The 70,772-nt window shown below is 33.3% G+C and overlaps 5 protein-coding genes across 13 annotated transcripts; 4 read left to right on the top strand and 1 right to left on the bottom strand.

Annotated features, from left to right (window-relative positions):
- Positions 1-2,887: 2,887 nt before the first annotated feature.
- On the top strand, positions 2,888-6,589 carry LOC117927632 (uncharacterized protein C24H6.02c). Its single transcript, XM_034847254.1, has 2 exons — positions 2,888-3,002; positions 5,776-6,589. Exons 1-2 carry the CDS (start codon positions 2,927-2,929, stop codon positions 6,276-6,278), a joined length of 579 nt encoding a protein of 192 aa, XP_034703145.1. The 5' UTR covers positions 2,888-2,926; the 3' UTR covers positions 6,279-6,589.
- Positions 6,590-8,539: 1,950 nt separating this feature from the next.
- LOC117927430 (ATPase ARSA1-like) lies at positions 8,540-15,965 on the top strand. 5 transcript variants are annotated; one of them, XM_034846911.1, is made up of 12 exons: positions 8,540-8,747; positions 9,555-9,766; positions 9,908-9,970; positions 10,136-10,246; positions 10,740-10,814; positions 10,919-10,987; positions 11,061-11,126; positions 12,935-13,009; positions 13,093-13,191; positions 13,718-13,852; positions 14,908-15,073; positions 15,609-15,965. In XM_034846911.1, the coding sequence occupies exons 1-11, from the start codon at positions 8,549-8,551 to the stop codon at positions 15,043-15,045; spliced, it is 1,242 nt and encodes a 413-aa protein (XP_034702802.1). In that variant the 5' UTR covers positions 8,540-8,548; the 3' UTR covers positions 15,046-15,073; positions 15,609-15,965. The 5 variants fall into 5 exon arrangements, with proteins under 5 accessions (XP_034702802.1, XP_034702800.1, XP_034702801.1 ...); XM_034846909.1 differs by having other exon boundaries at positions 15,606-15,965; XM_034846910.1 differs by having other exon boundaries at positions 15,601-15,965.
- A 57-nt stretch (positions 15,966-16,022) lies between these two features.
- Positions 16,023-30,281, bottom strand: LOC117927429 (ABC transporter G family member 28-like). Of its 2 annotated transcripts, XM_034846905.1 has the most exons (14): positions 29,870-30,281; positions 29,628-29,704; positions 28,579-28,851; positions 26,266-26,329; positions 26,040-26,186; positions 25,873-25,907; positions 25,592-25,665; positions 23,553-24,481; positions 19,663-19,959; positions 18,702-19,196; positions 18,110-18,258; positions 17,451-17,740; positions 17,241-17,374; positions 16,023-16,465 (listed from the first exon to the last, which is right to left on the bottom strand). In XM_034846905.1, the coding sequence occupies exons 1-14, from the start codon at positions 30,109-30,111 to the stop codon at positions 16,309-16,311; spliced, it is 3,363 nt and encodes a 1,120-aa protein (XP_034702796.1). In that variant the 5' UTR covers positions 30,112-30,281; the 3' UTR covers positions 16,023-16,308. The 2 variants fall into 2 exon arrangements, with proteins under 2 accessions (XP_034702796.1, XP_034702797.1); XM_034846906.1 differs by lacking the exon at positions 26,266-26,329 and having other exon boundaries at positions 26,040-26,196.
- A 6,915-nt stretch (positions 30,282-37,196) lies between these two features.
- On the top strand, positions 37,197-43,708 carry LOC117928723 (serine/threonine-protein kinase PCRK1). 2 transcript variants are annotated; one of them, XM_034848715.1, is made up of 6 exons: positions 37,197-37,575; positions 37,854-37,943; positions 38,126-38,537; positions 39,637-39,897; positions 42,532-42,654; positions 42,911-43,708. In XM_034848715.1, exons 3-6 carry the CDS (start codon positions 38,151-38,153, stop codon positions 43,427-43,429), a joined length of 1,290 nt encoding a protein of 429 aa, XP_034704606.1. In that variant the 5' UTR covers positions 37,197-37,575; positions 37,854-37,943; positions 38,126-38,150; the 3' UTR covers positions 43,430-43,708. The 2 variants fall into 2 exon arrangements, with proteins under 2 accessions (XP_034704606.1, XP_034704605.1); XM_034848714.1 differs by lacking the exon at positions 37,854-37,943.
- Positions 43,709-49,707: 5,999 nt separating this feature from the next.
- LOC117928822 (OVARIAN TUMOR DOMAIN-containing deubiquitinating enzyme 9) lies at positions 49,708-69,855 on the top strand. Of its 3 annotated transcripts, none has more exons than XM_034848847.1 (11): positions 49,708-49,884; positions 51,580-52,024; positions 56,425-56,618; positions 57,890-57,963; positions 59,888-59,942; positions 61,172-61,246; positions 61,365-61,438; positions 61,524-61,572; positions 65,866-65,950; positions 68,515-68,571; positions 69,485-69,855. In XM_034848847.1, exons 2-11 carry the CDS (start codon positions 51,691-51,693, stop codon positions 69,532-69,534), a joined length of 1,047 nt encoding a protein of 348 aa, XP_034704738.1. In that variant the 5' UTR covers positions 49,708-49,884; positions 51,580-51,690; the 3' UTR covers positions 69,535-69,855. The 3 variants fall into 3 exon arrangements, with proteins under 3 accessions (XP_034704738.1, XP_034704737.1, XP_034704739.1); XM_034848846.1 differs by having other exon boundaries at positions 56,413-56,618; XM_034848848.1 differs by lacking the exon at positions 61,172-61,246 and having other exon boundaries at positions 56,413-56,618.
- The last annotated feature ends 917 nt before the right edge of the window (positions 69,856-70,772 follow it).

The raw sequence follows: 70,772 nt of genomic DNA, 5'->3' as shown, positions 1-70,772 counted from the left end.
CCCCCGAACCCGATCCAGTTTTCGCAGATCACCTTTTCCAAAATAAGGAGTCACACTTAGGGTTTTCTTTCTTATTTTGTTTACCCTTTAAAAATAAAACAAAAATAAGTGGCGACTCCAAGTCATTTTCATAATCAAATAAAAATTAATTTTTCAAAAATAAAAAAATCGAGCTCGCCATCGAGTGGGAAACGCATTGAGCCGAAATGCGGGGTCCACATTTAGGTTATTTGTTTTTCTACTTTTTCATGACTTATTATAAACTTTTTACTAAATAGAAAAAGTTAAAATATGGAACATTTTTTAAATAGAAAAAATAATATATTGGTTTTTTTAAACTTTTTAATACTTAATAAAAATAAACAATATAATATTTAACACTATTAAATATTAAAATTATATTTAAAATTAAGTAAAAAAATAAACACCACCTAAATCCACCGAAGTGCAAAAAATGCTACCCCATTGTCGGTTATTTCCTTTTCTAGACCCTCTACTGGCTTGGTTGCATAGTCCATTTATTTATGCCAGAGGTTTAAAGAAGGTTAGGCTTCCTCTCGTCCCACCGCCCCCTGCCACCCACTCCTTTTAAATGAATAGATTAGGCGGCGTTTAGGTATGGCTTGTCCCACCCTATCCCATCCCAATTATATAACTAATTAATCCAAAAAAAAATTTAATTTAATTTTTAACACATAGAGTAATAAAAAATTATTTTTTAATAAAATAAGTTAGAAAAATCACAATATGTTATTTATTTATAGAATATATTTATTTTTAATATAATTAAAATTTTAAATTTAATAAATAAATAAATAAATAGGGCGAGTTAAGATGAGAGTCACTCATAATGAATATGCTCCATTGTCATTCTTATGTTATTGACTATAACTAACGTACCATGTAACTTTAACATATTAATTTGAATATTCTTTAGTTGGTTGTAATTTCAATAACCTACCAAATTCGTTTTATCCATTTTGGTATCATGGTTGCAAATCACTCTGTCATTCTTATCAAACCCGTTCTATTATCATGCCTAAATTATTGATGATATTTCCTTTCAATATACTAGGCAACTTTAACATATTAGTTAGAATATTCTTTAGTTGGTGTTCGAAATATCAAAAAGAGAGATCTCGAGTATTCACCTAGTAAGATTAAAAGATTACTCTACAATAATAATCGTCCTTCAACAATAATAACAACCTAACAAAAATCAAGAATGATAATCAAGAACATTCAACCAAAAAGGGGACATCAAATGTAACGTGGAAAAACCCTCCAAATTGAGGTAAAAAACTATGGACAAGATTTCTTCCATATAAATGAAATACAATAATTAAATCCTCAAGTTTCTTTACCTTAAAAACTTATATAAATATCTCAATGCTGGAAGCAAGAACCCCTCACCTCAGGAAACATAATAGAAAGAAATCAAGGAGAAATCATATCATAAGGACTTCCCTAAAAGATTGATAAAAAAACCTGTAACTTCACCTTGAGTCCCAAAACAATGTCCAACCATCCTAATTTTCTTTTCTTTTCTCAATGATCTCCCTTCTCTCATAATACCAAAAACCTAATGTTATTTATATCTATATATGGGAATATGTAAATATAAAATAACCTAACACATGGGCTCATAGGCGGGACAAATATAGCCCTTGGATGTAATCTCAGTAACTTATCAATTTCATTTTTTTTTCTCCTTAGGAATCATGGCTGCAAATTAATCTTCATCACTTTTTTTTTTCGGTTTTTTCAAGTTTTGGAAGGTAAGTGAAAAGAAGACTTTTTAAAAAAATTTGGATTTTTGTGTAAAATATGTAAATATAAAATAGCCTAACACATGGGCTCATGATGGGCCAGACAAATAGGGCCTTTTGATGTAATCTTAGTAACTTATCAATTTCATTTTTTTCCCCTAGGAATCATGGCCGCAAACTAATCTTCATCACTTTTTTTTTCTTCGAATTTTTCAAGTTTTGGAAGGTAAGTGAAAAGAAGACTTTTTTAAAAAAAAAAATTGGATTTTTGTGTAAGATTTGAAGAATAAAACACAAGAAAAACTACATAAAATTAAAATTTTAACATAAATTTAATTTTTAAATTCATAGACTTTTATTTATATTGAAATATGCTTGGTTTGGAAAAACACTAAGAAAAAAAAATGCTAGCAAAAATGATTTTTTTATATTATTATTTTTGGTTTGTAAAAGAGTTAAGGGAAAATAAGATAAAGGAAAACAGAGAAGAAAAGTAAAAATAAAGAAAAAGTTAAAAATAAATAAATTTAAAATCCATAAATTATTCTTATGGCTTTCAAGTCTATTTAACTTTTTTAAGGTTTGTATATAGGATAATTAAATAATTTGAAAATATATAAGTTTCTAATTAATTTTAATTATTTTTTAATATTTTTTATAATAAACATAAATACGATAAAATCATTTTTTTTATTTTTTTTCTTATTATTTTTTGGGAACAAAGAACAATCCATCTGATTTTATTATAGAATTAAAATTATTTAAAATTTCATATATTTTTAAATTATTTAATATTTAAATATAAGACTTAAAATGGGTTCAATGAATTTGAAGTATTATATAAAAATAATTTATCAAATTTAAATTTATTTTTTATTCTCTTTCACTTTTCTTTATTTCTACTTTTCATTTTTATTTTACTTTCTTCTATTTATCCTTCAATTTGTAGAATTGAATAAAATTTTTGTTATTTTTTATTCTACTTTTTTTTCTTTGAAGTATTTGGTTTTCTTTTTTTTTCTTTTTTTAATATATAAAATTTGAAGAATAAAGGATACGAGAAGTAAATGTAAATATGATATAAGGAGGGGGCATATATGAAAAACCGCTGTTATTTTTCGGAAATTTTGGAGAGAGAGAGCATCAGTTGGTGATTCATGGCGGCTAGGTTGTTGCAGAGGTTAGGTCGCTCTTTCTTGGGCCCCAAGCACCCTCAAACTCCTATCATCAAAGGTGAGTTTATCCTCTATATTCATCAACGAAAACCCTAGAACATGTTCGCAACAATCATTATGAGATCCCTTTAGTATAAATGAAGTTTCCTTGAATGTTCTTGAGTTGCAATTTGTGTTTTTGTTTTGTCTGCGAGGGGGGAATTTGGGTTTCTTGATTGAATGGCTTTGCTGAAATTTGCACTGTTAGGGAATAAGAACCAAGGGGACTGAGATTGCTGATGGTGGTGGTGGTGTTATTGGAAGTACTAGAGTCGTAGGCTCCCTTTGGATCCATAAATGAGGAAAGGGAAGGAAATGCTGAAAAGAGCGTGAGAATTGTGTCCATTTCTTCATTAATTTTCAACATTTTTTTTCTCTTTTGGATTAGTTCTGTCCTTCCAAGAATTCGGTGAAGGAAAATGTTGGAAATGCCTAAGAGGGAAAGCATTTTGAGAATGTTATCTAGAATCTATAGTATTTTACCCACAATTTCTCGAACTACTTCATTCTCCTATCTTGAATGAAGTGTGGTGATACAGCCAAAGAATCTGTAGTAGTTAAGAAGCTTTTTTTTTTTTTTCCTTCTCCTTTTTCTTTCCGTTTTTAACCCTATGTCTGGTTTTTAGAAAATTCAGGGAAAATGTAAGCAAAAGAAAATAAAGAGGAAAAATAGAAGGAAAGAAAAAAAATGAAAGAAAAATAAAAAATGGATTTGGAATTAATAAATTATTTTTTCATGCTTCAAACTCTTTTCACTTATTTTTTCTTATTTATATAAAATCTAAATAATTTGAAGTGCATACATTTTTAATTAGTTTTAATTATACTTGATTTTCTTTGGTATTTTTTATGATAAACCAAGCTTGAGAAAAAAAAATTCTTTAATATTTTTTTCTTTTTCCTAAATACCTTCCTACAGCCAAACATGAATAAAAGGTGCAGTTTCAAACGAGAAAATGTTGAAATCATACTTCAAAAAGGTGCAACAATCCCTTATGGCTAAGGGCAAGGTGCCCCAGGGCGCACGATTGAGCTAAGTGAAGCACAACCTAAGACACTTGTCAATTTTATGAAATATTATATGTTTTGACATGAAAATATTTGTCATATATATGCCACCAAACATGTCCCAACTTATTTAATTTGATGAGTAAGAAAATGTATTAAAATGTGCTCAAAGCGCATGAGTGTACACAAGACATATACAAAGTACACTTGGCAAAAAATAGGAAAAGAGGGAATACACAAAAAAAAATACTTCCTCCCTCCATCCATGCTCCAATCAATCTAAGAAGTCAACCATATTTGTGTATACCCACCACATATATACATAATACACCCTAACCCAAATAGAGAGATTGTTAAGGAAAATATTCTTTAGGCTTTGATCAGACACTTCCTCACGATCAAAGAATTTCCTATTTCTTTCCTTCCAGAAAATGCAAGGAGGAGCAACTCTCCAAGCATTAAAATGCCTTCTATCTACAAAAGAGCCATGCCACCCTAGGAGAGAAACTTCAATCCAAGATTCTAACCATTTAAAAAAAGCATCCAACAAAAAAAATGCAATTATATAAAACGTCTATGATCGGTCAAAAATTTCAAAAAGAAAAGCGTTTTAGGGTAAAAGTTAGATAAGGTGCACCTCGTTAGAGAAGTGCACGTTTTGGCAGGGGAATCGCCCATGTCAGGTAAATTATAAAAAAAGAATGCAGTAAAATTCTCCTCCTTTCCCTTTGAAATTCAGTACTGTGCACACTCCTTTCTTGCTTTTAGCCCTGTGTTGCACACTTCTGAAATTTCAGCAACTCCTCAACATGCTCATGTTTTTTCATTGAATTTCAGAAATCTTCTTAGCAGTCTTTTTCCTCTTTTGTCTGCCCACCCTCATCCTTACCTCATAGATGAAGAAGATTAGTACTGCCACTTGGAGTACTTTCACTAGAAAAGGCCAAACTCATGTAGATGAAGTGGGTCCAAAACCTGGCTTTTGTAGGCATGTTGACAACTAGAGTCCACAAGAATGCTCCTGATATCACATGTTTGGATCTGCATCAGATCTGGGATAAATTTTTATTTGATTCAGAATTAGTTTTCCACTTAGATATAAATGAGTCTTAAATTTAATTCTATTCTCATTGTTTTGGAGTGTCTTTGCATATCTGAAGCTGTTCCGACAAATGATGGATAAGTCAAGAGTCAGGTCCTTCAACAAATGCTAAAACAAAATTGTTACTCAACTTGCTATTTTTAGTCTGATTTTAGATATATTATTGTCATAATCTATAATTTGAGATATCTAAGGCTTTAATAGGTGGATCCTTTTAAGGAAAATTTCTCCCTTTTTTCTTCAATTTAATTTGTTTTTACTCATTTCACATTCTACTTATTTGCTTCCGAGCACCTCATGTAGTCCAACTGAATACCCCAGATTTTGATAATGATCAGTTGAGAAAAATTTGAGTAGCTATCTTAAGAAATTATTATGCTTTTTCCATTGACCTTTCCTTCCTCTTAGGTTGGACAATTTTGTTGCTTCATTATCAAACTTAATATTTATGAAAAATTAATCAATATTTGAAAACAAGCTATGGCTGTATGGGCTGGTGTGCTGGGGTTGTTGGACTGTTTTCTGCATATGATGGTTCTGGTATCTTTGAAGTGGTATTCTGAGTTTTGTTTAGTTGGGTCTTTCTAACCTGTAACCAATTTATACCTGATACTTGAGTGTTTATAATTTTTATTTTTCGCTAAGCCATCGTCTCTTTTTGTTATCTTATTTTTGCTGGCAGAACCCTCTTGGCAATTTCTTCCTTCTGCAAGTGCAGCCTTCACCAGGGATCAATTTTACAGAAGAGGACTTGGGACGCAGGTTGAACCAACCAACTATACTAATGAAGATGAGGAAAAATGTGAAGCTGGCAGTTTGAAGCTCAATTCTGATTCAGCTGATGATGTTTCTCAAGTGAAGAGCGATGACAATTCTGCTGTGAAGTACACTGCGATGTCGAACTTGAAGACATCCTCAAGGCATGATCTTGCCATGATCTTTACTTGCAAGGTCTGTGAAACAAGATCTGTGAAAACAGCTTGTCGTGAATCATATGAGAGAGGTGTGGTGGTGGTGCGATGCGATGGCTGTAGTAATCTGCACCTGATTGCAGACCGACTTGGGTGGTTCGGAGAACCTGGGAGCATTGAGGACTTTCTGGCCGCCCGTGGGGAGGAAGTGAAAAAAGGTTCTGCAGATACCTTGAATCTAACTCTAGAAGATTTAGCTGGAATGAAACCTTGAAGTTACAGTGCAAAACTTGGATGACATTCTCTTTTGTTGTTGAAGTTGGAAGGAGGCTTCGAGTTTCGAGTGGTACATAGATATACAAGTGAAATTACAAAATTTCCCATGCATTGTATTTACTATTTGCAACCTTGTAATGATCCAAAAATTTGATAATATGTACTCTTGGATTCAAAGTTTATTTGGACAGGAAGGTTGTGATATAGAAGCCGATGCACTTGGAATAAGCCCAGAGACACCATCTGCCGCTGAGTGTTTCTTGTCCGTCCAAGCAAACTTTAATCAAAATATTAGGATATTATTCGCAATAATCTCTAAATTTTAAAATTATTAGCTGATATTGAGGGTGAAGTTGTCAAATATTGATTGAAAAAGGTCAAAGAAAATTTGTTGAGGTCGAAAATCATACAAAAGAAATACATCTTATTTGTATTTTCAAAATGAGAGTTGGGGGTGAGGGTTGGGAGTTAGAAGCGGTTAATTTTTCAGATTAAGTAAAAAGTCACGTATTTTAGTTTTTTTTCATTGATAAATAAGTTAAAAATTCAATAGTTTTTTATATTTAATTAAAAATATTAATAAATAAGTTCAAAATTCAAAAAAATAAATAAATTAAAACAAACCATTGAACTTTGAAAGTATATTATATTTAGCATTAAATTAAAAAAAAATTAACATCATTTAAAACTTAATACTTATTACTTAATAATTTAAGTTGACTTTAAGTTAAATTATTTTAAAATTAGTTAATTTAAAACTTATCATATAACTTTTACTTATTAAGGTTGTTTGAAGTTAATTTAAATTTTATTTTAAACCATCAAATTAACACATTTATTTTTATTAATTTTAAATAAGATTTATCTCATTTATTTTAACTCATATTTATTTTTATTAATTTTAAACTATAAATTTATTTATAAAGAAACTATATTGAAAATATTGTAGTTATATAAGATAATCATAAAATAATTATTATAAAAAATGAGTAATAAATGTGGAATTATAATTCTAAAATATATTCTCATTAGTATGGGTAAATGAGGTAAAAATTATTTGATATTAAAAATAAATTAATTATTTTAACTTAGTACTTAAAATGAAAAATAAATTTAAATTATAATATTAAGTTATTTTACAAAAATATACTTAATCTATTTAATGACTTAAATTGAGTTATTAAATTATATTAAGTCATTAAGTTGATTAATTAAGCACTCTCTAAGACTGTACAATTAAAAAATTCATTACAAAACTACAATAATATTTTGAATCTCCTTACAAAATATTGAGTTTTTAATAAATTATTTTGCAAAATATGGCTAATTGATATGTACGGATGAAAATGACTTATTTATTCATCTGTATATATCAATATATCATATCATATAATTTATAATGGAAAAAATCTAATATCAATCATTCTTAGTTGAACTTTCATATGAAGTTAAAGTTTAAAGCTAAGCTTGGTTTTAAAATATGGCTTATGGGTTCCTTAGTCAAGTCCAAGTTACTCAAACAAAAACTAGTGATACAATTTAAGGTGATTGGAATAGGCTGATGGCTAACCTGAATCTAATTTGAATTAAGAAATAATTTATTTAAATACAATTCAATCTAACCTCTAACCCGTAATATTTTCAATTCAACATATTTTTTTTACACTTAGATTGGGTTTAAAAAATAAAAATACATATGAAATAACTATAATTTAATATTTTTCTTTAAAAATATAAATATAAATAAATTAATTAATTAAAAATTATTATATAGGATAATATAAATTATAAATATTATAAAAAAATATTAAATCAATTTTGTATTAGGTTCGAGTTGTTCAAACTTTAACCTGAGTCCAACCCAAATAAAAAAAAAATTAATTTAAGTTTAATCTAAATATTAAAAATTATTGTCCAAACCTGTCCAAATATCTGGAAAATATTTTTTCATGAAAGTCCTAAAAATTAGTTTTTAAATATTGTTATTAAAAATAGTGATTTGATATTAGTAGGAACCCTTGTTTTTCTTTCGATACTTGTAAGTTACAAATTATAATCGATGAAATGAATTAACCAAAGCCCAAATCCAATTTAGTTGGATTGATATTGATAAAAATGAAGTCGTCCAACCCAGCCCAAAACAGGGTTGGCCTGCCTAAGTTACAGCCCGGCAAAAATAATAATAATAATAATAATTTAATTAATTAAAAAATAAAAATATAAGTAAAGACTTGATGTGTTGTTTGGATGACAGGAAAATAGAAGAGAATGGCACTTTCTGTTTCCTCATTTGCTTCGTCTTCCTGCCGTAATTTTCCTGCTACCAATACCATGGCAGCGGTGGGTTTGCGCTCTGACTTACCCAAAATCCACACACCTATTTCTCTATGCAAAACTTACCCCACCTTCAGAGTCAGTTTTCTCCCTGTCAGAGTCACAAGAAAACCTCCAAGGAAATCACTTCAAGGTGAAATATTTTAAACCGACCTTGCTCTTTTTTAATTTCCTTAGAGGGTTTGACCTTCTTTAATTAATCTCTGGCTGATTTTCATTTTTTTTAGAACTCTCAATAGCAGTGCTGTGTTTTTCAGTGCTGTGACTTCTTAGTTTTTTTTCCTTTTTGTTTATATCTGTTGATGATTGGTTCCAATCAAGTAGCCAGCCTATAAAGAAAATAATTGCTTATGGATTGTAAAATTTGATTGCCAATTGATAGTTTAACGGTCTTGAACCGAAGGGTTTTGCTTATTTAACTATTGGGTTCATTGGAGAAATCACCATATGGGAGACAAGAAAAAAGGAGGAAGAAGAAGAAGAAGAGGAAATTAACAATGAAAAAGGAGAAAATGAATGAACTAAGATAATAAGAAGAAAGGAAGAGAAAGAAGGAAAAGGGAATTTGTGTTCTATTTCCTTTAGTTTTGCAATGACAGAGAAGAATTTTAGTGAAGCAAAATCTAAAATTTTCTTCATTTGTTATTATTTTTGGTTTTCTTTTATCTCTCATTTCAATTAAATTCAAGCTTCAGGACAGAAAAACTAAATTTACATGTACATAATACATATACCCGTAGAAGGTATCTATCAGAAACTGTACTGTTTCTGAATTCCCTAAAAGGGAATCATATGGAGTGAGTATGGTTTGAACCTTGTTAACTTCAAAAAATAATTTGCCACAGAAAAATATCTGATGCTATTTGGTGCAATTTCCTATGTCACAACTTGAGAGTGTTTTAAGATGTATTTTGTTGTAATGTCTACTGCTTTTTGGCAGTGAGATCAGTGGCTGCTCCTTCAGAAGCTGTTGCTGGGTTTGATGAGATGGTTTCTGGGACCGCACGGAAGTATTACATGCTAGGTGGGAAGGGTGGTGTTGGAAAAACAAGTTGTGCTGCATCACTTGCCGTAAAATTTGCGAACAATGGGCACCCCACACTAGTGGTTTCAACTGATCCAGCACATTCTCTGAGTGATTCTTTTGCCCAGGTTTAAATATTACTTTCTAATACTGGTCAAGTTATCATAACTTCTGTTTAACTATCCTTTCTGCTTTTACACTAGAATTTGTATGATAAATTGCTTCATTTCTTTGTGTGCGTGTCTGTATGTGGCTTGGATATGATTCAGGATTTGACTGGGGGGATGTTGGTACCAGTTGAAGGACCTGATTCACCATTGTTTGCTCTTGAGGTATGTACAGAAACCTTCCTGTATGAGTATCTGCTTTGTTTTGAGTGATAATTTTGTTATCTCACACAGCCCATGAAACGATTGGTATTATAGCAATGTATCCGTTAAATTTTCTATGAGGCTTTGTTGCCTCATTACTCAGTTTAATCGGTAGTTTTCATACAGATAAACCCTGAAAAAGCTCAGGAAGAATTCCGCAATGCAAGTCAGAAAAATGGGGGAACCGGTGTCAAAGATTTCATGGATGGCATGGGCCTTGGGATGCTTGTTGAACAGGTAAAGCTTTATCTATATTTATAACATTGTGACTTGAGGACTATTATTTTATCTGATCAAAGTAATTCTAAGAATAGTGGTAGATCAACTGAAGGGTATTGTGTATGGTTTCAAATAACCTCACAAGTTTGTTTAGTTATTTTGTTCGAGTTTAAAATTGCTATATGGAGCAGAGCTTGAGGAATCTGATCTGCCTTCATTCTTTAGCTTTATTTATTTCTCATTTGTTGAAGTTCTAAGTGGCAGCACAAGCATCTACTCACTTGCATGTATTCTCAGTTCCTCACTTCATAATGCTAGGTAAAATAGCATTTGGAGCCATGTAGGTGCCAAGAGTGATACGATCCTGTTCTATCTTGAATTTCCTCCTACGTCTAGTTCTATCTTCTTTTCTTTTCTTCGTCCTTTTTTTTTTTTTTTTTGTGGCTGCTTTTTACTGTGGGATTTCAGTTTGTTATCCACTTTGCTTATGCTATATCTTTTATTGACAAAGTTAGGAGAGTTAAAACTAGGAGAGCTATTGGACACACCTCCTCCTGGTCTGGATGAAGCTATTGCAATTTCCAAGGCAAGTATAGTTCGCCTGGCTTTTGTGATTTCTATGGTAGTATTGCATCTGATTGTATTTTGGATTTTCCTTGCTTCCTCACTGATGACAAAACATGTTTCCAGGTTATGCAATTTCTTGAGTCACAAGAATATAGTATATTTACTCGAATCATTTTTGATACTGCACCCACGGTAAGGAAAAACCAACATACTTCACATCTCTTTCTCATATCATCCACCGGACTTGACAAATTGTCATTAACAGGGTCATACACTGCGGCTTTTGTCCTTACCAGATTTCTTGGATGCATCTATTGGCAAGATATTGAAGGTAGGAATCTCAACTAGGATAAAACAAAGCTCATGGATGAGTTGGCTTGCTGATCCAATGCAGAATATGATTAATTTTCATTTAGTGGAACAGTAAGAAGGATCTAACTATAAGCCAAATGTACCTATAAACATAATAATGAACGAAAGCCTTTTATGTTGTTTAAGATTTTAGTCTCTTCTGATTATTGCTAAATATATTACTTGGACAAAGATCAGTTGGAGAAAGCAACATTAATAATAAAAAATTGCTGAAATCACCATAGTTTTTTGGGGATCAACATGACAAACTGCTAATTTTTTCAAATTTATCTTCAAGAAAAGCAACCACAAATTTTATTTTATTTATTTAGTGGCATCTCAATGTCGAATTGTTTCTTAATGTTTATTGCCGATAAATATGGGTTTATGTTGGATGCCTTATATATCATCAGGGCATTATACCTTTTTTTTTTTTTTCTGATAAGTGCATCAGGGCACTATACTTTTACAGATATGAGAGTTAGTTTTATCTATGAGAAGGTAGAAACATTCTAAAATTTATAATCTTAATTACCAGGAAGTTTGATAAGCAGCAGCCATTCTAAGTAGACTGGAGTTGGCCATTGCTGAACCACGCTTTCATGCGTTCTTTTTTTCTTTTCCTTTTTTTTTTTTTTTCTTTTTTGTGTTCTTTCCTTTTTTTTCCTTGGGATGGAGGGTAGGGAGCATGGGTGCAATGGGGTGAAGGGAAAATGAACAGCACAAAACGCTGTTGTCTACTCGTTTGTTTCTTTTCTCTTGTTGCTTTGCTACATTGTCTTAACTTGTTTTTCTACAACAGACTTGTTTCATGTTTATAATTGAATTCATAGTTCGAAATTTTGGCTGAAGTTGCCCATTATGAGATCACACTAATAACTTTGATACACAGCCAATTTCTTTTCGATCTTGGGGTCCATATAAAGCTAATAATGAAGGAATTATTGGCCTTAATGGCTTCAAAGCTGTTTGTAAGAGACATGGATAAGGTCCTGAGAAAATGTCTCAAGCAAAAAAACCTGTGAGCAAAGCTATTGACAATTACCAAGATTACTGCCAAAATTAGGTATTACAATTAAAAAAGCAAATAAAATGCAATAATGGATGACGGGACAGTGTGGTGTACAAGTGAAATAACCTAACATTTTGAAATCTTAACACTCATAACTCTGGAAAATTTTTATCTAATACTGAAAAAAAAATTAATTGGTAGATAGTTTTCAGCCTTTCATCTGATTGGAAAATAGCAATTAAGTGAAGTAAAATTGACCGTATGAAGATTGAGAACTTGTGGAGGAAGGGAGGGATCCATATCCATATATAGGTTGTTAATTTTAATAAGCCCATATCCTCATTTGTATTCTGTGAGTCCAATAATTTTTTGGTTCATGTGCTAGTTTGTGGTGGTCAAATACCGTACTTAAGATTTACTAACTGTGTACCGTCAATCCCTGATTCTCTGTTCACAACTTCTTCAATTTGATATGTTACTTCATCTTGAAATCCTGTTTAGCTGCATACAATAATTAGTCAAGAATTCTTTGTTCAGACAGTTTACTGATACATGGGACAGTGTTATGAAATTCATTTTTTTGCATATGATACTGGGATACATTTGATCACAGGAAACAAAGCATCATCATCCACATTACAAGTGTTTTTCACACATGTCTCATTTATCTTTGTCTAGTGTTTTTAGAGTAGTTTCTCATGTTTGTTAATGTTTTTTTTTTTTTCTTTTTTCTGTTTTCTTTTTTTCTTTTTGCTCTTCCACATTGCCTGTTACAGCTTAAGCAGAAGTTAGCTTCAGCTACTTCAGCCATCAAATCTGTTTTTGGACAAGAAGAAACCCGGCAGGATGCTGTAAGTTTGATTTGTATGGAGCTGGTACCCTATGATGTTCTAAAAACTGTCACTAACCAATATACTTTTGCTTCATTATGTAGGCTGACAAATTAGAGCGACTAAGGGAGAGAATGGTAAAAGTGCGGGAGCTTTTCCGTGACACAGACTCAACAGAATTTGTCATAGTAACAATCCCTACGGTAAAAACCATTATAAAAATGTTTTGGCACTGATTATTTCTGTTTCTAGTAAAGGGTGTGTTTGGTTGCAGCTGCAAATATATCGTTGTTATAACCTTAACCAAAACAAGTCCTACTTTCTTGTTTCAAAGAAGACAAAAAATAAAATAAATAAAAATAAAAAATTAAGAAAAAATGAAGAACAAGAAGAAGAGAAGATTACAGACTTTCAATTGTGTTCCCTTGAAAGGTAGGTCCATGCATATTTTTGCCTATTTTACTTACTGGTGTACTATTGGGAGGTTGGCTTGTGGAGTGCTGGCTAAAATTTTTTGCTGCAAATGGAGATCCTTTAAGTCTCCAACATGCTGAAATTACATAATTGTAGGCTGATTTAGATTTTAATGAGGAACTTTGTTTAACAAAAAGATTGCTTCGAGTACATTAATTAGCTCTTTTATGAGTTATCTGTAGTAAATCAGCTGTAAAGAAAGCTATTAATTTGTACTTCTAAATAAGCTACTCACTTCCAATTTCTTCATCCAAGGTGATGGCGATTAGTGAGTCATCAAGGTTACATGCTTCCTTGAAGAGGGAAAATGTTCCTGTCAAGAGGCTAATAGTCAATCAGGTTCTTCCCCCATCTACCTCAGACTGCAAATTTTGTGCGATGAAGAGGAAGGTATAAATCTATTTCACTGTCTAATTCACACATGATAATATTTTACCGCATACTGGGCAACTTTACCTTCATAACTTAGCAAAGCACTGAATTTGGGATCTCAAAAAATTGGTAGATAGCTTAGAAATTCAATGTTCATGTGTAAATGATTCTAGTGAGCAGATAGTCAATATAGCCTGAATTGCTTGAGGAGTAACTAATTGATGGAATTGATGAACATGAGAGCATGCAATAAAAAACTCAAGGAAATTAATTCCTCATACAGGGAATTATTAATTCACTGGGAGTTGGCTATTCCTAGGATCTAAACATGACCTTCAAATTGAATTTCCTCCCTACGATGCCACTGATTTTTACATCTTTTGGTTTATGCTTTCATTCTTTGCTTTGGATAATAGCTTGCCTTCCCTCAACCCTCACAAAAAAGGGTCATGGCTGTTTGAATTCCAATTTAAAGTGAAACTCCATGTTTGCAGTTTGATTAATTACTTTTGTATTAGAGCTTTTCTTATTACCATTACACGATATTATGATGAGTGCACTGAATCAACCACTATATATAAACTCTGTTTAATATTCTTTGATGGCATTCATTCCTATTGGTAAAGACTAATATTTTTTTTCTTTGGTTCCTATCCCTGTGTAAGTTTACTTAGAAAGGGAAATAGGCCTTTACTCCACCATGCTATGCATAAGATGGATTGGATGGTTCATAGATTGCTAGAAAGTTGACATCTTCCACAGGCAGAGCTAAGATGTGGCTCACATTCTATTACATGTGCTCCTCCATTATTTTAACACAATTTTCTTTTTTTCCCTTAAAATGCTTAGTGCATGCATTAAAAATTTAAGCTCAGAGATGCCCATTTGAAATAATTATGATTCAGTGATGATTTTATGACCTCTGTTGATCATGAATGCAATCCAAAGACTCTTGTTTCCATATGTTTTGAACTCTTACCATAACTGAACACCTTGAGATTCTATTTATCTATTTATTTACTTTTTATATGGATTGAAGTAAACGATTTTAATTTTCTCTATTCAAATTCCAGGATCAGATGCGTGCTCTTGACATGATCAAGGATGATCCAGAACTCTCCAACTTGACACTAATCCAGGCACCCCTAGTTGATGTGGAGATCAGAGGTGTTCCAGCACTTCAATTTATGGGGGACATAGTTTGGAAATGAAGATCTGCTTACTGACATTTATGATTGGGTAAACTTTTCTTTAACTCTTAAACTAATAAGTTTCTTCAGCTCTTGAGACTGACTGATTGTTTTTTGGCGCATTGATAAAATGGACCTTTATGTTGTCATCGTTGCGTCGTTTGTGCTAAAATATGGAGATCCAGTATGAAATGTCTTTATTTATCTCTAATGAAAAAAATGTCTTTATATCTGATGTATCAATCCTGGAAATTCGTATTGAAGGGCATTTTATAATTTCTACCTACACCTTTTGAGGATCAACATAATGATGATCTATTGTGAAAAATTTACATCAGACAGTCAGGATGATCAAGTGATAATCAGGAATCTTGATTATGGCCTGTACATTAGACAAGAGATAATCAGCCAAATGAACAATTTCATGTGTGCCAATTATTCCAATAAACTGCATCTGCATTCTTTTGCTGTCAGATTTCAGATCATTACATGGAGGTTAACATTTTCCTTTTAAATTTGATTATTGCAAGTATACCAGGTATTAAATACTGTCTTTGGCTAATTCTTGCATGCAAGCATAGCAGTCACAAGCCAGATTGTATTCACAGAGTTTTAATTACACAACGAGCGGCATGGGAATCTTCACAAGTGGTAAAGCATGCAGAAGATCAAGTATACTTATGGTTGTTGCTTGGAAAAATGTTCTACTCACAGTGAAAGCTTTGGGACTGTTTCATCTTATGGTTAGTTTGATGAATGGAAAATCCCAGATGCCGAGAACCATTTTCTTACTGTCACTGATCACTGATCACTGCCTGTAATTCATTAACTTTTCCTTAAGATAGATTTTATCATGTCAAGTTGAGATATGAACTCTCAAGCAAATATATGTGGCCTTAGGCTGTCAAATATATACAACACTTGTGTTACATTTTGCTTCAGTTTGGTTTGAAATGGGAACATCATGATATTGCATTTTTTTTCTTAAATCATTTATATGGCTGAATCACTGAAAAATTGTCATAAGGTACACACACTTTGTGGATAAAATTTGCATACATAATGATTGAAGAAAAAACATCAGAACCTCAAAAGACAACCTACTTTCACTACTGCCCACAAAATCCTGTAGGAAACAACATGTTTTGGTTGCAATTTCAATACAATATTCATGTGGGTTCCAACCCACTACCTACAAAGAATGTTTGTACATGTTTTGGTGCTATTTGCCGTGCTATGAGCTTCTCAAACCAACAGAATGGGCAAAAGGATGATAACTTCAACTCACTTCCTTCGGAAAGTCACCATGCCAGTGAAAGCTACGGCCCGACAAACTATGCCTGTGAGGATGAGGATGAATACACAAAGATCCCAATCGTGAAGATTATAGCCACTTTTCAAAAGTGAACCACAGCGAGTTATGAGCCACACTCCATAGTACCTGAAACAAAGATTTTCAGTAATATGCAGCAAGTAATCCATGATCCTACAAGAATAACCAACTTTCCGAATGATAGTTTCATAAACATCATCTGGTTGTTTCCAGTATTGTGTCTTTTAGGACTAGTGCCAAATTCAGTTCCACTTTGCAGATCACCATCCTATATTCAAGGGTGCATGGTTAAGTTCAACACAAACATGATCTTCACATTCAGTGAATGAAAACTTTCAGGTTCAAAACATTTGGAATGGCCTACCAATTTCATCTTTTGGTGTTCATGGGTCGGAACATGCTGGCACCAGAACTAGGTGGCTGCAAAGGAACTCAAAGAGAAACCCAACAGCTGACTGTCAAAAATTGCTAACAGAGGAGGGTTATGGACCCTAACCAAACCAACAACGCTAAATCAACAATCAGACAAGACCCAGGTCAGAGAGGAAGAGACTCAATCCAAAGGCTACAAGTCTATCAACGGGTAATGAGAGCTACAGTTTAGCCACATTTCCAGTTACTGGTCAGACCTGTTGGAAAAAGAACAAGGAAAAATGAGTTGGGAAAAACCAGTCTATCCAAATCTTATGGCCCTTCCCCTGGCCATATGCAACCAATGGCAGCATATGGGACTCATTAAAATCAGTGTCCAGGATCCCTTATGCAGGTCTATTGGGCCTCTCCATTTCACAGTCCAGGTTTGAAAGGTTAGACCCTAGCTCATATACCATGGTGTATAATGTGGATAAACATATATTATGAGTTAAATGAAAGTTGTATCTACCTCTCAGCATTTGCAATCACAAATGCTTCTAAAGCCCATTTTGGGTAACAAAAGTTCGCTAAATTCTTCAAAATTTTACTCTCTCCAGTCCGAGTTGCAATAAGAGTCAAAACAACAGGAAGAAGCACTGAACACTGCAAGAAGAAGCTTGTCAGAAGAAAGAGGAAACAAAAAATGAGAAATGAATATTCAACAACTCCTACCACTCACCAGCTGTGCTGGACCAGGTTCAAGGAAGATGGCCAACATATAGGCAATTCCAGTCACACAGTATACAAGGCAGATGAGAACAATGTAATTATCAGAGAAAGAAGATCTGGGATTATTGAAGAAATAAAACATGGAGAGATACACCACAGGCTTGATAATTGTATTGAAAAGGTCAATTGTATCCTTGGAGAGAAAATAAGCCAGACTGCTAATGCCAGATGCGCTCTCTCTCCAGTACTGTAACTTCTCCAGAGAAAATGATCTCAAAGCCGCAATTTTACATAGGAGAGCTGAAATCCATAACAAGAACAAAATAAATAAAGACGAGAACATGCAAGGAAGAAAATTTTTGTTTAAATAAAATCTACTTAATGTTGGATGTATCAGCAATCAGATTGTCCATTAAGTCAAATTTGATATCAATAGCCATTTACATGGCACTGATAACACTTCACAACATTTTTTTTTTAAATTTTTTATGTCATATGACACTTATTTTTCAAATTAGTGATATAGGATCATAAAGGACACAAGAAGGCATAATTGCAAAAGGAAAATTTCTCCTTTATGCTACTGAATCTCTTGCCTCTACATATAATATGGTAAATTAGAGAAAATAGCATGACTTAATTAGGTAAGTGAAAATTTGGTCAACTTACAAACTGCAATGATGGTATAAGTATAACCAAGTGCTCCAAAGGTTTCATCGCTCACTTTAGCAATTGATCCTAGGCAGGCTCCAGCAAGTAATAAGATCAGATAATCTATTACTTGTATTCTAGCTTCTCTTAGTCGTTGCTTAGCAACCCTGAAAATTTGAGGGCACAGAGAAGTTGAAGAGTCAGTAAGCAGTGAAAAGAAAGCATAAGGTTTATGGAACTAAGCTGTGAATAGAAAATAACCAAACAACCAACAACCATCCCCACCCCACCCCACCACCCAAACCCCCTAATCATGGGGGAGAAAATGGCAGAAACACTCTAATTGAAGAGTATATGCCCATAAAAGCATCATGCAGCGATAAGCTGACATGGTAAAATTGAATCACTAGACAAATTCCAAATACTCGACAAAATGTCAATTAGTCCAACCTTCTCATTTAGGTGTATCAAATGAAACGAAACTTTATCACTAGGTTAGGCACATTTAGTATAAAGGTGTGGTGAAATGAAACCTTTTCATATGAATCACTTATCATAAAGGCATGCTTTTTGAAGGTACCAACAAAAAGATGATTTTTCAAGTATTTACCTGCCAAGAAAGTATTTGTACTGCAGAAAAACTCCAGGAGTTCTCCGATTGGACAAGTCGTTTGACTTCAAGAAGTTGTGTCGAATATTATCCCGATGTAGCTCCACATTACACTTCACATCCTGCCATAATTCTCCAGCAAAAGACTTATCCTCTGTTCCAGCACCATCAGAATTTGTTCCATTAACTGGATTTACACCCATTGAGGGCATAGTAAGCCCAGCAGCATTCTCTTGCATATCAGGGGGGACTGGATATCCTTTATGAAGCATCCATCTGATAGGAAGGTCACTATAACTCACACCTGAGCTTGTGCTTGGTTTTACCAGACCTTCCAAAATGTCAATGAAGTGGTCTGGAGGATTAACACGCTCTGGGACATTGATTCCAAGGCCAGCAAAGTACTCTTCAACTTTCTTCACTGGACCATGATACACAGTAAGACCACCTTTTGCTAGAAGTACTAAATCTTCAAACATCTTGAACAAGGCAAAGCTGAAACAGAAAAACCGTTAATCACTTAGAATGAAAGTAAAGTTACAAGCAATCAAACTCAAAATAGATTGTAAAATCAATAATGAGTTTCAAATTCAACTTCTTTTCCCTAATTATAATTCTAGTAGTTAAAACTGTTTAGGCCTTTTGAAGTAAATAGCCCTTGATGTTGTAATCATAGAATGTATAATTGGTTGGGACCTAGTGCCAGCACTAAAAGGTTTTATGCTGGTTTCAATCTTCTACTGCATACATGCTTATTGCCTATATTAGGCTTAGATTGAAAATTCAATAAGCATGAATAATGCATGGAAATTTTTATGCCTTGGTAAACACAAACCAGCTGATCCTTGTAGTGACTGAGCAATTTGATGGCACGGGAAATTCAAAGACATTATACAAATAGATACATCAAGAATGAAAGACGACGATGTTCCAAATATTGTCTTGTGATTGATAAAATTACCTTGGTTGGTGAACAACCATGCAGATGTTTACCCCCTCAAGGGCTTCACGACGAAGTGCTTTGAGAAGTAGCTGAGAAGATGAACTGTCCAAACCAGAAGTGGGTTCATCTAAGATCAAAAGTGAAGGTTCCATCACCATTTCCAGGCCAACATTTACACGCTTCCGCTGGCCTCCAGAGATTCCTCGCTTCTCAACTGTTCCAACCAAGGAATCCCGCACTGCCTGTAGCCCCAAGGACTCAATAACTCTTTCAATGACAAGAACCTTTTCCGCCTTTGGCAAGTCCATGGATAGTCTTCAACAATCAGAAATCCAAAAAAGTTCAGCAGTCAACATAGGAAGGTTATAGAGTAGAGATAATACCGTCTACAACAAAAAATAAGAAAGTATGCAACAGCAAAGAGCACATAAGCAAAAATGGCAGGTAAATGTCATCATGTTGTAGCCACTTTAGGAAACACCAACCTGAAGAGTAGACATTTACCAAGACAAACATAATGCAATTTTAGTAAAACCATGACTTGGAATCTTAGGAATAAATTGTTATATTTGTCGGCAAGAAATTTGTCATTTTTTTGTAACTTTGCTCTATCATCCATGAGGAATAGTGAGATGCAACATGGTGGACCTAACTGACTTCACATTGCAGTCTAAATCTTGATGAATGTACATGGTAGTGTGAAATTCATTTAAATTTCTGTGAATGATTGCTGAGCAACCAAGAGAACTCATGTTCAAAACTATAGCCAGATGGAGGAAGTTATTGGTTGAAAAATGGGGAGTATGCACATGGACCCAAGTGTTTAAAAATGGTTTTGACATGTTTCAAAAAAGCACATTCACCCTTGAGAAATGTTAGACATGACCATGTGCAATAATTAGGATAAAGAAAAATTGAAACCTCGCATTGTATTTGAAGATGTCACTTTTCTTGGGCTAGTATTTTTGTCTTCAATCCCAAATAAATTGGAAAGTGCATTGTTCAGTGACTTATTCTAAGGAGCTAGAAGTCATCCACTGATTTAGTGATAACAGGTTTCCTTCTGATGCGTAAATGTTCGATAAAACAGAGTCGATGCTATACAAATATCAGAAGTTTGGGTAGGATGTAATGAAATGGCCATAAGGAAAGGAAAAGGAGATTCATTTTAAACATGATAAGAAAATTTACACTGAATAATCAAGAATCTACACTAATGGGTAAAAATAAACAGTAAAAGAGAATGCATCCAACTACTTATCAACTAGCTCAAAACTCAGACAAATCAACTTGTTTTGCAAATCCAATATCCATTTTCAAGATGATAAATACTATTCATATATGCATATACATATACATATACATATATGCAGGAAGGATAAGGATCCAGGACAGGCATTAGAAGCATTTATTTTTTATTTTTTTGTTTCTGTTTTAACATGGTATCAAACACAATTCCTTCGTCCTGAATCTTGTATTAGTTATTCTTCCCCATAATCCAGTGTGACTCAGCAATAATCAGTTTGCTGCCCATAATCCCCTCTAAATAAACTGAAAGATTTTTTTTTTTTTTTTTCATCTGCTTCTTACAAGTATCATTTCAATCCCATCTCTTTGAAAAGTTCTAACTCACTCTTCCTTCTACAAGGTGTTAATAGGTAGGTCTGAGTCTTGAAAGCAGCCACTTCACATGGAAACACCCAAGCTCAGGGCCATGTCCAACACACTCTTCCCAGGACCCCACTTTGCAGGACCAGCAATAGGCAATAGGGATGCAGTCTGCACTCTGCACTAGGCTTTTTCTGTTCAGTTTTATTTGCAACTCAAGCATCAATTTAGAATTCAGCTGCTGCAATGAAAATCTCTTTATCTTCAGCCTCACTCTCTGCTTGTGCTGTAGTGATGTAGGTCCTTATTTGGAGGCCACTCAAGATCCATCAAATGGTACAGACAGAATATTTCCCAGCTTTGTAATATTTTCAGAACTAATATTATCCAATGAAACCTCTGTTCACTGTTGTTGGCATCACCAGTTTATCTATGGTGAGGACGTTGCTTGCCCCTCACAGCAATATATTATTTCTAAGATTCATATAAATTTGCTTTATACCAAGATGAAAAAATGATAAAGCTCATGATGATTAGATAAAAAGACAATCACTTCCACAAAGAATGCAAGCTCTGGTTTTATTTTTAGAAGAAAGATTACAAGACAAGCTTGAGCAAGTGGATGCTACACTGAATATTTAACAACCAGTCAATGAGGTCCTCATTTCATCATTTCTGTTCATCCAATACTCGGTTGAGCATTACTTTTAATGGAGTCCATGGTGAATCATATGAACCATACCTTACCATTTTCCATTTGCATGAATCTGCATTCATCAATCTGGTTTTCTTTTTACTCTTTGTAGACTGCTTCTTATCTGATTTTATCTATTAATTCCCCCCATGGGTTCCTCCTATCATGGTTCCGGACTCCACACTTTAGTCAGTGGCAACTCTGCCTCTGTGCCAAATTGACCACAATACAGAAAATTTGTCTTCTATCCATTTATTTCACTTTGGAATTGTGGGTCTATCAGGCAGGCCAACCATCTGTTTCTCTATTCTGAGTGTTTGAGATCTTTCCTTCAAATGCTTGTAAATCCATATATCTAAATTATAAAAAAATTATTGAAAGGAGATATTTTTCAAGCAATGTCCTCAGGATATCAACATCAATGATAAAATTGTTTATCTTGGACCATTTCAGTTTGGGATAGTCTAGCTGTGGTCAACATGAGCATGAGAGGGGTATTGACATATCTAGGAAGCTAAGAAGATAACATATATTACCATCCACCATCTTCAGCAGGACTATTTTCACGGATTAGCATTAACATATGTTAAATATCTATTGTTTCAATTTTGTTTTCCTTTTAGCTTTTGATCAACCATCCATGAGATTAGACTTGGTAAGATCAATTGGAGATGTTCTGCTGGAATACTGTGTGATCACTGGTTACCTATCAATTTCAAGGGAAATGTTTTTGAGATGGCCATCAGACCACCATGTAATATGGCAAAGATTAAGGAATGGAGGGAAGTCAAGAAATAACATTGGTAAAATAAGGACAGCTGAAATGAAAATAGGGAGAAGGATGAGTAGTCATGGTAGAAAGAAAAGATTGAGACAAGGAAGCAATGCATTAGTGAGCAGCTAGAGTTATTACCAATTGGAGACAAATGAAAAAAGGCTGCCTAAGATGAGTTGGTCATTCACTACAAATGGCAATGACTGCACCAGTAAGATTGATCCAAAGGGCAACAGAGAGGTCAAAAGAAGGTGAATCCAAGCAGTGAAAAAAGACATGATGATCCATGATTTGTCAACAGATACGAACCTTGGTAGATTTAAATGGTAAAAAGGATACATGTAGCCTACCCAACTGCTGGGAATTTAAGGCTTCTTGAGGGGAGTTAAATTTCTGGCACTCTTATCTGAACCCTATATTGGTAAATTGCTAATAGATCAAAATTTCCAGTTTTCTATCTGTTCTTGAGGAGTAAAGTTCCAGGAGAGAATTACTCATTGTCATGCCAATAGTTTGCAAAGGAATAAGGATAAAGAGGAACTGTGGAAGTAGGCAAACATGTCGATTTCAATGAGCGGATAAAGAGAAGCAAAAACAACAAAAACCCAATGTTCAAAAATTAGTTAACTCAATGTTGTTTGCTGCTATTTTATAATGAAGAACTAGTTGACAATAAACTTTTCATTCTTTCTTTCTTTCTTTCTTCTTTCTTTTTTTTGTTTTTCGGTTTGCAGTAAAAGATTGATAATTAATTATGAGTCAAAATATTTTGATAATCAAGAAGTTGAAGATAATAAATTAAATTGCATTTGGATGTGGAACTTAGCATACCTGCATCTTGCACTGAACCAGAGATTTTCTTCCACTGTCAAATTTCCATGCACAATGTCATCTTGTGGCACAAATCCAATGATTTTCTTGTATGAGTGGATTGATTCATTCACTCCATTTATAAGAATCAGACCAGCCATTCTACATCCAATCGCCTTTCCAGCCAGAGCAGAAATAAATGTTGTTTTTCCAGCTCCAGATGGACCCATGACAGCAGTAATGCGTCCAGGCATAATTTTTCCAGTGACACACCTCAAAAGATGTTTGTTTTTCCCTTTCAAAGTAAGGGTTAGATCCCTGAAAGCAACCTCAATTAGAGGCCTTTTCTTGATTCTAGTATCAGTAGCCATTGAAATTACTCCTGAAAAGGTAAGGTCCTTGTTTTCCTGTTGCAGAGCTTTCTCTTTCTCAAGTTGAGCATATGCGTACTTAAAAATTTGGCTATGTGTGTGTATCTCTTTCCCCTTTGGCATATGCTTTTTACTATTTTTATCTCCATTCCCCAGATTGAAACCTTCAAAACTATCAAGGTCATCATCAAGTACATGCTTCATCTTTGCAAGCTCACTAGGTTCTTTTTCCTTTCCTTTTGCTGCCACGGATGAAAGCTGAGATGCCCCTGAAGCACTTATGTGCATAGGTGATAATATGTCATCATCTATCACAGGTTTATCCTGACCCAAAATCCTAAGTTCCTCAGAATTAGTGACATATTTTTTACGAGAAAATGTGCGAGACAGATGAGCTTGCAATCCAACTGCACGTCTCTTGGCAGCATCTTTTGCAGCTTTCCACTTTTCATGTGCTCGTGTTGTCTCCCTTGCACTTCTTGCTGCTGCTTCCCTGGTTTTGGCCTGTCTCCTTTCCCGAGTTGTTAGTACTTGGCCAGAACAGTTATAAATAATGAGCAGTAGAGTGCTCAAAGCAGCCTGCATTTGCAAGTGCAGGACATCAGTTTCTAATGGCTGTGGTTTCATAACAAGGGCTGTAAATATACTTTTAGAAAAACCAAAGGAGCAAGCGTTAAATAAAATTTCAGGAAAAGGCCTATACATATATGCACAACATGCACACATAAACAGACAAATACATATATACATAACATACATACATGCAGCAATTAAAAGTTTCTGGAAATTTTCCCAATATTTTCGCAAATTTTTCATATTCCGAGGATACTGATAGGGTATTAAGGCGAATATTTCCTTCAAAATTCAGCAATTTATTGTGATCCCTAGCATGGGGAAAGTTGGATCTTTTGCCACCACCTGGGTTACTTGTCTTTATTATTTACACTTGGATATGCTATATTTAAGTAATATTCTGATGTATCTATGCACAAAATTAAATATTAAAACAAAACTTTAGTAAATAATTAATTTTAATTATCTTACTTTCAAATTTGATTAACTAATTGTTAAGAATATAAAACCCTCATCATAATTTTTTAATAAGTATTTTTTGCAGCTTTTGTATAGTAATTAAATAAAAGGAAAACATAAAGTTACAAATAAATTTATAAATATTTTTAAATAAAAATAATAATTGTACATATATTATCATTTCTTTTATATCCTTGAATACATCCAAACTAGATGGATCATTATTTTAGTATTAAATATGTTTTCAAGTTCTGCAAATTATTGTCAAATATTGAAAATGTTATCATACACATAATATTTTCTTTAATAAAATACAATATGTGTATCATTGCTTATTTTATCATTTCTTAGAGTTTTTCCCAAAATTTTTATAAATTTTGATCAATTTCCATTCTATCAATAATCTTTGTTTAAATTTCCGTAAAATCCAACTACTAATATTTCCATAACTTTTGACATTTTAATCCTTGCGTGCATATATAGAAAATGATAACACGGCAACAACAATGATAACTATTAAAAATAAATAAAGTTTAAGTCAATAACATAATTTATCTCAGCATGATGAATTAATGAAGCGCAATCATGGACCAGCCAAGAAACCATGGACCTATCCAAGACCAATAATCTGGTTCAAAAGTAAACATAACATCTTACTATAAGCATAGCTCCATATGCATGAATGTTTTGATTTGCAGTGTTTGGATTACATGAAGCCAACTTGAAGCACCCTGCAAGGTAAGTGATTAGTAACAATAAAGTAATTTCCATAGCATAGCTACTCGTAGAGGGTAAGTAAACCTCCAAAATCTAGGACAAAGGGTCAGAACTCAAGAAGAAGAAACAGATTTTTATGAATCAGGACCCAAAAAGAAGGGAAGAAAAAAGGATCCATTCTTTATTGCATCCAGTAGCTCACAATTCAACAAGAAACTTACTTTTCTCAGATGTAGAACCCATCCTGCAATAATGCCTGAAATAGCACAAGAAAAATGATAATAGGAAAACCTTAATTGGAAATTTAAATTTTCAAATGTCAAAACTGTCTTGTGAACAAAAACATGCCTAACAAAGAAAAAAAAGCTGCAATTAGCTAAACAAGTACCCGTCACTGCAGGGAATTTTTTGGGTGGTTGTGGGACAATATGATCCACTTGAACAGAAAACCTCACCACTACTACCAACATCAGCCCAAATATTTGCTCCACCACAGGTATGGTTTGGCTGTCCAGGAGGTAGTTGATAAAGGTATCTGCAGAAACCTATCAATAAATATTTTATACATTCCATAGGCCATTTTTGGGAACTTCCAAACTAAAATATGAACTTACGGTTCACATACACCAGTCATTTTATTGACCCTTGCAAGTGGGCAGTAAGAACCCAATGGACACGCTGCAAGAATAGATAGCATATGGAAACAAAGAAGTTATGTCTGAAACATCTTCCATACATAAAAGAAACTTAGAGTGACAGTTCAAGGTTGTAAAAGCTTGTTGCAAGGTAAGGATGGATCATACAATTAGAAGGATTACTTAGATGCATGCTTCTGACATGAAGAGCACCAGAAAATACTTAGCCACAAAATATTTAGTCACCAAAATTTTTATGACAATCCTTAGAATAAAAACCACGAGGATCTTGGGTGCTAAAAGACCTGTGGCATCCACCAATAGTTGCCGAAAGCATGTGGTTATGCACCTATTGAAAGTACGTAGAGTAGAAATGGAAAAACTGTTGAGGAATCTGTTTTTTAGTTAAGCGCATTTTAATAGTCTTTCTATTTGCCTATAGTGAGAAAAAAAATTGCTAAGGAATCAGTTCCAAATGTTGCCAGGCTGATGATGTAATTTTGAGTTGGATATCCATTCACATCCAACCCATGATCCTAACAAAATGGAGAATTGGAGCTCCTTGTTCAAGCATCCTGTTGGATTTCTGCAGTGCAAAATAATATATATATATATATATATATATATATATATATATATATATATATATATATATATATATATATTTGCTTTTTTTGATAAAAAACAAAAAAAAAAATGTATTAAATTCTAGATAAAGAAATAAAAAAGAAGGATGAGGAATCCTCCCTGAAATACAGCAAACTGATTAAAAAGTATGTTTGAAGCCTCCAAAATTTTAAGTAAACCTATACAGCAATGAAGTACCACATGGGGCTTTTCATATGATTGGGGCTTTTCATGTACATATTTTTGTGTTTCTAAAAGCTTATAAAATAAGGTTTTATTAAGCATTGGTCACATAGAAGTTTACAAGGGAGTTCTAAGAAAATACAAGGCTAGATCGATCAAGGCAATTTAATTTTGAATTTCAGTTTATACTTCTTTGATTCATAAAGCTTGCAATTTTGATGGATCAAAGCTTGAGTTTTGAGAGGAAGAATATGTGAAATATTTGTCATATCCAACTCTTCTAGGGTTTTTCAAACTCTCATTTCCCAGAAGATTTTGAGATCATTGTATCCACTGAGGTTTTCCATTCTCCTGTGTATTAGTTTCAAACTTGCATAGCATTTGCATCTTTGAGTTTTGAAAACTCCAAAGCCCTGTTTTTCTCAAATCTTGTGATCAAACTTTTATGAAGTATGATCTTCAGAGGAGGATTGTTGTTCTTAAAGGCACTCGCAGAGGTTTTGAGTGCTTGCTTTGGAATGATCCAGGGTTGGCTCACTAAAGAGCGAACAGGGAGCTTCGCAGTGTTGTGAAAGTGGCCAAGGTGCATAGAGTTAACAAAGTATGAGGATAGGAAAAGGATCAGCAGCTTGGATATGGAGTAGCCTCACTCAGTAAACTTTGTAACTATTGTGTTTCTTTAGTGGAGTGTTTCCCAGCAATAGGCCGGTGATTTCTTTTCCATTGGGTTTCCAAGTATACCATGTGTTTATATTCTGCTTTTGATTTTTTTATTGTCGATTGAGGATGGACCATAATTGAATAATTGGCTTCTTCAATTAAAGTTGGTAAAATTAAAAATTGTAGGACTTCACCTATTCACTCCCTGTTGGTTAATCCTAGTATCAAAAAGTTGCATAGCAATCACATCTTTAAGTTTTGAAAACCTGAACCCAATTTCTCTCAACCTCTTCATGGTGTAAGCAATATTCAGTAGAGGATCGTGGTCCTTGAAGTCCTTCAGGGAAGCCATTGGCACTTGCACTGGAGGGGTCTACAGTTTGCTCACTAAAGAGCTAAGGGGAGGTTCCTGGTGCCAAGGTAGAAGGACACTGGAACAATTTGCAGCTTGGATAGGGAGAAGTGTCACTCAATAAAACTTTGTAACATATTGTGTTTCCTTAGTGGAGATTTGCAGCCATTAGGCCTGTGATTTTTTCTCCATTGGGGTTTCTACATACGTCACGTGTTCATTATTTTGTGCCTATGATCTTTTTGGTTGTAAATTGAGGTTGGATCACGATTCATTAATTGGCTTAATTTGATTAAAGTTGGTAAAACTAAAAATTGAGTGACTTGACCTATTCAGCTATTCTCCCCCTCCTCTAAGTCAATCCCTAGTAATGCCAATCACTTCTCAAAAGCCACAAACAATGAAGTAAAATCATAAAGTTGCTTTCAGTCATTATGTAACAAAGAATTAAAAGAATTCTCAATACTTACGTATCATGCAAGTGATACCACGAGGGCAGAAGAAACCCTCACAACAAGCCTGACAATCATGAGTTCTGGTAGGAATGTTCTGTGAATTTTTAAGGTTAACCTGCTGATTTTGACCAACACTACAAGCCCATCCAGGCTCACAGCCAGAAACCCACGTAGTCAAGTTACAGTTCTTGTTAGGTCTCAAATAATTGCTACTCTCTGATTTCAAAAAGAAATTACTGAAGTAGAACTTTGTTTCTGCAGATGTGCACAATCGCCGGGTAATATCTCCTGTTGTGGAAATTCAAACCATTGTACTACATGAGAATGCAACTTATGATTCAAAATGACCCACTAGTTGCAGAAAATACTACTGAAAGAAAAACAACAGAAAATGCTAGCACTTGGTTTTCTGTCTGATATTTTACAAGATCCCTCTTTATTGCTTACTGCCCTTTGGGCAAAAACAGATCCTTACAAAAAGAAATGCAAAGGAAAGAGCATGATGGTGCCTCAAAGAGAAACTTTCCAATAATGGGTCAGAAAGAAACTATCATCTTCCTCATCAATCATAACAAGTTAAAAGAGTTAGAAATAGTGGATATGTATAACCTTTTGAGCTTAAATCATAGTCTCATTGCTAAGAATTCACCAGGACAAGTGAGAAAAAAGAACTGGAATACACACCTACCCGGCCCAAACCACCTTCCTATGAAATCTCAGTAGCCGAATCACATTAATAATGCTCCTATAATTCTTCCCAATAATATAACAGTGCACTCAAATATGAAGTTTCTGACCAAGAAACACAACAGGTATTTCTAGTGACCCTCCATTTTAGTTGGTGAAGAAAAGCCATTAAGATTTGAGTTTCAAATTCTATTTTGTCTTCCTTCCAAAGAATTAAAAAAGAATGAGAAACTCAACTCTGGTAACCAACTAGTTTAATTAGAATTGATTGATTGCAGATGTTTTTTTTCCCCCATGAAAGCCATTTTTTCCTATTTTACTCGGATTTTCTAGACATCCAAACAAGCTCAAATGTAACTTGTAAAAACTACTCATACCTTTAGTTTTCTGGATGCAAGTAGCCAAGAAGTCCAAATTAAATGAATAATTAAAAGCCTGGTTCCAATCAGCGTCCCTGATGGGCAATACAAGTTCAAAGTCAAACCAAATTTGACAAGAATCAAACGCTTAAAATGAGTTTAATTAAACCAATTGCCCCAGCTCAGTTCACTCTTCAATTATCCAAAACCAGAATCAACATATTTTCTTCTCTTTCTCAGAAACCAGACAGAGAACTCACGGATCCTTAACGCAGAAACTGAAGCGATTCTGAAACTCCGCACTCAGCATTGTAGTCATATTGGAAATCTGACCATAGACGAGCTGTGTGAACAACGGAAGAAGCTCGGGATTATCAAACTCGCTGTAGTCATCCACGTTCTGGCACTGTACGAACTGCACCGAACCCACCAATAGTATAACGAGAACCACCAATGTGGGAGCAGGGGAAGGGCAATGAGCGCCAACTCTCTCTCTTCTCATATCGAAACCCGATTGAAGCGTCGAGAGAAAAGAAGTGCTGAAGCTCAGAAATAGTGTGTTTGGTTGGGAAGAAACCGTGGGAAAGTGGAGGCGTGAAAATGGGAGTTCATTTGGATTTATTTTCCTGGGCTTTCTTGGAAACCAAACGCGGGGAAAGAGACTGATAGGCGATGATGGAGGAGGGAGGAGACTATTAGGTCAAAGACCTGCTGGTGGGACCCACATCTCCGAACCACGTTCTAACGACTAGCCGGCCCTCTCACATGTGCGGTCGGCTTTGCTGCTGCACGTGCTTGCTTGCTTGACCTCTTCACGTTTTTCCTTTTTAATTCCAAAATTAATTAAGGGTATATTTGGAATTGTCTTTTGTAACAGTTTTTTTTTCTTTTTCTTTTTCGTAACAAAAAAAAAAACACGAAAATACATTTAACAATAAAAATTTATTTTTTGTTTTTTGTATTTAAAGAATATTTTTTAATTATATTATATTGTATTCTAGTGACTGTTTTAAAAAACAATTATTCAAACATATAGAATAATTAAAAATAAAATATTAGATATAAAAAAATTATTTTTAAAACATATTTAAAAATATTAAAAACCTATTAAAAACATTTTTCATTTTCAAATAGATTTTATTTTTATAAAATTTAGTTCTCAAATACTATTTTTTATAATTGTTTTTTAAAACAATTATTAAATAGATCTTAAATGTTTTTCATTATACATTAATGTATTTCATTGTATGTTTCATTTTTTTATATAATTAAAATAATATTTAGTTATTGTGAAACAATTTTTCCATAAATAATTAAAATTAAATTAAGTTTAAATAAAGTAAAAAAAAAAAAGATATTTAGCACAAATATGTTTTAAAATTCAGAATATTTGTGTATAATAAATATAAAGAATAGCATTTCTAGTTTTAAAACAATCACATAAAATAATTCAGCAAGTGAGTTAATACCATCTTTAGAATAATTTTTATTATTATGTCTTATGTTTGTTTCTCAGATTATTTTTTTCTTACTCTTATAATTTGTTTGGAAATAATTTTATGATGCGTTTTTAATTTAAAAATGTTTTTTTTTTAAATATGAGATGTTTAACAAAATTTATGAAACATTTTTAAAATTTTGATAATCATTTATAGTGTTTTCTAAAGAAACACTTAATAAACTATTCTCATAAAAATACTTCAAAATATGCTTAAACGCATTTGACAATGGTTTTGAGAAATATTTCTAACATTTTTAATAATTGAAAAAAATTATCATTCAAGTGTTAAAAATATTAAAAACATTTTCTATCATGATTATCAAACGCACTTTTAGTTATCTAATTGTGATTTTTTTTATAAATATGATTATTACATTTTGTATCAAGACACCAAATATCATACTTTGTATCAATCGAATTACCCGTCAATACCAAATTTCATTTTGCTTTGATAGTATTTTAATGCCTTTTTTTTTCTCTTCTATTTTGCAGTTTTGTTTGAAACTCGTACTTATAGTCTCTGTATTCTTGTGTATGAAATAATGGACTTGTCATTAGACCTAAAATGATCCCTCTTCCTTATGAAAATTCTTGTCACTGTCTTTGTGCATGTTTGCAAGATAATTTATGTCGCCTTGTTGACTATCATGATTTCTCGTAGATGTCTCACACTATAAATCTTGCTTCATTTTTGTAAAGTTACATATTCATTTGTCACTCAAGTGAATACAATAAATTCATCAATCTTTCAATTGTTGAAGTGAACATGTACTTTCTTTCCTTGGTTATGATGATAATCAAATGTTCTAATTAAACGTCACTTGATCTTCTCTATTACCCTTTTATCATCAAGTTTCTCATTGTTAAGCCACATTTGGTTCATAATGTTGAGATATTTATAGGTGAATGAAAATTAAGACATACCGTTTCAATTAGACACAACTCTATTACACTTGTGTCAAAGGATATATCAAGTATTTAAGACACATCTCTTCTAAGAGTCACCAAAAAACCTATAAATAACCCCCCCTCCCCCCATGACATTTCTCATTAATTCCATCATCAATTATCTCCACTTCTTTTCCTTTCTTCCAAGTGTTTGGTATTCAAAAGAGTTCAAGTCATCAAGTGATTCGTTGTTTCTTGTGATTTAAAGTGCTACTATCACAAAAAAGTGATCGTTGTATCCTAGGAGACGATTGTCAACAAACCGTAAGCACTAGTGCGCGGCAAATTCGTCTTAAGGACAGAGAGTCAAACTCTAACCTCGATCAACCGTTTGTAAGATTCAATATTTACTTACCTTCTCATTTATTTATTATAAATAATTATTTGACCATGCATTTGTGATAATTCCAAAATAACACATAATTATTGTACTTGATCAAAATCTCTTAAGAATGATTTAAAGTTAATTCATGTGAAGAGACTCATAGTTACCTCTAAATATTTATAACTTTGTCCATTTAGCATATTCAAAGCTTTTGTAAAATCTTTCTAGAGTATTTCATGCCTCTATTTTCATTGCGCTCATAAGATTTTTTCAAATATAAGATTCATCTATGATTTCAAATATCACATAAAATGTTTTATGATAGTATAGTTAGGAGTGGTAAAGTTTGATACGCTTTGCCAACACGACACAAACTTAAACACGCTTTGCACATGTTTTGGTTGAATATGAGTAAGTTTGGATCAAATATGTATTAACCTACATATCTCATTTAATAAATAAGTAATTTTTTTTTTGTCAATCTATATAATACAAATTTAACTTGAATTGACTCATCTATCAATCTTGATGTTAACTAAATTATATATTTAAACTATTTAACTCATATTTTGACTAATTTTAAATTTATTTTCACATAAATGGATAAATTAAATTATAAACATGTTTAACTGATACATTAATCATATGAACATATACAAGACGTAACTTAACCTAACTAATAGGAGGATCTGATTATTAAATAAGTTATACAAAGTGTTATCTACTTAATAATTAGATAATATTTGAGTTTATATTTTTTATACGATTATTATTAATGTTAAGTTTGAGTTGAGTTATGTAATAGAATACTTAAGTTTTAACATGATATGAACATAACCCACTAACACGAATGGTCAATTCTAATTATAATAATCTTTCAACAAATTTTTTTTCTCTCCTGGTGTCATGCCCCAAGACCCACTCCAATGGCGTGACGGTCATTTCACACTTCAAACCCGAAGGCTTACAGTGTAACCTGACCTAAACAATTATCTTGTAATCGAAAGTTACCAATTACCAAATACCTGTTCAGAGTAGCGGAACAAAATCTAAAATCCTCAAAATTCAATTTCAAAACTAAAACATCCACTATCCAAAATTCATTGTTCAAATATTTGCAAACTTAAACAATTCAAGTACTATAACAAATTTCACAATCTCCAAAACTCAACTTTGATCTAACATAAAATTTGAAGGATTAATATCCAAATACCAAAAGATCCAAATGAACATAACTAATAGTTAAACAAAATTCAACATAAAATTTTAAGTCAAATCCTAATGATGACCATCCCTCAGCCTAGCCATCACTCCTCACCCGAACTAAAGGTACCTGAAAAGTAGTCAACAAATGGGAATGAGCTTACAACCCAATAAGGAACATTAATGCAGTCCATGGATCAAACATTTCAAACTCACTTGCAAAATAGGAGATATTGTAATCAATCATTTTCATAAAGCTGTGAGTAATTTTTTTTTTCCAATACATTCAAAATTTCTAACTGTATGCATTTATTTCTAATTCAAACAATTTCTTATCAAATTCAGTCAAAGCATTCCAATAATTTATTTACTCTGGTCATAAAATATTAAAGGATGCCCAGTTAGGTGGGACTTTTCAAATGGGTGGCTAGCCTCAAATTGTTCCTTTAAGGTGGATAGAACTAAACACTACTAGTACTAGTAACCTCTAATCGAAACCCCTAGAGGCTGGGGTTCAAATCAATTACATTCTCACCAAGAAATGTAAAGATCAACTATTATATCCCATTGACAATGGCCAAAAGTCAACTATTATATCCTGTTGACAAGGGTCAAACAAACCAGAGTCAAATATTTATTTCATTTATTCAAATTTACAACATATAATATCTCCACATTTATTTGTCAAAAACATAATATAAAATTATAACATACTTTTCATGCAAAACAGGTTTGATCCATGCATAAAACGGAATATAACTCAAACGTTTTCAAATAATGTATATATATTGTTTCAAAAAAGAATTTAACAACTGCATTAATTTCCCTTACCTCAAAAAAAGTTCTCAAAAACTTGGAGAGAAAATAATCCTGAAAATCTACTATTCACCTAACAAAATATAAGATGAATAACTATTATTATTTATCAATAATTTAACTAATCTATTCCTTATTTAAATAAATTAACAAATTCCCAATTTGTTTCTAATAACACAAAGCCCTGCCATTATTAAATAATACAATACTCAACCATGAAATCCTTACAAAAAAAAAAAAAGGTGGATGCATAGTTCCCACACGCATGCAACTAGTGCACACACGTTTTTTTTAAAAAAAAAAAAAAAAAAAAACTTAAGATCTCCCAAATTCCAACAATAAATCAAAATCTTAAATTTTGACTATTTGAATAAAAAAAATAATAAACTAACCCTAATCTAGATTTGGGTTTTCCAAAAAAATATCTAATGTGCTTGAAATTAACTAATAAATCTAAAATAATAATCTAAGGGTTAGAATCTTACATATAAAGGTTTTCAAACCTTGAAATCCGACCTCAACTTCACGTTCTTTGGAAACTCTCTACGAATAGGAATACGATTCAGAAAAGAACAGGAAGAAGAGAATTTTCTATTTATACCTAGGATATTATTCGTAAAATTACATTTTTCACCCCTCTTCCATTTTATTAAATTAATTAATTAATTAATTTAATATCATTATTATGAATTTCTTAAATTACCCTTTTAAAAAAACTTGGGCGTTACACCTGGTGCTTAATTTGAATTAGTGACACTCCTGTAATCATTCTCTACCAAATCTAATAAATTCTTAGATCAAAATTACAAGTATGTTTGAATGTACTAATTATCAAAATTCTTCTCAATTTGCACCTTTTTCAATTTTTATTTTTTTTGGGCTCTAATAAAACTTATTGAAATTTGGAACACATAAATCTAAGAAATAATGGTTGCTTGAAACTTTATATTATATCTAATCAATAGTAATATGAACACGTAAAAATATTCATGCATGACACTATATTTTATTTAAATACATTTTTGAATTTTGGAAGAATTAAGATGAGAAATCCATTATTTTTCTTTTCTAAATTGATTTTAAATACGAAGTATACATATTTTATTCACATGCATTTGAAAATGTAGAAAAATTCTTGAATATCAGTGAAGTATTGTGCATGGGCATCGAAAAAGAAGTTGATTGTTTTTTCTGATAAACAAATATATTAAAATAAAAAATAATTCTTGTCGTGGATTGATAATTGGCGTCCGTGATTAGCGAAAGATTCACAAAATGGCAGCCCAACCAATCATTGCATTGCACATAAAACTGTTCTAGACGCTGAGTTTCAATTTGCCAACGCTTAAACGGTCTCCATGTGTCCAAGCATATTTAATGACGAGGCGGCACGACTCCCACTTGGAGATAAAGTAGTGGGGTGATAACGTAAGGGGTGGAATTTCTAATAATAGTAAGGACTACCTACCATTACTACCAAATTTGGTAATTTGCTAAATAAACTTGGCCATTTTTATTGATATGCTTCTTTGATTAAGAATGCTTTTTAGAGTGATTCTAAAAAAAGGTTTTTACAATTTTTAAAAGTTTGTTTAACAGTGATTTTAAAAAAAGTTTTTAATTTTTTTAACGTTTGAAATTTTTTATAATTTAAGTGTTAAAAGTATTAAAAATGTTTTTTAATAACTCCCAAACTCATTATAACGTTTGAATGCTGAAAAACTGCAAATATTAAAAGTGTTTCTTAAAATCACTGTAGTTATAATATTTTTAATACTTGAAAATTTTTATCATTCAAGTGTGAAAAATGTTAGAAATATTTTATAGAATCATTCTCAAATGTACTCTAAGATTATGTTTGAAATATATTTTTATTGGAAGTATTTTTAGTAAAAGTATTTTATTTAAAATTGTTTTTAAGAGAATTAAAACTCATTGGGCATGTAATTTAAAAATGTTTTTATTTAAAAAAAGTAAATAATTGTTTTTAAATTATTATTTTTTGAAAATAATTTTTAAAAATAAAGTGAAATAGAGAATATTTTTTTAGGAAACAAACGTTGTTTTCATCGATTTTTTAAAATAAAAGAAAAATATGAGTCAATTGGATCATGTTTTTTAAAACGTGTTTTTAAAAACTATTGTTAAATTAAAGAATAAAATGGAAAATTTTTAAAAACAAATTTCAAAAAACATAGTATCAAATGTTTCTAAAATAACATTACAAATAATTTTTCAACATTAAAAATAATTTTTTAAAATATTTTTAAAATTTTTTCAAACTCCTAAGTTTTTTCAAATCACTGATCTAAAAGTATATAATATAAATTATGCTATAACATGACCCACCATAAAGCAAATGGACTCCCAATTAGCGTCTAACCTATTATGGGATTAAACATCAATTAAAATTACATATACGTTTGTTAAATTTATAAAGAAATGAATTTATGAAGTAAATGAGAAAAATGAAACATATAGAAGAAGAGTATAATATTAGTCTTCAAACCCAAATGCTTCCTCAACCAGACCAAAACAAACCAAATCAGACATACCACAAAAGCCACAAAATCAATTAGAAAAAAGCACTACATTTCAAACCGTATATAGTCTTTTAACATTTTGGCTTAAACGAAGAAACAGCTGGTAAGATACAGAAGGAGTAGGACCCAGAGGGCCCGAGCCCAGATTGAACCGCGTTCCAACTCCCAACAACAATTTGAACTCCCATTTATTAGGATTCTACAAATGACAACTCAGTACCGCCTCTTTTTATTGTTGAGATTAGCCCCTCAAGTGATGACTCGGTCTTCTTGACTTACAGCCAAGCCTTTCCTTCAAGATAAAGCTCTCATCTCACTCGGTTTTGCCTGCTTCAACCCCTTTCTACAGCTTCATTATCCGTCTTTTCTTCTATTCTTTAACCCCTCTCATCCTCTTTACCCATATATACAAATGCACAACACCTTACAACTCATGCATTTTTTTTCTAATGCGGTTTTTTGGTTGGTGAGCTGAACTCCAGCTGCCTCTTATTGACTTCCCGGAGTTCATGGAGTGCTCGTTGTGTTAGGCTTCCTTTTTTGGTTTCTGGGTTTCTCTTGCAGACTTTTAAAGTGAAGATATGTGAAAGTTAGCGTTTTGTTCCTGGAATTAGATTCAAAACATAAAAGGTGAGTGGTTTTTTTTTTTCCTTTTTTCCTAATTGTTTGTGGAAATGCAAATTTTATGAACTGGGTTTCTTTGATTGCGGGTATTCAAGATGGGGTTCCGTTTGAAACTGATATGTAATTTGGGTTCTGAGCAATATGAGAGGAATAAAGTTTGGGTTTCTTAAATTTCTTGATAGTTCCTTCAAATTTTGTTGTTTAATCAATGTGATTTTTCCATATTTTCTCTGTTGCATCTGGGTTTTTGAGTTCTGGCCGTGATTTATGGTAGTTGTTTGCAGGAAAAGAAAAAGTTAGAAAACCTTAGAAAGGGGGGCTACCTACTTACCTAAGTGCTTGTGGGAGACAAAATTAAACTTTTTCTACGGCAGGTTTGATTTTGTGTTTACCTTTTTAGGAGTCCTTTCTTTTGCTGAAGGTATTTGGCCTTTTTCCAATTGAATGTAGGAAAAGGGAATTGCGGGTATTGTTTGAATTGTGGATTTATTCCTAGGTAATGTAGTTTTATGTCAAAATTTTTTCTTCTTAACCAATTCATGTTTTGGGTGAACAGCGAGGTAATAAGTGTTTCAGGGGCTATGACGTGTTTTCCTTTTCATAAGGGAGAGAAAAATGATGAACCCAAGGCTACAAAGTCTACTTCGGTGCGTTCTTCCACTTCCATTTCCATGTCCACTGATCATGAGGTGAGGAGATCTGGGTCTGAATTCAATTCTCAAAATGCATCAGACATCAGCACTGAATCCTCTACGAAGACCTCATTTACTAGTTTGCAACAAAGACCCAGCAATCTCAAAGTATTCACCTTCTCTGAGCTAAAGACAGCTACAAAGAATTTCAGCCGCTCTCTTATGATTGGTGAGGGTGGATTTGGTGTTGTATATAGGGGTGTGATTCGAAGTACAGAGGATCCACATAAGAAAATTGATATTGCTGTAAAGCAACTAAGTAGAGGAGGGTTTCAGGTAAGATCTCTTCCAAATTGTTTTCCTGATTGTGGTTATCATGCATTGTCATTAAACGTATATAATTTAATATTATGCATTAATTAGTTAAAAATAAAATTTCCCTTCTAATCTTTAATCTTAATCTTGAGACATAACGAATCCATAAATCCAACACAATTACCTTAGCTTTGAAGGGACCATGTTATTTGTAATTGGTGTTAGGTGCAACTTCCAAAAGGAGCTGGATCAATAGCAAAAACTTTGCTAGGGAGTACCCTAAACACAGTGGCTTTGGTTGTCATTACTAACATATCCTCCCATTGATAAATTTTTATCGATCATTGTGCAAATATGTGAAGATGGCCAGATGGTTCCAGTTGGTGGATTGAAACTTTCTAATAAGTGAATCCCTGTTTACCATTTATTCTTTTGTCATAGTGATTGTTTCTGTTTCTGTTTTCTAGTGTTGGGAATCTTCTTCAGCAGTCTAATTTTGTAAATCAGCAATCTAATTTTTTCAATTAGTGAGTGACCTTTCTTTTTTATGGAACCTTTTCTTAGAATATCTTCTATGACACATGGTGGATCTAGATTCTCATGTTGCTTTTTTCCTTTTTTCCTCCCCTTACTTGACATGTAAACCCCACCCCATCCCAAAAAGACAAAGAGGAGGACCTACTTATCGAATCGTGTGCCTGGTCAAACAAATGAGCCTTTAGCACTAGGATTAAGTTTACATTCAAGCTAGTAAGGAGGTTAACAAGCAATGACACTTGATGTGGTGGTGCAGAAGTGAAATTCAAGCCTTACTTGTCATTTGCGCATGTTGATGCATTTTTAAATTTTCAGAGATCTTGATTTTGAAATATGGCTTTTTAATTATCTGGCTCCTCATGATCTAGTCTTATTTCTAGCTTCCATTTGATTTGAGCTTCATGATAAAAATACGAGCCAAACTAGGTGGAGAACTTGTACGGTCATCCATTTTTAATAAAAATTTAACTCTTTATAATTATTTGCTTCTGCTCATGTGTCTTTCAATATTACTCTTTCAAACTTCTATTTTCACTAGATATTTGATTTCTCTTTTTTTCTTTTCCTACCTTCTATCTCACAGGGGCATAAGGAGTGGGTGACAGAAGTAAATGTTTTGGGGGTTGTTGAACATGAAAATCTTGTCAAGTTAGTGGGCTATTGTGCTGAGGATGATGAAAGAGGGATCCAACGACTGCTGATATATGAATATATGCCCAATAGTAGCGTGCAGGATCACTTAACAAATCGATTTCAAACACCTCTTTCATGGTCCACAAGACTGAGAATAGCCCAAGATGCTGCTCGTGGCTTAGCATACCTCCATGAAGGAATGGAATTTCAGGTACTTTTTCCGGGCACTAGTTTATATTGCATATAGGTTGATAGGCAGCCATTCATGTGTGAGTGAACTCTTGGCACATAGTATATGTAACATTGGATGGTTTGAAATTACTCCTTGGCTTATTTAGGATATTAAGAAAAATGAACAATATGTATGAAATTGGTACCAAGCCTCATAATAATAATAATAAATAATGCTGAAATCTGGAACTGGCCACCACGAAGCATCCTATGGCAAACAGATTCATCAAATTTGATCACCTTCTTCCACCCAATTTCAGGGTCTTATATATATAGGCTTATACTCAAATTAAATGTCATCAAAGGATTTCAAGCCTACTACGGTACTACCTTATCTGAAGAGGCATAAAAGCACCTGGAAATTTCAGAAATATTTTTAATTTCGTAGACAAGGGAAATTCATGCTGATTACATGGACAAAGTGGAGGCACTGGTTGACTGTTAGACTCAGCTTCTCATATTTGTGAACTTGACTTTGAAGTTGGGCTGCTTTTCAGTACAGTACCTAGTGTTTGTCTTGTTTGATTGCATCGTTTAGCATCACATAAAGTGGTTACAATCCTTGTCATGAAATCTTCCTTTCTATGCTGAATAGATATCACTCTCAGGATAAGCTTTCTTCTTATTATTCTTGTGAATCAAACAATTCTGGAGGGGACACCTTGATCTAGATGTTGGTCCATCAGTTTTCAATTTCAGAGGATTTAAGGTGATCTTTTAACCTGTCGGACATTACAAGGCATGGCCATTGGTGTGGAACATATTTTGGATCCATGTTTATAGGAAAATACCCAACAGGATGGAAGAGGGATATATCACATCTTTGGATACATGTTTAAAGGAAAATTACCCGTCAAGCTGGAAGAGGGATGTATCTCTGGTTCACTGGAAGTTCCCCATATCTTTTATTAATTTGTTGCTGTTTCACTTGAATATTCCAAAATGGGTGAAAATCAATGTGACAAGTGCCACTGCATAGACACTTTATGCTATCATTGGGAATAGGTGAAGCAAAGTTTTAAAATTTAAACAATTCAGCGACATCCCATGTCCTAAGACAAGTCTAACACCTAGGCAGGCACTGGCACCTAACATGCACATCCAAGTCCTGCAAGATGTTTTTTTTAACTGATTGGTTGTATTGATAACTTCTGACATTCTATGAATTATCCATCAATCATGTAATCATTTTTGTCCTGTAAGTATGTGTGTTGGCATCATGGTTCAAGTATGACTTCACTGCTCACATCAAAACTCTTCTTTTAGCTTCAAGGAACTAAACAAAGTAAAAATTTTGTCTCAGGTTTACCCTTTCACACAAGTAGATGACTGAAGCATTATGCCTCTCAGAATCATATGTCTCATCCCTATCCGTGACCACCCAGACAAGACATGCAAATGAAAACAACTTGATTCCAAGTCTTAGATGCTTATTTCTCACCTGGCCTATTAAAGCCTTGTGTTCTCATGGATAGGCTTTCATTGGCATTTGAGACCTTCTCACCACATGCACCAATGAAGCCAGCATTCAAACCCTCTATCTCTGATCACCTATGAGTGCTTTAACCTGACTAAACTGTTCACTTGAGTATTGTGAGTGTCTGTGGCACAATCCTTGGGGGCCACGCATGATGCATGATAGGGAAAAGATGAAGACAGAACATACAGGATGCTCACCTAGTTTGGAAATATGGTCTACCAAAATAATGCCAGCTAGGCATCTCCCCTCTATCTTACCTAGAACAATATTTAACTCATTGAGCTAGGCCAAACTCTAGTTGCAGGAGAATGCATCTTGACTGCATAAATGGCCTCTAAAAATTCCAAATGGTTTCTTACTTGTCAGAGCTCTGTTGTGCATTACCTGGAGCATTCTTTCCAGCAATGATAATGGCCAGTAAGAAGCTTTATAAAAAGATTTGTCTCACATGCTTGACCATCAATATTAGATTCTTGAACCACATACTTCTTTGGATCTTTCTCAAATTTTAGTACCATATAAAAGTTGTGCCTGGAGTTTAGATGAGTTGTAAGTTTGGTTTGGGATTTGAGTTTTCACTTCTGGTGTATGCAAAACTGAGAACACATCTTCATACTTATTCTCTCCATCAATCATGCAAGCTGTACGAATAAATTAATTTTGATGAGCTAAATAAGCATGGGATGCCTGTAGTTAAACTAAAAAAAAAATATAGGTTTATTGTTTTCATTATTGTGAGTACAAGTGAGGAGCATTTATAACCAACTTTTTTGTGATAGTTTGTGATTCTCCTAGTCACAAGGCTACCATGACTTAGACGAACTGAATGAGTATTAATCATCAACCTCCTTTGCAGGTTATGGAATGACCAAGTTGACGGGTAGTTTTCTTAGGATATTAATTGACTTGATGCTAATGCACACAAATTCAAAACTTTGGTGCTATTGATTTGAAAATGCTCACTTGCCATGGAATGACTGCTGCTAGCAAGCTTCTGTGGGTTGGGGAGGGGTGCTCTGGTGTGGAATCAACATGCTTATCTGCTACTCCTGCTTTATTCTCAGATTGCATTAGATGATATGGATTATTTTTGTGTTTCAAAGATGTTATTTTTTTGTTTTGTGATTGGAACAGATTATCTTTAGAGATTTCAAATCTTCGAATATTCTCTTGGATGAGCAGTGGAATGCAAAGTTGTCTGACTTTGGATTGGCCAGGCTGGGGCCTTCTGACGGACTAAGTCATGTATCAACAGCGGTATGTTTACAGTTACATTGGATGCTCCTTGAATGTTTCATAAAATCTTTCATATCATCTGTTATTGATTGAAAACCTGATTTCGATAACAGTCTAAATGGATGCATTTGAATAGATGGTGTTCTGTTTATGTGTGAATTTGTTGATTCATTTAATATTGATCGTGCATTCAGAATTATAAGTAATCATGTGCTTCCTAAATATTAAATGCCATGTTGTAGTAATTGGGGTGATCAATCTGTCTAATTTCAAGCAGGTTGTAGGAACCCTTGGATATGCAGCTCCTGAATACATCCAAACTGGGCGGCTCACAGCCAAAAGTGATGTGTGGAGCTATGGAGTCTTTCTCTATGAGCTCATCACTGGTAGGCGGCCTTTGGACAGAAACCGCCCCAAGAATGAGCAAAAACTATTGGAGTGGATCAGGCCACACCTCTCTGATGTAAAGAAGTTCCAGCTGATTTTGGACCCTAGGCTCGAAGGAAAATACACCCTTAAGTCTGCCCAGAAACTAGCAGCAGTAGCCAACAAGTGCTTGGTGAGACAAATAAAAACACGCCCCAAAATGAGTGAAATCTTAGACATGGTGAATCGGATTGTGGAGGCAGCGGAAACTGGGAGCCCTCAACCTCCCATAAAGAGTTCTACTCCAAGAGATGCTCCTGAGGAATCCAAGAGAAAAAGACTGAAGACAATGTTTGTGGATCCAATAATAGGAGAAAACAGGAGATTGGTTTGGCAAAAATGGAGACCTAAGCTGGTGAGGACTTCCTGAGAGAAATGGAAACAAACAAAGAGACAAGGCAGATTTTCTTCTTGTGTGGATGCAGTAGACCATGTAACAAGGCTGTTTTCCTTTACCTCCCCCCCTTTTTTCCCATGTTGAATGTGTAGACTATTACGTTATATCTTTGCCTTTGGGCAATACAACTGTACAGGTATGATATTGAAATCAATACAGATGAGTGCATCCTAAATTTGTGTTAGCCTTGTTGAAGACTCTGCTTGGAGTTGGAGGTTTTGAAATGATAATCCAGGTGGAGTTGCTGATTAATGGTCTTAAAACTGGTATTCTCTTGAATTTGAATATCTGTATATTTTAATCTTTTCCTTCTGCTGCTCAGAAGTATGTTCATAGAAATGTCATTAACTTTCAACTCCACTTAGATATGTTTGGTTGATTCCTTTGGAGAGTAGTGAGAAAAAAAAAAAGAGTATATTACACTCTGTTTTGATTCATGAATGAAACAAGGATAGAAAAAAATGGTTAACCCAAAATGATTCTCATTTTAGTATACTGGCATAGCTATAGTAGGTTGATAATTTTGTTTCTCATGTGTTGGATCTAATGCTACTACTTTTGAAGGACTGCTTGGCTTGAAGAGAAAGATATAAGATTTAAGGAAATAAAGTAAATTTAGGTAAATATATAGTGTTAGATTTGGTCTACTAAAGATAAAATTAATAATTGAATTTAATGTAAAAATAAGTCTAGAAAATTAAGAAAGTTTAAATTCCGGTCCATATTGGTTCATAAGGGGCTTTTGGTAAAAATTAATAGTTATTACTTAATGACTTAAGTTGATTTTAAGTTAAATTATATTTAAGTTGTCATGCCCCAAAACCCATTCCAAAGGCATGATGGTTATTTCACACCTCAAGCCCAAAAGCTTAAAGTGAAAACGACACAAACATTTGTATTGTAATTGGAAATTTATCAATTACCAAATTCTTATTCAAAGTAGTATGACAAAATTCTAAAATCTCCAAGTATTGACTTTAAAAAAAAATAATAATAATACATCAACCAAAGTGTTATTGTCCAAATAACTCCAAACTCAAAATAATTCAAACGAAAATTAAGTTTTAACATTTAAACAATGTTCAAAAGAAAGAGAGTTTAAACAAATGTCCTAATAAAACCAAATTTCCCTCATAACGGTCACTCCTTGCTCGAACTAAGGTTACCTGAAAGATTATCAACAAAGGAGGATGAACTCAAAGCCCAACCCAATAGGGAACATTAATACAGTTTCATGAATCAAACATTTTCAATCATGCTTGCAAATAGGAAATATAACATATACTTATTTTCATAAAAACTTTTGAGTTCAAAATACTGATACATTCAAACTTTTCAACGAAATTTTCTCATATCCATTTTGTTAGCCCAAGGGTTTTTCTAATCGGGTTTTGATGATAACAAACCATGGTTAAGTGACTAATTGGTTTAAATGTTTAAGAATCTCAGGTATAAACTTGAAAATTCATCAAAGGACCAAATGGATACAAGATCGAGACGCTTGGAAGACTTGTGATCATAGGAAACTAATGTAAGATGAATGCATGAGTACACTTTAGATTTTCATACGTTTCATGTATCTTAGAAAACTTGGTTTATTCTTTAAAACTTCGATTTCATTAAAACCCGAGTTTCTAACTAATGTACCTTAGGCAAAATGTTTTATAATTGGCTTAATAATTTACCTAAAGACCTTGCCTAAGTGTTAGAAAAAAAAATGAATAAAAAAAATAGGTTTTCGGGGCCAAAAAGGCTCAACCGGTTGAGGCTATGGCCAACCTGCTCAACCGGTTGAGGAACCGGTCGATCGGTTGTGGTCGTCCGGTCGAGGATCGATCGAGGGAGGTCAAAAACCTTCTTTCTCTCCCAGTAGCCTTCTTCTTCCAGGTCGAGGTGTTTCTCTTACGGGTCGAGGTGTTTCTCTTACGGGTCGAGGTTCGATCGAGGACCGGTCAAGGTCCAGTTGAGGCAACGGTAACCTGTCATACATTAAATGCTTCAACGGCTAGTGAACCGGTCGACCCCTAGTTTGACCGGACGAGGTTACCTTTTGCTGTTTTTGATTCCCGAGCTTAGAAACCTATAAATTGAGAGCTACACTTCATTTATTGACAAGAGAACACTTGCATTCAATAGCCTACCTACCTGTTCTTGATCAAAAAGCTCTCATGTCTTTCATAGTGCATTAAATCACCACTTGCATATCCTTTAATGTACTATTGTGTGTCATCCTAGCCTTGTCTTGTATTTGAGCTATCTTTAAGTTAGGTTGAGGGATTATATCTTATAAAAATATGAGTGTTAAAGCCTTCAAGAGGGTTGAATCTTGAAGAGGTTGTGTAAGAGCCCATTGAAGCTGGAATCCAAGTGTAAGAAGATTGGAAGCTTGGTTGAAGCTTCAAGTTAGTGGAACTCTCATTCGGTTAGGAGGTTGAGGAGAGTAGACGTAGGCAAGGAAGTGTTGAATCACTATAAACCCGAGTTTGAATTCTCTAAACTCTATCTCTTTACTTTGCTTATATTTTGTTTAAATTTGTTGTGATTGAAAAGATTTTAAAAATCCAATTCACCCCTCCCCCCCCTCCCTTTTGGGTGTTTTTCTTAACTAAGCATAACATTTGTTTTCTCATATTTCAAAACAATTTATCATCAAAACCAAATCGAATACATTCAAAATATATTCACTCTGATTATCGTATGACAAATGGTGGCCACTAGGTGGGACTTCACAATTGAGTAACTAGTTTCAAATTTGTTTCATTTAAGGTGAATAAAACCAAATATCAACAATTATAACCTGTTGACTAGGGTCATAAAGTCAACAATTATAACTCGTTAACTAAGGTCATGGGAACCAGAGTCAAACATTTTATTTGATTAATTCAAACTTGCAAAACAAAATATCATATCTCCAAAATTTTTCATTTTTCATGAACAAAGAATATTCTCAAATATACTTTCCATATAAAACACATATTTGATTCATGTGAAAAGATAAAAATAATATTTTTACACATTTCAAAATACAATATAAAAAGGAAATTATTTTCTTTTATAAAAATATACATTAATTTCTCTTATCATAAAGAAGCGCTCAAAAACTTGAAGTATTTAGCTTGACAAATTTACTCCTTACCTAACAAATATCATACACAATTATTTAAAGGTAAATATTTGACAATCCTAAAAATATTTTATTTAGTATTAGGGATCCTAATTAATTTCTTATGCTAATATTATTACAACCCAATATTATTTTCAACTTACTTAACAATAATAAATTAATTTCCAAATTATTGTACAATTCATTTTCTTTCCTAATCTTACCCTCACTATTTATTTCTTTATATACTTAAATTAAATTAAAACCTATACAAGAAACCATTATTATTATTATTATTATTATTGTTCCTATAATCCAACTATCACTTAACCACAATTCCACCCCCGCACCCCATATATAAATATATATATATAAAGTCTTTAAAAGTAATAATAATATATGTATTATTATTATTACTTTCAAAGACCTGTAATATCATTACTCCAAGCCACCAACTACACCCATTATTATTATTATAATAATAACACTTTTTTTTTTTTTTGCTTCTTTTGTTTCTTCCTTGACGTCCACACACATCTTTGTTTTTTTTTTTTTTTTTTTTTTTTTTTTTCTTTTAAACCCTCTGCTATACGACACAGATTTACATTATTATTATTTTTTTCTCTTCACCGTTCCAAAAAATCACGCTACTCTTATTTTATTTATTTATTTATTTTTCTAGATCTATTCATTTGAGTAATCAAAATCTATCGATCTCCATTAATAAATTAAACTATATTAATAAAATTTTAATATTTTTGACCCATAAAGTAATTAAACGAACTCTAATCAAAATTGAGATATTTCAAATAATATTTAAAATGTTCAAAACTAATTAACGAATATAAAATATTAATTTAAAAATTAAAAATCTTACTGAAAATTTGATCTTCAAACCCTAAACCTTCAAATCTTCAACCTTATACTCTCTGATCTTTTTGATATATGTGTAAAAGGGTTTTCTGAATAGAGAATGTAGGAAAAATCTAATTTACATCTAAATATTTTAAATACGAAAAGACCTTTTTACCATTATTAAAATACTTTAATTAATTAATAGTGTCTAAATTATGATTTTACCCCTAAATTGGGTTTGTGGCATTACATAATTATATATGTGTAAAAGGGTTTTCTGAATAGAGAATCTAGGAAAAATCTAATGTATATCTAGAGACTTTAAATACGAAAAGACCTTTTTACCCTTATTAAAATACTTTAATTAATTAATAATTTCTAAATTATGATTTTACCCCTAAATTGGGTTTGGGGCATTACATAGGTTATTGACTAAAAACTTGTTATTTAATTATTCTACTTTTAAATATTAAGATTGTTTGATAAAATTAATTTTAAATCATAAAATTAACATGTTTATCCTCATAAATTATAATTAGGGCAAATGATGTCGAGTAATAGTGGAGGTTGTTGAATGGTAAATGAACTCGTAGAGTTAACCAAGACAAATAAGAGTAAAAAAGTAAAATAAAAATATGAACTTAAAGAATAAGTTAATTATTTTTACTTATTAATTAAAATTATTTTTGACTTTAAATTATACCATTAAGTTATTTTATCAAATATACTTAATTTTTTAATGACTTAAATTAATTTATGAAGTTACTTTAAGTTATTAAGTTGGTTCACCAAACATCGACTTACTTTCAAACTATGTTATAAACAGCGTTATACAATTATTAAAAGAAAAACTACTTTTTATAACATGACAAGAGAAATAAGTTAACACACAAGATCCATTACATTTGGAACACTGGAGTAAAGAGTGAGAATGGAAAATCAATTCCATTTTCATTTATCAATGTAATTTTTAAAATAAAAATAGAAATACAAAATTTATTAATATGAAAACTATTTTTACATCACGGCAAGAGAAATGACAAACAATATCGACCAGGTTTGGAACATTGGAGTAAAGAATGAAATACTTTTTTATTTTCATTTATCAATATTGTAATTTTTTAAAATGAGAAATAAAAATAAAAATTTTATTAATATGAAAACTACATCTCACTCACACTAGGATTTTAGTCCCTCTCCTTTGCATGGTGTTGTGATTTACCTCTATTTATATCATTTTTTCATTTTTATTATTATATACCTATCACACCCAAGTTAAAAAAAAAAAAAACTTTTTTATTATTACTTTACTATTATTTCTAAACTATAAGAAATCTTTCAACTAATAAATTTGAATGTTCCTTTGATGAAAACGTTACATTGTAGACATAAAAGCGAAGTATATTACATTGTAGACATAAAAGCTAAGTATAAGTGCTGATTAAAATAAACCCTTTATTCCTTCCCCAATTAGTCATGTCTAATCAAGCATCCTTTGTAGTATTTAAGTCTAGATAAGTACCAAAAACTTTATAAAGTATCAAGTGATTTGTCAACTCTTATCACATCAAGTTATTATTGTATCATAGAAAATGATTACCTTTTATATCATAAATAAAAATAAAAATATTGGTAGTTGAATTTCACACCTAATCACACACAAGGGGTGAATAGGTTGTTCTTAAATTAATTTTTAAATTTAAAATTTATTAACAATTTTTCATTTGTGCCTTTAAATTAATTATTTATTAAAATAATTTATTTTTAGTATTTGAAACATTTTTGATTGCCTTCGAAGAATGATTCTAAAACACGATTATAATTTTTTTAATATTTAAAAAATTTTATTTTAAAAATATCAAAAGAGTTAAAAATATTTTTTAGAATTATTATTAAATAGACTCTAAATATTGAGCTTCGACCTTCAACCTCCTCAATTGCATTTTAAATTCTATTTTCAACTGATTCAACTCCATTGCTAGCGAGTTACTGTACACCACCTCATCTGGTTTCTCTCTTGCCTTCAAATCCGAGTTTAGCAGGTTTAAACTCTTATAAGTTTTTCATCACAAATAAAAAAATAAACAAAAATCTCAAAAAAGAAGGGTAAGAAAGTCATTCATGCTACGTAAGTGACAAGTGTCGACATGAAACAAAAAGCCGCAAAATTCAAACCGATTACACCTGACACGTCATTCAGTGACGTGGCAATTCCTTTTCGCGAGGGAAGGTGGGGTTTGGGGCCCACATAAGACATAACTGATTCAAGAAAAGACGCTTGAGGTGACGGAAACTTTCGCCCAATTCGTATCCAAAAGTTGCTCGACGTTTAATTCCTGCCGCCTCCCTCCACATGAACACGTGACGTCCTCTTTGCCCACTTTTGAAGCCCATACCCACCCGCCATCTCTCTCGGATTTCTTTTGGATTTTATTCATTGCCTTTGTACTTTCTTTCTTCGAAATCAAAGGTTTGTCTATGAATCCATCGGTTTTGTAATATAATGTTGAGCTTTGATTTTCATATGCATGGTTTATTTTTTCCCCTTTCTTTTGGTGTTTTTGATGATGATCAGGATGTTGTAGTAGGTTTGTTATCGGATTGATTTCTTTTTTTTTTTATACTTTTGGGAGGTTAGGGTTTCGTGGTATGAGTTTGATAATATATAGGGTGCTAGGGTTTTGATTTTTGATTCTTTGAGGTTTCGTAACGTCTAAGTTTCTGCTTCTAGGTTGTGCGGCCTTTTTGGATATTGCTCTCGAGAAAATAAAGATTCAATTTATGGGTTATTTGGAAATTGGAGAGGTTAATTTATCTTGAAGACGAGTCATCAATCAAACAAGTTGCCGAAATTGTTTAAGTAGTGAAGATAATGGATTTAACCAACACATACAACTTTGAAGGAAAATAAATATTCAAGAACCTGAATGAAAGAGATCACTAGCAGGCCTCATGGGCTGCATAAATTTTTTTGATGCTTTTGGTCTTTTAACTACTGTAAAAGAATATTAATTTATGGAAAACTTTAGGACTTGTGTGATAACTATTTTCGAAAACAATTCTGAAAAATAGTTTTTGAAAATTATTTTCTGATTTTTGTAGAACAAAAGTATGTTTGAAAACCTAAAATGTTTTTAACCTGTTTTTAATATTTTTAAATATATTTTCAAAATAATTTTTATATCTAGTATTTTATTTTTAATTATTCTATATGTTTGTATAATTATTTTTTTAAAAAACCATAAGAAAATAAATAAAAACGAAAGAAAAACAACTAAAAGATGTTGTATGAAAACACTCTGTTGTCAAACGTGTTTTCTGTGTTTTTTGTTACGAAGAACAGAAAATTGTTCTAAAAAACAATTCCCAAATAGGCCTTCAATGTGCACCTGACTGCTTAGTATGATGCTTCACTTTAATCAATAACATGCTTGGTGTGATTTTTAACTGATTTCTGCTTCTCTGGCCTTTATGCAACAAATAGGATCAAGGCCAAGTTCTATTTTCTGGAAAGGTGTTCCATTCCTTTGGAACCAAAGTGGTTTATTAGGGCCAAAGACAATGAATGCATGATGTAACAAATGTGTCAATCGAGTCTATGATTGATTTGGCCAAAATGGGTCAAGGGAAGCTATGATGGTTCTAGGTCTAGGTCTGACTTGATATAATTTCTGAGGGATAATGGAATAGATTCATAAGAAATTTTGCAACTGTACTTGCTTTATCATTATGGCCTATTTGGGAAATAATTATTCAGCCATTGTATGCTACATTTTGTGTATGCAGTTATATATGTATGTGTGTGTGTATATATATATATATATATATTTGTATATGTAGATTGCATATGTATATGTGGGTGTGTATTACTATTTGTTTGCTTTTACATCTTGGTTCAGCTCCGAAGTATTAGTCTAATAAATATGTTCCTTTTTCTTTTCTCATGCTTTAACTCCCTTCACCTAGGCCCCATGTTTGGGAAGCTACATCCTAAAAGCACTTGTAAATATTTGCTGTTGCCAATGCAATCTTTTCATAATTTTTGTGATCCTCAATTAGATGTCCTTAACTGTATATTTTGCATTTACCTGTGTATGAAATTTATTTTTGGCTGTTCTAAGCAGCTCTGTTGGAACAGATTTTTATGTTTATGTCTGTTTTGCAGGCTAAAATACTTAGGGCTCTGGCATTATAAAGGACAGTTGCTTTAGTCAGCAATTCTTTGGGCTCTGTGGGTGATCAAGGGAGCAGGTGGAGATTTCTTGGGGTATTATTCATGAATATGATTGGCTACGAGCAAGACCCTGATGTTGTTCGTTGGGGTCTCCATCTTCTAGACATTTGCTCTCTTTCTAATACTGGTTCTGGTAGTTCCGTTACTCGATATGATGCAGACCTAAGTCAAGTCGAGTATGTTAGAGAAGGTTATTATGAAGAACAGCACAACAGTGTAGAGAACGATGAGATTATTGCACATGCTCTTCAAGAAGAATTATCACACATTGCAGCTGCTGAAGCATCTGGGTTATCAAATGTTGGCAAGGATCATTTGCAAGCATCCATTCTTGCACAGGATTGGCTTGGTCCCTCAAAAAGACATCCTGGTTCTGGTATTGGGAAAACTTGCAGCTTTGATTTGGCTATTACTGATCATGTTGGCACCTGCTTTAATTTGTGATCATTAAATTTCCTTCTTTATAGAAGTTTCTTTAGTTGTACAAAGAGGGGTGAATGTGTAAGGATGTCTAAAAAAAGGAAAAGACATCTTTGGTGATCAGGCTTCTAAGGAGTCATGCCTTGGGTCTCCTAAGCAATCATAATGTCAAGGAAGGCAATCGCCTCCTGAAAGAAGCTATCTTGAAGCAGAATACTCTCAATAGAATTCTATTAATAAATTTAGAAAGACCGTATAGGTTTATATAGGCTAATGGTTGGAAACTTCAACCCTGTAATGGTTGCTTGACACTAATCATGCTGCCGTTCTCATTGATAATTGACTTACAAGCTTTATTCCTGCAATGCTCTGTTGTTTGAATGTAGAGGTACACTTCTAATCTTCACTTACTTGCTATGGTGTGATAAGAATACATCTAACAACTGATAAAAATAATCCTCACCTCACCTCAATGTTTAAGGGTCTATTTCACCAAAGGAATCATCACTTTCAATATCATGTTGGTAATGTGTCAATTTTCTCATAAAACTATTGTGACTGTTTAATTTCAGGTACTATAAAAGTTTCTTTAATTGTATCTACAAGTGAATGAGTTAAGGATGACTAGGAAGAAGAAAAGAAATCTTTTGCGATCACACCACACTGAGGTTCTTAGGCAATTACACTTAGGGTTTCCAAAGCAATCACATTTACTACGAAGACCATCACACCCTCAAAGAAGCTACGTAGTAGCTAAAAACTCTTAGTGAACTTTATTAACAAATTTGAAAGATTGTATAGGTTTATATAGTCTCATAGAAGTTCTTTTGTCTTAATAAGAATAAGACTCTCTTCTTAGTACAAATAAAACTCTTGCAAAAGAAATAAAACTCTTTGTCCAATGCCCATCTCCTTTTAGATTTGAAAATATGTAGCTAAAGGTGGAGGACTTTAAGGATCTTCTGAAGTCGTGGTGGGAGGGGTACAGTTTTAGATGATCCTCAAGTTTTATTCTAGCTGCAAAATTGAAGTCCTTGAAGTCAAATCTGAAGGAGTAGAATAGAGAAGGTTTTGGCAAAATTAAAGTCAGGAAGGCTATGGCTTTGAATCAAGTGGACTATTGGGATAAAAAGGAGAAGACCGGTGCCTTGTCCTTGGAGGAGATGGAAGCATGAAAGAAAAATAGGGAAGATTATAAAAAATGGGTCCTATTAGAAGAGATTTTGTGGCTACAAAAATCTAGGGAAGTGTGGCTGAATGAGGAGGACAAAAATACCAGTTATTTTCACAAGAAGGCTAATGCCCATAGAAGGAGGAATTATGTGGACAAAATTAAGATTAATGGTGTTTGTTTTTGGGAGGAGAATGCTATCGAGGAAGGAGTGGTGACAACTTTTTAGTCTTTACTGTCTAATCCAGAGAACTGACATCCCACTTTAAATGGGCTGCGCTGTGAGACTTTGGAGGCTCATGATACTTTGAGATTGGAGGAGCATTTCTTAGAGGAGGAGGTCTTTGCTATGCTGATGGGTTTTAGTGGGGATAAAGCACCAGAGTTCGACGAGTTTTCTATGGCCTTTTGGCAATTCTCTTGTGATTTTGTGAAGGACGAGATGATGAGCTTCATCAAGGATTTCCATGAGCATGGCAATTTTGTTAAAAGCTTAAATGCAACCTTTTTAGTCTTTATTCCAAAAAAGGGGGGTGCTAAAGACTTAAGGTACTTTAGGCTTATTAGTTTGATGGGTGGGCTATACAAGTGGTTGGCCAAGGTGTTAGCCAATAGGTTAAAAAAGGTGGAAGGAAAGGTGGTTACTAAGGCCCAAGGGGCGTTTGTGGAGGGAAGACAAATTCTAGATGCAGTGCTTATTGCTAATGAAGCCATTGATTTAATCTTGGAAAACAATGGGTATGATATTTTGTGCACACTTGATTTAGAGAAGGCCTATGGTCATATGGATTGGTCTATCCTTGTGATTATGCAAAAAATGGGATTTGGGGATAAATGGGTTGTGTGGATCAAGCGGTGCATTTCTACAACAAGTTTCTCTGTGTTGGTCAATGACATCCCTTTAGGTTTTTTTTTTCAAAACTCAAGGGTTTTGAGACGAGGGGATCCTCTCTTGCCATATTTATTTGTGATTGCCATGGAGGCGTTTAGTTGCCTCTTGAGGGCAGTGGATCGAGGTTTTTTATCGAGTTGTAGGGTGAAGGGAAGGAGAGGAGAAGGGGTTTAGATTTCCCACGTGTTGTTTGATGATGACACGCTAGTGTTTTGCCAAGCCTTCTAAGATCATATGACCTTCCTTTGCTGGTTGCTTATGTGGTTTGCAGATAAATTTGGATAAGAGTGAATTAATCCTTGTGGGAAGGATGGAAAATATTGATGACCTTGCGTTTGAGCTTGGATGCAAGGTGGGTGGTCTCCTGTCCACTTATTTAGGCCTTCCTTTGGGTGCACTGTTTAAATCAATGACAATTTGGGATGGTGTGGAAGGGTGGTTCTTTAGAAGGTTGGCTATATGGAAGTGACAATACATTTCCAAAGGAGAAAGAATGACCCTAATTCGAAGCACCTTGTCTAACTTGCCCATTTATTTTATGTTTCTATTGCACTTGCCAGGCTTAGTTAGATAAACACTAGAGCAAATTTAAAGGGGCTTCCTTTGGTAGGTGGGATTTTGAAGCGGAAATCACATTTAGTAAGATGAGATATTGTGCGCTTGGATAAAAAGAAAGGGGGTTTGGGGGCCAAGTGTCCTTCTATTCTCAATAAGGCTTTTCTTTGCTAATGGAATTGGTGGTTTGTGAATGAGAGAGGAACTTTGTGGAATCAAGTGATTAGAGGGAAGTATGGGGAAGAAAGTGGGGGTGGTGCTATTGGGAGGTGAGAGAGGTGTATGGTGTTGGGTTGTGGAAAGGGATAAGGAAGGATTGGTATCTTATGAGTACTAGGATCTCTTTCTCAGTGGGTAATGGGTGGATGGTGAGATTTTGCAAGGATAAGTGGTGTGGGGATTCTTCTTTGTGTGTGTCTTTCCTATCCTTGTTTGCTTTATCTAATTCTAAGAAGGCATGGGTGGATATTTGGAACTCCTCGACTGAGGGGGGAAAGGAGTGGGGAGAGGTGGGGTGGAGGGATGGAATCCTTGCTTCTCTAGACCCTTTAATGATTGGGAGGTGGGGGTGGTAGAAAACTTTTTGGTGCGACTGCATGGGAAGAGAGTGTGCAAAGATGTAGAGAATATGGTGCTTTGGATTGAAACGAAGAATGACAAGGTTTCGCTCAAATCTCTCTACAACACTTTAGAGCCGGGTAACTTTTCTTCCTTCCCCTTAAGAAACATTTGGAACATGCGGGTGCAGCCTAAGATTAGCTTCTTTGCTTGGGAGGCAACGTTCGGTAAAGCTTTAACCTTGGATTTAGTTCAAAAAAGAGGATGAGGCTTGACAAATAAATGTTTTATGTGCTATAAGAATGAAGAGACTATAGATCGCCTTCTTATTTACTGTGCTAAAACAAGGGTCTTATGGGAGATGTTCTTTTCTTTGGTTAGGGTGTCCTAGGTGCTCCCTTTGTTGATTAGAGAGCCTCTTCTCAATTGGAATGGTTTGTTTGTGGCCAAAAAACGCAAGAAGGTTTGGAGAGTAGCTCCTTTACACATCTTTTGGACGGTATGGAAGGCGAAGAATAGAATGACCTTCGATGATGACATGTTTTCAATCCAAGGTTAAAATATTATTTTGCTTATTCCCTTTGGTCAGAGACAAAGTTGTTTATAGATGATTATTCTTTAACTTTATTTGGTTTTATTGATTGGTTGGGCTCTTGTTAAAGTTGTTTTAGTCCCATTTGTTTGGTTGTTTTCCTTTCCTCTTTTGGCCGTTCTGGCAATGGGGGTATAGGTATTGTATACCTTGAGTCGCTCTTTTGGTGCCTTTTTTTTAATAGATATTTTACTTTTCCTATCAAAAAAAAAAAAAAAAAAAAAAAAAACTCTTCTTCCATTAGAAGTTAGACGTTCAAACAAATAAAAATTTGAAAAGGAATTAGATATTAAAAAAAGGAATTAGTGGAAATTAGAAGTTCAAACAAATAAAAATTTAAAAAGAAATTAGATGTTAAAAAAAAGAATTTGAAAGGAAATTAGACGTTAAAAAACAGATAACCAAACCCATTGGTGGGTAGCCTAGCCCATGCCAACAATATGGAAATTACTAAACTACTCTTGTTGAGATATTCTTTCTTCTTCTCTTATAAGTCTTCAATGATTGTTTCCAATGTTGTTCCCTACTGTTTTTCTTTCTTTTACTTATTGTGATAATATTATCTACAATTGTTAGGGCATGATGAGGGGCATGATGAGAGGCAGGATGACTCTAGCAGAAAGAAGGAAGAGGCAGATGGAATTGGAGTTTCTAGTTCATGTTCTAGCCCGGAAGGAAAACCACTCAGTGGAGAGGACTTTTCATATTCACTAGAAATGACAGATGAGTCTGTTCTTGATGGAGAAGTGGGCAAAAGGCTGAATCAGATGGTTCCTGTTCCTGTGAGTAGCTTCTATGGGGTTATTTTTGAGCCATTTGAAGTTATCCTTTGAGATAGCTCTTAGGGTTATATTGTTTGCAATTTCAGAAGCAGAATGTCTACTTTATCTTCTAGGATACTTTTTATGGGGTATAAAACACATATAGGTGTCATTCACTCGTATTGTTACTTGTACATCCCATCATACCCAGACCACATCAGAACAATACATTATTTCATGCACTCCTTGCCTTTGATTTTGGTTTCCAATGAAGCAAACAGTCTACATTGTACTGGATAGTCTTGCTTCAATAACATCTATTTTGCTTTTGCTTGCATTAAATCAAACTAGATGAGGAAGCGATGAGGATGAATCTCAAAGATCTACCCAAGGAGGAAATAAAGAAATCCTAAATTACTTTATCTAGTGTATTTAGGTAATTTTACAGTTTATTAGGTTATCTAATGTCATAATTAGTTAATAGTTGGTCTTTGAGTTATTTAGAATTTGTTAAGTTTTAGCTCCTTAAAAGAAGTTTCTGAACTTTTTATTTTTTAAATTAATCTTTTTATTTTTTTAAAAGGAAGTTGCTATTAGAATCTTGAGAATTTAGAACTTTTCTTTATTAGAAACTTTATTACAAGAAGTCTCCATAAAAGTTAGTTTCTAATTCAAAGTTTCTTATTTTTTAAAAACCATTTTTAAAAGATTTAATAGTCTTACAAAAGAAATAAGAGTCCTAATAAGTTACTTCATAGATATATTTTTTAATAGTTTATTAAGCTTTTAGGGTTTTCTAAAGCCTATAAATGAGATTAGTTACTGTAAAATGGGACTCATCTTAATAGTCTTATAAAAGAAATAAGAGTCCTAATAAGTTACTTCATAGATATACTTTTTAATAGTTTTATCAAGTTTTTAGGGTTTTCTAAAGCTTATAAATGAGATTAGTTAATGTAAAATGGGATTGATGAATGATTAATGATCGAGTACTATTAACTTTTGCATACTTTTCAATTTCAATTGTGAGACTTCATTGATTTTCTTCTAGGTGAAACTTCTAGAAGGCCTTAATGAGATTTTTAAGGTTTCCTATCTTTCTTCTTCATCATTTCTTTTTCTTATCTTTTATTTTATTTCCTTACTGCTATAATTTTATTGTTGTTCTTGTCCTTAAATTCTAAAATATTGAAGCCCTAGACCACTATTTAATTGTAGACACAATCCTATGGTTGTCCTACATTATAAAGTGTGTAATTGACACTCCTAAAATGTTTACTGTTTTGGTGCAGCATGTTCCTAAAGTTAATGGAGAAATACCCTCAGTTGATGAAGCAACATCAGATCATGAGAGGCTGCTAAACAGGTCTTGTTAAAATTCTTCCCTGCCATATTCTTTACATGGTCTGTAGGAACAGCGTGTGGTCTCTTTGAAGTTATTTTTCTTCTTGGGCTTGTGTTTGAGTGTTGTTTTTGGGTTTATCCATTCCCATATTTTCTTGTTAAAACTATATAAGTTGGGTGTTAGGCTTGGAGTTCCTTGATTCTCATGTCCTGTCGTGGATATCAATCTATGCCTCATGGAAGCTTCCACCATATTATCTTGTGAATATGGGATAACCTTTGATTTCCACCTAAACCCACTGAGTCTTTCCAGATGTACTTTTGTGCTTCTTAATCCTGCTCTCTAATTGGTATGTCACTTTTAATGTTTTTAGTTGATGTTTTAGCTAAACAAAGTGCTTCTAGGCTAGATCAGAGTTCTAAAAGGCACAAGGCACATCTAAGACGCAAAAGTCTCCTATAGCTTAGGTGCAAGGCACAAGGCACAACACAAGGTGTGCGCTGGAGTAAAGTGAAATGCAACTTGGGATGCATATCAATCTTATAAAATATGATTCAAAATCTAATCCAATTAATAAAAAATTTAAGATTCCAAATATTTAAAAGAAGCATTCAATAAAAAAATAACAAAATTATATAAGTTTCAAATATTCAACTAGAAATTTTAAAAATAAAAGCATTTAAAAAAGAAGAGTAAAGTCGATAAAGCGTGCCTCTTCAATAAAGCGCATGTCTTGGCAAGCAAGGTGCTATAACTAGGGAGTGGTTGCGCCTGGAGCCTAGGCGCACTTTTCAAACTATGGGCTAGATGATTTTGTAGGGGAGTTTATGCCTCCTTGAGGCCTTTGATCTTTATTGGGCTTTTGGATTCCTTTAGGGTGTTTCCTGTATCTTTGATGGATAAGACATCCTTCTTGTACTTCTGACTCAAGAAGCTATTATGTTGTTGCTTCTAATGAAAAACAGGTGTTTTTAGTTTAGTTTTGAGTTATTTGGCCATAGACAATTTGTTATAGAATGTGTGGAATATATAATAGAAGTCATGGCATTACTACCCACCACAAATGGGCTGAACAATTCACAAGACCTGACAAGGCTGAAAGTATGAAGTGAATAAAAGATAAATATTGTGGTGCCAACGAAATAATAAAAAAAAAAAGAGAGAGAGAGAGAGAGAAGAAAAAGAATGTATAAATGGAATCAGATTTATTTATTTATTTTTAATTCTATACATTAAAAGTGTTGATGCTACTTTTGCCCACTTCTGCGGCATCTGTGAATTCTGACTTCCAAAAGAGAAAAACCAATATTTTGGCCTTAAAGCAGTTGGATGTAGATTCCTCATAAATTGCTCATGTTTTGGGGGAAGCTGTAGGAGTCACATTAGGATAAGAAGACTTAATCATAATTATAGCAATATTAATCTGCAAGTTCTTCCTTGACCATGGGATGGAAAATTTTTATGAAGTAGAATATGCTTATTCTGCCGGGGAAAGAAAATAGTGCAAGCTCTTTTTGGAGGTCCCTGCATTAGTAATGTTGTATCCATATTGGAAATCAACAATTTTGTGTCCTGTGTGTGTTTTTATTTTTTTTACTTTTTAATTTTATTTTTTTATGATGGAGCACAATTCTGATCAAATTTTATCTGTCCAAGTGGTCTAGAACTGCTACAGGGTTGGAATTTGGCTCTTTGTTGGACTTTTTTGATGTACTCACTAGGGTGTTTATTTATTTATTTTCTGGGGTATTTCTTCCCAGCTCTCTTTATATATTTCCTGTGTACATGAGTTGCACCTCCTTTTTTAACTAAGCTCTTCTTAATACAAAACTCCATTGGCAAAAAGGAAATTTTATTATCTGTAATTATTATCCTTCATTCTTTTTGTTTTACTAAAGCTGGTTTTCTATGCATTACATTTAATCATGGAAGTACTACTTTTCAGGTTGCAGTTATATGATCTGTTTGAGCTTAAGGTTCAAGGAGATGGGAATTGTCAGGTTAGTTCTTTTTTATATTTTCTGGATACATGCAATAAAATTTGCAGTCTACCTCTTGATAAAATTAACACAGGTTTAAATGTGAAGTAAAAATAAATTTTATGCAGATATCCAGAGTTTCCCTGTGAAGTTCTTTATTTGATTGTATGTTTGTTTTTTTTTTTTTTTTTTGATAAGTAGATGTTTTATGTGATTATATTTTATGCCTACACACCATGTTTTCTTTTGATTGGATGACATTAATTATGGCTTCCATTTGGTGGTGTATTATTGGATTTTGTTGTTATCTGATGGTCTGATTCATATTCCTTTTCAAATCAACTTCTGTAGGATCATATGTTTCAAGATTAGATCTGTTTTTCCTTGTAGTATGCCATGGAAACCTAGTTTTTTTAAAAGACTTGTGAAGATTATGGACTCTACAGATGACTATGGAGATTGACCTGGAACCTCTATTTCTTTAGTGTTCTGTCATTTGGAAGAAAAATAAGCAAAGCTCCATAATGGGTGGGATTCAAAGCATGCTATTAGTAGGATTTAGACAACATGGTCCTTTGGGAACTGGTACATAGAGTTACAAACCTTGTTGGAGAGTATTAAGTTCAGTGACTTTTATTATTTTATTTTATTTTTATTATTATTATTATTTATCTATTTATCAATATCTGTATCTATACCAAAGTTTTTAAATGTGGAAATGTAAGGCGAGACATTTTTGTGTCTATGTGGTGAGGTGTAAGCCTTTTGAGATATTCGTTTTTATAATTAATAAACATTTAAAAATAATTATATATATATAAGAATAAATAAAAACCTGATAACAAGTCAATTGGAGTTATAATAAAACAAAATATTTTCAAAATTAAGAAAATAGAATATTTTTTCCATCATGTAGTGTATTTTTGTTAAAGGAAAAAAAAAACAAAAGATGAACAATTAATAAAAATAAACCTCTGGTAGTATGGCATGTTTTTTTTCCTTAAGGTCATTGCTTTTAAGTTGCTATTTGTCAGTGTGCGGTCATGTTGTTATTTTCAAATGTTTCTGAACTGCCTTAAACTATAGTCTTTTATTTATAAAATATCCCACCATTAATTGATTGATGTAATATATTAATATATTTATTTTTATAATATTTCACTACATATTGCTGCTACAAAGCCTTGTTCATATTTGCAGTCATACGCATTAGAAGCTTAATCACTGTCTCATTAGTTTCATCTTGCCAGTTTCGTGCCTTATCGGACCAATTCTATCGTACCCCTGATCACCACAAATTTGTGAGAGAACAAATTGTTAATCAGGTTTGGTTGGTTTTTGATGTCCAAAAGATGTGTGAGTTTGAGTCCTGTTAATATCATTATTTAGCATATCACTTAAACTTGACAATTCTGTTTGTTTCTATATGTTTTTTTTCATCAGCTCAAAGCTAACCCAGGAATTTATGAGGGTTATGTCCCAATGGCTTATGGTGAATACCTGAAGAAAATGAGCAAGTATGATCAATTTTTAAATTATTTAATGTATTAAAGGTTTTTGCAGAAATCGTCATTCTTACATAACTTTATATGGATGAAATAGGAATGGTGAATGGGGTGATCATGTTACATTACAGGCTGCTGCAGACACGGTATTTGCAACTAACTTGCTTTTCTTTTGCTGCTTTGCCCTTCTTTAGCTAACTATGTTTTGAAATCGAATTAGGTGGTCGAATGTTGGCTATTTGACCTTCTTATCAAGCATCGCTTCTTGTTCCACTAATTGAATATGTAGATTTTATTTTATTTATCTGAAATATGTAGATTTTAGGAATTATAGAAAATGAGAATTACTAAATTTATTTTCATGCAATGCACAAAATAGAACTCATACTTGCTACATTGATAAAATAAAAATAAAAATAACAACAACAACAACAACAACAACAACAGCAACAATAATAATAATTCAAAAAATAATAACTATTAGAAAATAATAACAATGATGATGATGGTAATTTACAAAAAGATGTTGGCCTACTTTCCAATTTAATGTATGTTGTAGTGTTATGAGATGGGGGTGTGTGGTAAGATGCTTACAAAAAGATGTCTGGCCTACTTTCCAATTTAATGTATTTTGTAGTGCTATGAGATGGATGTATGGTGGCCAATTGCATCTAAGCCTGGTGTGTGGGGCCTGGTAAACTGGTTTCATAGATGCTTACAAAAAGGCGTTTGGTTTCAAAGTTACTTGCAAAAGATGTTTGGTCTGCTTTCCAATTTAATGTATTTTCTAGTGTTATGAGATGGAGGTATAGAGGCCATTTGCATCTAAGCCTAGTGTGTGAGGCATTGGGATTCAAAGATGCTTACAAAAAGGTGTTTAGTTTCAAAGGTACTTGCAAAAGATGTTTGGCCTTCTTTCCAATTTAGTTTATTTTCTAGTGTTATGAGATGGAGGTATGGGTAGCCATTTGCATCTGAGCCTGGTTTCTTAAAAACTGTGATTGAATATGTTATATAACATATATTTAGTGTTGCAGGACCTTTTGGGAGATAAATTAGAAGAAATGTGTATGCCAAATCTTCATGATCAAGGTGGTTTTGGACCATCAAGGATGATATAATAGAAGTTCTAGAAGGGTTTCACTTAAGAGACTGAAGGTGGTTTTACCCTGCCCCTTTTTATCTAGACCCCGAATGGCTATTGAGTTGAAAAACATTGAGAGGAATGCTTTTAAAAGCATTGGTACAAGAGGCCCTTGACCCAAAAAGAGGAATAAAAGCGATGTAGATCCCACATCTCTAACAACCTTCACTTGTCCTCAAACATTCTAGCATTTCTCTCTTAGCATATACTCTAAAGCAAAGTGAGACAAGCAATTTGCTTGCCAAATGGTTTTGCCTCTAATGTATCTCTCCACATCCTTATAGAAAAAATGATCATTATGTTGCATATGCTCCTCAGTGGAACTTGATTTGTCTAAATAAACTCTGGTAAGGCTCCAAAGCAAGCGGATAATGAAGAAAGAGATGTTCAATCATCTCTCCACTCTCCATGCATAAAATGCACTAATAAGGACTAAGGGATTTTGTAAGATCTTCTCAATCGTAGCATGTCGTTAATATTTATCTTCTTGTGTGCTATTAGCTAAGCAAAGGCCTTGACTTTAGATGGATCTTTGGATTTCCATACAATTTGGTTGGAAAGAAAAGGATTGGATTTGATGTATTAGACAAAGCCATGGAGCACAATCAACTTTGCTTATAATCCAATTTAACATAATTAAACCAAACATGTTGAAGACTTCTTTTGTGATTGCCAAACAACAAGCGGTTGACATCTTCACAAAAGGACTTTCTAACGCTATATATGACTTTATTGTGTGCAAGTTGGGAATGCATAACATATATGCACCAGCTTGAGTGGGAGTGTTAAAAATAATGTTGTTGGTTTCCTAATACTTGTTTCTATTTTAAGTCTTGTTGATTTAAATTAGAATTAATTAGTGTGTGTGTGTGTATTTTAGAATAGGTTAACAATTTAAAATAATTATAGGGATTGTCTTTGTAATGCTTCCCTTGTATAGCTCATTTCTGTTTTACTCTAGCAGGGTAGGTGTGTATAATAAGCTCTTGTAACCTTGTTGATCAATATACAGGATTATTCAATTCACTTCTTTCCGCCTTCAGCCAACTTAGTAAAGTTTCTTTTATTGAAGATGACAACTGCCATTCTACCCTAAAAGGCAAAAATAGAAATTGCCACAAGACCCTTGTTTTAATGCAATGCAAGAGGATGTGACCGATTGTTTCTTTTTCCATTTTGTAGAAAAAGCAATAATTTGTCGAAGTCCATCCTCTCTTTTTTAGTTTATCAAAAGTCAAGATCCTTCCCCATATTGCTCCCATGCGAAGAATGTCATATTTTTAGGAACCCAAGAATTCCAAACCACTTTCATGGAGAGAAATCTCTTCTCCCTTTGGCTTCAGAAAAGTATGGAAGGATTTGACCAAAATTTTTTCTTCCTTTTAGTCCTTCCAGACCAAACTGTCCTTGCCATTTTGCCACACTGGATGCTCTTAGATCCTTATAAGAAAATCCCAACCACTTTCAACTTCCAATCATGGAATTGTCTTAAGAAGTGAGGTCCCTAGTGACCACCCTCTTTGGAGTCCTCCCATTCCTCTACCAACCAAGTGTTCTTCGAATTGGCTAACACGTATAGACTGGGGAACACATCACTCAAACCAGGGCCCCTACACCAATAATCCTTCCAAAATTACTCTCTTTTTCCATCACCCACTGATAAATTGGTATGACTTTTAAAAAATCCCAACCTCTTAGCCTTCATGTAATCTTGAGCTCAAGGAGTTTGGATTTTAAGGTTTGGTTAGTTGATGTGAGTTGTAACTTCAAAGTAGAGAATAGTTTCTCTTGATAGATATTTCCTAGAATAATTTTTCCCCATATATATAAGCTGTTGAAATGCCTATTATGAAATCATGCCAAGATTGAACTTTCAGATTTTAAGGAACACTAGTGAATATTCAGTTTTTTATTTTTATTTTTTTTTCAAGGAATAGGTGGAAAAAAAATAAGAAGCTATGGATGATGCAGATTTATTCATACATAAACCATCCTTTTGCTATCTTAGTTGACTGGGTTGAATTTTTGAAAGTATATTCATTATCCGAATCGCTTTATTTGAAATGTTATTTTAATTGAATAGAAATAGTTTGTAAAACACAATGTTTTCAGAACCGAAAAGGTTATTGGTTCATGGTTCACTAGTTGGACCGACGGTCGAACCACTGTTGAACCGGTGACATCATAAATATATATATTTATTTATTATTAAAAATTAATAAATAAAAATAATAAATTCTATCTAAATTTTGACAATATTTATTTTGTTTATTGAGTTTTTTCACAAAGTTTTTTACCTGTGGATGTCAATTAACCCAATAATTTCAATAAATTAAAATTTCAATGTGCAATAAATAAAATAAAAATGAAAAATTTAAATATTAAACATATCATTACAATTATAATCAACAAAAAAATTAAGAAATTAAATATTAAGATATTAAATATAAAACATAAAAATTAAATTTTTTTTTTTAAAAATGGAAGGCGGTAGGAACTAGGAAGGCAAGGTGCTGGGGGTTTTTGGGAGAGGAGAGGAAGGGGAATGGGGGAATTTTTTAGTTGGGGTTGGGGGTGCGTGGTGGGGGTGGTGGTGTTGGGGTTGGGTGGCCAGTGACGGGGCTTTGCAACGTTTTGGGGAGGGGTGCTGTGGGGGAATTTTGTAGTTGCTAGGCTTGGGGGCGGCGTTGGGGGTGGGGTGGGGTTGAGTGGCCTGCGATGGGGCTTTGCAGCGTTTTGGGAAGGGTGCTGCCAGCGGGACAACGGTCAGTGGCCGGCAACAATGGGAACAATCGCGCGGATGCTGGGAGAAAAAAAAAAAAAGATTGAACCCGACGGTTCACTAGTCGGACCGTCGGTTCTCCAGTCGGACCATCGGTTCACCCGATTCGATCACTTTCCGGTCCAATTTTCTAGATCGGACCGGAACTGTGATTGGCCAACGGGTCCGGTCTGGTTTTTAAAACCATGGTTAAACAAATGAAATCAATTAAAATGAAACTTTAATATGAGATATACTCAAAAAATGGCTTGAGAAGAAGAGTGGGAAAATTGTGTTTTTATTACTTAAATACACATCACATTTCCTATGAATCTATGATGTTATCCTATATACTAAACCTGATGCTTTGTATAACAAGGCTTATTCATGTAAGTTGTATGATGTGTACTTATTTTCTGTGTAGGTTCATTGATCATTACTTTGGTATAGTAATTTATTTTGCAATCACATGAGTATTTGTATCATGTGAATGCTTGTTCTGTCAATTGACTAATTCATGGTTATGATATGCAGTATGGTCTCAAAATATTTGTATTAACATCCTTCAAGGACACCTGTTACATTGAGATTCTTCCAAATATTCAGAAATCCAACCGAGGTAAGGTGTTGCAAAATATTTTCATTTTTGTTGCTGAACTTTAAGTGTGTTTCTCAATCTGTATTACTTATGAGATTTGAGTGCTGAGAATGTAAACTATTAAAGGGAAGTTATTGATGCAAGATTAGGGTTTCAGTGTTGATGTCGATTAATAGGTATAAATCCCAAAATCTTGATATACTAATGAATATAAAAATACCCATCCTGATTGGAATTCAGTTAATCTTGAGAAGATTGAAAATATCAATCAAGCTCTTGGAGAGGTCAAAAAAATACCTTGATCACAAAGGAGACGTTATTACAAGGAAAATTGGTGTCAACTTCCTTATGGATGCTTAACCTGAATTACCAATCTTTGCCCTTCCTTCTGTTGAAGGAAAAAGGTAGAATAGTAATTTGAGGAAGTTTGAACTTTGCCGACTCTCACTACTATATGTCATATACCTACAACACCTTAAAGGTTTTAGAATGAGATAGCTGAAAAATTGGTGAAGGGGAAAAAGGAGCATAATAGTGATGCGTCCATAAATAGCATGTCCTATGCCTCTAGTGCAACTAGTGTGACTTTTCTATTTTGACATGATAAATCATAAATGGTTGGCAACTTACTGCAGTCCCACAAATTCTCCTATTCAGGAGGTCCAAATATAATATTATAGAACAGTACAACGACAAATTACTAAGAAAGTTTACAACCTATTCAATTACATAGAAAAAATTCACTTAAACCCTAAATAAAACTGTAGATCCTTTTCCAAGTTTCAAAACTCCCCAACTTCAAAACCAGTTGGCACAAGGTTTACGTAGGGATATGTGTTTCAGTAATGACAAAAACACCATGTTACTTAGATCTTGTCTTGGAGAATATACCAAGTGCAAAGGCATCTAAATAAGAAAGAAAAACACCTTTAAATAGAATATAAAAAAATAAAGGTCAATTTTATTGATCAATGACAACGCCTTTTTATGAATGAAAAATCTTGATTTGAGTGGGAGGGGAAAGAACCCTACTGCTGTCTCTTTTTGGGATCCAGATTTGGAAAGGATCTTTTGACGTGACATGGTTAGAAGAGAGCTCATTTGTCACTTGGTGGTGAAATAACTCTTTTGCAGTCGTATTTATCCCAGATTCAAAATTACAATCCGACTTCTAGGATTAAGGGATTGTAAAGTGAAGGCCTTTGTTCGGGAAGTCAATACTAGAATGTGTCATGTGCAAGAATAGTGGAGAGTTAGATCACCTTCTGTGTGTCATGTGCAAGGAGAGTAGAGAATTAGATAACCTTCTTTCTGTGTCATGTGCAAGGAGATTGGAGAATTAGTTGACCTTCTTTTTCTACATTATTTGGTAGCATTGGAAGTGAAAGTGTTGTGGTGATGTTGGTCATTCTTTAATAGTTTTGGGGAAACTTCCTAGAGGCAAGGTTTTATGGCATGTTGCCAGTCTCACTTGTTGGACCATCTGAGGATAGATGGGCAAGTGGAGGTAGTTAGGTTACTTATTTCTTTCTTTTCTTTGGGCTTCTGCTGATGAATGCTTTTTAGAAACTTCTTTGAGCCTTTTGTTGCTTTATCGGAACCCTGTGTAGGTCCATGAGTTTCATTGAAGACACTTCCTGTATACCTCCAGAGGGCTTTTTTGCTATTCATTTTGACAGGTGTTCTTTGGAGTAACCTAGGAAGCGATTGGAGGAGTGTGGACTGGGGGGGAAATGGTGTAGGCTTGCTTTTCTTATTTTTTGGTCATTTTTATATATTGAAAGTTTCTTGTCCTTTTTCAAGTGAAATGGTGGTTTTTAATAATGTGTATGTAGATATAAAAAGTGGCCTAACAAAATAACCCAAATACACTGGAAATATACAGAGTGCACTAAGGTCATAAAGGAGAGAACAAAGTACAGAATGGTCTAACTCACGCCGAAGGCATGGATAAAGTCTAAATAGGAAAATTAGCATCCCTCACCCAACACTTGGCCCCAGTGACCAAAAATTTGAGAAATTATTTCAGAGTTAAATCCAAATACACCAAGTTAAAAATCCTTCTCTTCCTCTATTTCCAAATATTCCAAAACAAACCTTAAGGAGCCATCCTGCAAACCATATTGCAACCCCAATTTCTTTTTCCCCATGTTGTGAGTTTTATAACTCATGTGTGTATAAAAGTACTATAAAAATATTTTGATGAAAAGTAAGTATGACTTGTGTTTTAAGCAGAGGTTCAGCCATCTATAATGGTGTATGCCTGGGAACAATTCAGGTTACATGTGATGCTCTGATTTTTTTACTTCCTCCTTTGCTCCAATCCTGATCATTCTCTCCAGGTTGATTTTAGGTTTTCTTTTAACAAGTATGATGAAAATAAGCTCCTAAACTGAGATGGTAATTTGCTGTATTTTCTTTATCATCTTTTGTAAAATGTCTTACTGCCAATTTTGAATATTCCTGTACTAGTTATTGATCATATGGGAGGAGAAAGTTGCATTTCTCTGTTTCTCCACTGCTGTAGCTTATGTTATATTTGGTAAAATGCTAGAATTAAGTTTTGTTTTTCATGTTTTGTGCAGTAATTTTCTTAAGCTTCTGGGCAGAGGTGCACTATAACTCAATTTATCCACAAGAAGGTAAACAGATTGATATGCATAGCATAAATACGATGAATTCTGTCAAAAAACTTGGTGTTTTTTTTTGATAGGTAATTTTTTTGTCCTTATTGGGACTTGAACCTGGAGCCTCCCGCAAACCCTCCCCATCCCTTTACCACTTGAGCTAGGCCTCAAGGCCAAAAACATACAGTTTCTTAATAAAAAATTAGAAAAGAATGAGACTCGTTAATTAAGGCTAAAAATAGTGTTTTGTTCAACTTGATCGTTGTTATTCACCCTAGCTGTTACTTCTGGTGGATTGAGCTAGGAATTGTAATCTGACTTAATATCCTTGCCATAGAAGAACATGAATGTCCTAGATTTAGGATGGGAACACACAAGGTGACATAGAATGAGCTAGGAATTGTAATCTGACTTAATATTGGCTGCGTGAAGCAAGTATCTGATGTTGTTTCCTATAGAATCTGAGATGTTTAACCTGTTGAATTTTAGTTTTTCAGCATTTATCTTTTTCTGTCATGTTTCTTTTCCTATCAATCTACACTTGTAGAAGTCAATTGTTGTGGCTCAACTTTAAGGAATGTTATGACTTTGTTTAGAAATCGTTCCAATTTCAGTTGGTGGTCTTACTGAGTTGCATTGCATATACACACTTCTTGATTTAATTGTAACCTTGGAATGATAATCTCTCCTCCACTGTGTTGCCCTTGCCCCCATTGTAGCGGCCCTTTTTGGTCTTGTCAACCTAGGAATGCCATCTGATTCGAGAATCTTATTGTTTTTGTTTTTATCATTTTTATCCATGTTCTTATTGTGTGGGTGGATGCAGAAACACACATGCAGACAAACATATAAGTTGTAAGAGGAAATGTGGGTTTGTTTTTGACAGCAAATATTTGATGTGTGTCTCTTCTTGATGTTATATATCCAGATATGCCAATATCAGATACTAAGAAAAAGTGGAAATGGTGGATACTTTGAAGCTAGATGAGGCGATGGGTGGATAACTGATGATATGATCACGAACTTTTTAACTGTGGAAGCTGCACCTGTTCTTTGTGGGTATACTATATAGGTTTTGGGCCCCTCCCACTTGTTGGCTGGATTGGACATCTCTCCCATGGTTTTCGCTGCTAGAGAAATGAGAAATAGGATTTAGGCTCCACTTCTGCATATTATTTATTTTCTTCCATGTCTTGGTGTATATTCTCTTTTCCTCCTCTTTTTTCCTTTCAGCTTTTGAGATTGTGCATGTAATCATATTTTCATTCATTGATTTAATTCAATTTCTTTGTTTATTTATGTGTCTTGGTTGTGATTAAGCCTGACTGTCGTTCATGTTTTTTTTTTTTTTTTTTTTTTTTTTTTTTTTTTGTGTTTTGGTGAAATTTGAGAGTGGTAAATGTTGTTTGTTCTTTTTATTCAAATCGAATCTGAATCCTTTTCCTGTCGGGAGAATTTTGAGTGAGGGCTGATCATAAAGCGATAGCTAGGGGGAAGATTTCATGTGTAGGTTACGTTTGTTTGTTTATTTGTTTTTAAATCAAATATAATTAAAATTAATTAAATATTTATTCTTATATGAAAAATTATGTAAAAATAATTTCTTAATTTCGACTTTATATATTTATTTTTTATTTTCTTCTACTGTTTTCGGTATTCATCTTACTTTGCCCTTTTCCTCGTTATTTCCTCCTAATAATCATCAATTTTAGGAGGAAAGAATTTGATGAAACAACATAATTTGTAGAATCATAGAAGTTACAAAAATGAAGTTACAAGATTGAGATTTAGATTTTGATATTTGTATGGAGTTGCAAAACATGGAAGTTACAAAAATGTTTACAAAATTATTGTCGGTTTTTCTTTTACCACATTGAGAAATGAAAACCTTATTAGAAGATGTGAGTTTTGTTCAGGAGCTTTTTTCAAAAACAGTTTTGACAACAGTTTTCGGAGATATTTTGAACAAAAACTTTGACAACTTGTAATGCTTTATAACTTGTTTTTTATATTTCAAAAATAATTTTTATATATAGTGTTTTATGTTTAATCATTTTCTATATTTATATAATTATTTTTTACTATAATAATAGAAAATAATTAAAATATGTTATTAAAAATACTTTATTTTCTAATTTTGTGTTTATTAAACGTGTTTTCGTATATTTTTTATTTTGAAGTTAGAAATCTACTTTGTTTAAAATCATCTTAGGGAG

The sequence above is a fragment of the Vitis riparia genome, chromosome 13, assembly GCF_004353265.1.
Source record: "Vitis riparia cultivar Riparia Gloire de Montpellier isolate 1030 chromosome 13, EGFV_Vit.rip_1.0, whole genome shotgun sequence".
Classification (NCBI taxonomy): domain Eukaryota; kingdom Viridiplantae; phylum Streptophyta; class Magnoliopsida; order Vitales; family Vitaceae; genus Vitis; species Vitis riparia.
Note: the sequence above shows the minus strand (reverse complement) of the source record. Positions and strands in the feature narration are given on the sequence as shown.

Excerpts from the sequence above, each read along its gene's own strand:
- LOC117927632 (XM_034847254.1), top strand. The coding sequence starts at position 2,927 with ATGGCGGCTAGGTTGTTGCAGAGGTTAGGTCGCTCTTTCTTGGGCCCC. Across the intron at positions 3,003-5,775 it reads TCAAACTCCTATCATCAAAG|AACCCTCTTGGCAATTTCTT; the intron begins GTGAGTTTATCC and ends TTTTGCTGGCAG.
- LOC117927430 (XM_034846911.1), top strand. The coding sequence starts at position 8,549 with ATGGCACTTTCTGTTTCCTCATTTGCTTCGTCTTCCTGCCGTAATTTT. Across the intron at positions 13,010-13,092 it reads AAGAAACCCGGCAGGATGCT|GCTGACAAATTAGAGCGACT; the intron begins GTAAGTTTGATT and ends TTCATTATGTAG. Across the intron at positions 13,192-13,717 it reads TCATAGTAACAATCCCTACG|GTGATGGCGATTAGTGAGTC; the intron begins GTAAAAACCATT and ends TCTTCATCCAAG.
- LOC117927429 (XM_034846905.1), bottom strand. The coding sequence starts at position 30,111 with ATGAGAAGAGAGAGAGTTGGCGCTCATTGCCCTTCCCCTGCTCCCACA. Across the intron at positions 26,330-28,578 it reads TGGTATCACTTGCATGATAC|CGTGTCCATTGGGTTCTTAC; the intron begins GTAAGTATTGAG and ends CTATTCTTGCAG. Across the intron at positions 25,666-25,872 it reads GGGTTCTACATCTGAGAAAA|GGTGCTTCAAGTTGGCTTCA; the intron begins GTAAGTTTCTTG and ends CTTACCTTGCAG.
- LOC117928723 (XM_034848714.1), top strand. The coding sequence starts at position 38,151 with ATGACGTGTTTTCCTTTTCATAAGGGAGAGAAAAATGATGAACCCAAG. Across the intron at positions 38,538-39,636 it reads TAAGTAGAGGAGGGTTTCAG|GGGCATAAGGAGTGGGTGAC; the intron begins GTAAGATCTCTT and ends TCTATCTCACAG. Across the intron at positions 42,655-42,910 it reads TAAGTCATGTATCAACAGCG|GTTGTAGGAACCCTTGGATA; the intron begins GTATGTTTACAG and ends AATTTCAAGCAG.
- LOC117928822 (XM_034848846.1), top strand. The coding sequence starts at position 51,691 with ATGAATATGATTGGCTACGAGCAAGACCCTGATGTTGTTCGTTGGGGT. Across the intron at positions 52,025-56,412 it reads AAAAAGACATCCTGGTTCTG|GGCATGATGAGGGGCATGAT; the intron begins GTATTGGGAAAA and ends TACAATTGTTAG. Across the intron at positions 56,619-57,889 it reads ATCAGATGGTTCCTGTTCCT|CATGTTCCTAAAGTTAATGG; the intron begins GTGAGTAGCTTC and ends GTTTTGGTGCAG.